Source organism: Haemaphysalis longicornis, unplaced genomic scaffold (genome assembly GCF_048455015.1).
Source record: "Haemaphysalis longicornis isolate Haplotype H1 unplaced genomic scaffold, Haemaphysalis longicornis Haplotype H1 scaffold_5, whole genome shotgun sequence".
Classification (NCBI taxonomy): domain Eukaryota; kingdom Metazoa; phylum Arthropoda; class Arachnida; order Ixodida; family Ixodidae; genus Haemaphysalis; species Haemaphysalis longicornis.
The window spans coordinates 94,213,220-94,285,308 of NW_027526385.1; positions in this window are offsets into that span (position 1 = coordinate 94,213,220).

The following is a 72,089-nucleotide window of genomic DNA, read 5'->3' on the forward strand; positions in this document are numbered from 1 at the left end:
AAAGTGTTAAAGATGAGTCAAGAATTTCGAACTAGATACTCCAGCCTTCACCGTGCCTAAACTTTATTCAGGCAGGGTAATCTCCCCGCACAAAATTTCGTTCGCGTACGCCGCTGAAAATTGAGGGTTCCAGTAACAGGCTTGCGAACGCGCGAAGTCCGCGTTTTTTTGTTTTTTTTTCAGCACTGTAACTTTAGACCTCAGGACACGTTTCTTCCCGCACCGAACCACCAAAGAGCAGGCTCTGTTGTGGTAAACTAATTGCCAAAATTTGATAACCACTCAGGACAGCGATTAGGCATAGAGAGAATGAGATTCTTCTGTTTTATGAATAGAAAGCACATTATTCGTGTTCAGCTGGCGAGCGTTAGTTGCTATATAATATCAATGCGTAAAAGATTTTGATAAGAGGATTGGGCGCTAGATGTAAGAATAAGCTTTAAAAACAGAGGCAGGCGTGTCGGTCAATTAGATTACTAAAAAAGAACGTGCTTTTCACCACTTCTGTTGCGTTACAGATCCGATGTTTAAAACATGGAAGTTGGCTTATTTTAATGCGAGTGCCATGAAATCGCTAGTAAATCTGTCGGCTCACCACAAAAAGTGAAATTACCAAGACATAGGACGTGCTTGGTTAGATTGTTTTTTCAATAATTTTATAAATAGCAAAATAATAATTTTATCCAGAACCGACTACCTCCTTCGATTGTTGCTTTTGCCTTCCGTTTACTGATCTTGGATGCAGTTTACAACGGGGTCAACTGAAGCGGCGTATGGCTTGCCGACGACGTTTTGGGGCTCAACATTTAAAGCAATAGACGTTGAAGGCAGTTTCCCGCAGTCTAGGCCTCATAGCTTTCAGACATGCAGACATACCGGGCGTTGGCCACACTCAGATAAGGAAGAAAAGCAATTGAGAACGTGATGTTTTCATTAAGGGCGTACTTCCCAAGCCACGCTGCAGTTTGATTTCTCTGCCCTCAAGGAGCGTTGCTAATATTATCCTAAGTTGGATCTCATGTCTTGAACATGCTTGATGCAATCATTCAGCACACATCAAAATATATGTAGTTTGGCGTTCGAGATGTAACACAGGAGCACCGCGACACTATGACGGCGGTATTGCAAGCCGTCACACCCTATTCTTAATTTACTCAACACAATATTTGATTCCCCCTCCTTCACCTCGGGCAGCAGCCTATGTTAAAAAACTCAATTTTATTCACCAGCAATAATTTTTGTCTCTTGAGCTATCTTGCTGAAATGGGCCACGATTGCCCCATTAACGGGGTTTGCTGTCTCTATTAGATATTACATTTCCTCCAATTTTACTGAATTAAAATCCTTTTTGCCTACCAGTCTTCTACGGTGTCTACAAATATCTGTGTTTTATAAACAGAGGACATAGTAAATCAATTGCTCCACACAGCAAACTTTCTTTTACAACAAATGGAAAAGAAAGACGTCCAAAGGTCCAGTTGCTCGGACTGTCTCAAACACAGTGCTGTTTAACTCACACCAAGAGCCCAACCTCTTTTCTGAAAAGCACGCGCTCCAGCACTCAGGGCGTACATGCCAACGGCGCAAAGTCAGTTGCAGCCAGCTCGTATTTTATGCTACAAACTTCGCTGCCGCCACTGAGCGCTTCCGTGCATTGCGGGGGTCTTTTGACGAAGGAAAAGATGACCCCCGAATATGCGCACAATGACACCTGGAGGCATCCCCATAGGGAAGGAATATATCGATTTTCCAAAAGAATCATCTCAAGCTCTTCTCCGTGCACGATTTCGACGGATGTAACCATCACATTTTCGCATTTTTGCGCGCTTCTGGTGGGATGAAGAGGTGGTCGGGAAACTAAATTCAAAGCCTCGGCACCGACTTTTAACGGGATCAGCTGGCATTTACGAACCCACATATTTGTTATGGCGATTCATTTCTTCGCTATCATTATCACCGTAAGTTTATTTCACCGTCATTTTTTTGCCATTTGCGTTTCTGCATATGCTTGAGGAAACGAGTAATTTACCCCGCCAGTTTTTTTCTCTTGTATTTTACTTGCAATCGTGACCTCTCCTTTAAAGGTAGCCGCCGGTCTTTAGCGCCCTTTTAGCCGCCCTTACTAAGCCGTATAATGTTACCGGCTTGAAGATTTCCTTACTCTAAGTGACGTGAGGCGGCGTAGACCCGGCAGGCTCGTGAAACCTATGAAAAGCCGTTCGGTCCAAATAGCCCTCAGGAGCACCCTTCAGCGTTGCAGCATACGAGAGTGGAAAGACGCGTAAGGTAAAAAAGAATAAAGCCTTCCCCCCTCCGGACCATTATTCAAGTGTATCTTTTCCTAGTCACTGGTGGACGTCAGTGAAGCGGAAAAAGCACAAAGGCTGGGAGAAGCAGGAAGCCACAAACGAAGATGCCCCTTCTAGATATCCTTCTTCCCGAGTCTGTGTACTGGTTCACTGTCACGGGACAATGATTGCAAGCATGAATGGCTGATTTACCGAACCTTCCGGGAGTACTTGGTGGAACTCGTGTTGTCATCGGAATTAGTTCTATATTCTTGTGGAGGTCCGAGCTTGTTTAAAGATCGAAGAATTTCGAGCCGTCTTCACGCTCTTGGCTGCAAAATATTCTGTTGTCTTTTATGAACGACTTGCTTATATGGTGGTGTTACTACTTGATTTGAAAGCAAGCTGAAAAAATCTGCCAGATGCAGTTAAGTACCAAATACCAAATCAAATGTTGATATAGAGATAGGGGCATCAGTAGAACTTCCAATAACAAGATAACAGGCGTCCGAAATGTTAGCAATTACGTTAAGGTTTTAGACGTAATGCGGGGGATAATTTATGGCAGAATTGTGATGTTGGACGTTGGGTTGTGATTCCTGTCTTTTACGACACCCCCTTGCACATGTTAGGCCAGCCAAGTTCTAATCTTCTAATCCCGAAGATTACCTTGGGGATTAGAAACTCTCGTTAAAATACCTATTTTGCGAGCCACCACTACGAGGCTGTACACGGACCACCTGCGAAATGCATTTGTAGCCTTAAAGGGACACTGAAATTTATTTGTCCAGCTCCCGTTTTTTCTTGCACTGCGTAGACTGGCTCAAATTAACACACTTTCCATCGGTTATCTGGTTGATAAGACGGTAGTTATTTTATAAAGCGCGAAAGAAGAAAAACTATCATGCGCGGTCTGCGGCGGCACCAAATTAAGGCTGTGACAACGGCAGGAGATGCACCGTGATTGGACGATGTTCAAAATTAGCATTCAAACGAGTATCGGTTCCGCTTCTGGAAAACATTTTGCTTGACATCCGACGGCATCCTTGGTTGGGCATTCTCGAGATCTTAGTAATCGTCGTACCGCACTTCTGGCATGTTGTCAGCTGTAAAATTCCTAAGGTAAGCCTCCCAGGACGGCTTGGAATCGTAGTAATCACTAGCTGAGGCGTACGCGAGGAATGAACGCCCTCCGCGTCCCCGCAGACGCTCAAATGCCTTGCGCTTTTCCTCTATATTTGGAGCTTGCCTCACTCATGCCTGTATTGTAAAAAGCGTGCTCGAACCAGGCTAAGGGTCTGTTTATTCTGGCCTGTCCCCAGTGCCCGGAAGCAGCCGCTGCTTATGGCAACAGCACGCCAACGAAAACTCGCCAGCGCGTTGGTGTTAGCCTGCGAGACTTCTGTGAGCACGACTTTTCTGAACTCGTTCGTGGAGCAGTGAACGTTACGGCCCAAAAATGGTGAACGCAGTATAAAAAACATCAGCCAAAAACGAAAAAGTCAGCTTACAAAAAAAAAAAGAGTGTACCCTCCGGGATTCGAACTTGTGACATACCTAGCGCACGACACCACTAGACCATGGGCCAGCGCTGCCCGCGTCGGAAATATAAGGTATGTAATGTACAACCAGTTTACACTTTTATTCAGTTTTAGCATTTCAAGCAGCTTAGCTGACTATTTGTTGTATAGCGCTCGTGCAGTAAGCGTCCCTCAAATTTCCACAATATCTCACGTCTAGCAATTGCATTTCTTAGATGGAAAAGCGTTCGCAGATGTGTAGTCGTGCTGCTGACCGCTGTGCTTGTTCACCCAGCTCAAAAAAGTGCGTGCTGCTACCAAGTTTTACGCTGTACGCTAAAAGTTTCCGTTGGTTTTATTTTCTTAGTACCTATACTGACTTCGCTGACTCTTCTGCTGCCTTCAAGTGGCCTTAGATTTTCAACTAGGGTACCAGTCAGCGAAGCGTCGCACGTGCGCTCGTGCAGCGCTGGTGGAGCGACCTGGACTCGGAGCTTGATACAGTGTACAAACTAACAAAGTAAATAAAGGCAGATTCTTCCATTCACAAACATGTTGTGGCTTAGTTTCAGGAGAGCGAACCAATTGCGACGACGCGTCGGCGCCCGCGGGCTAAACGCTAGGTCGACTGACTGTCGGAAGGCCGGCGAGCCATGCAGCAGCGTAGTCAAGCCAGGTCATCTCCTTCTGACGACACACGATAACGCCACAGGAAATGGGCGAGAATGCAGAGAGGAAGACAGCATTTATGAATTGATTTTTCTACAAAAACGAATTGTACACGCACTCAGAGTGGTCGAAACATGGCCTATGGAGTACGGAATTTGCGCTAGTAATCCGCCGATGTTTACATATCACTGCGGTCTCTCTTTCACGTCCTAAAGGTTACACTTTGCCCCGCGCTGCCCCCTCAAATATTTCTACAGTTGCTCGCAAAGCTAATTCGCCCGAAGTTTCCCATTTAACCAATATTAAGGGTCGCATGATGGACATTACAAGGTAGGGCTCATTGTAATGAAAGAAACGCGTCTGCTTCGTGGGATCTGCACTCTGCGTGCGACAAGAGGCGATTGCGTACTCTCTGCGAAGCATATTAAAGCGAAAACGTTCTTAGTGTTACTGATGGCGTCATGTCAGAAAACAAATACATTCCCCATATAACGCGTGGTCGACCGAAAAGATGTAATAAGATCTCTGGACACACACCGCGCGCCTGAAAGAAAATGGGCTTCCATTGCTTCAAAACGCTTACTTTAAAATCACGAAAAACGAACGGTTCGTCCTGTTAATGTGTAGGCACTACTCAAGCCTTTATCTCCCTGTCCCCACCCCCCCCCCCCCCCTATCACATTCTTCTTCTTCTAGATACGACAATACACGCATCGATCATGAAGAACGAGCACAACAGTGGTATTTTATCTTATAAACCACGTATCTGTATACACGTATATCGTTAGTGGGTAGGTTTACTACTGCGCGAAAAATAATCGCATGGGTTCATTCTTCGCTCGCGAACAAGGTCATTGAAGGTTTGAAAATCGACTGGGTGCACCGTCAGCGAAAGTTTGGCACTCTTTTTAGTAAAGTTCTGGTGCACGTTTTATGCAATTTTCAAGACGTAAAGCTTTCGCGCTTCTCTCAAACTACTTTAGGAACGAATGGTAATTGTTTTTACGGTATTTAAAGTTCCTAAGAAAAGAAGTAAGGCTTTGAAACTGCATTTAGTGGGCGCTTTTTCCGAACCTGGGGAACTCCCAATGCCTTCTTGCCTCAATTATTTGACATCGTGGCACATCGGCGTTATGAGCGTTGCGATATTCAGCCATCTTTGTAGTGGCTCAAAATTGCCTAAACGAGGTCGGTCATCTGAAGTAGGACCCTCCATTTTCTTTTAACGTTGCCTTTGTTTCATCACTAGATTTTAACAGCCAAGCAAATTGTTAGAGCTTGGTGTCCGAAGTTAAAAAAAGTACCAGAAATGCTGAACACTCGTGCGTGCATGCCTCGCGGTGACCACCCAGCATCCCCAGTGCACGTTTGTCAAGCCAAAACCACCCGATAACGAAGATTGGACACGATTGGCCAAGAAAAGAAACCTCCAGCGTTCGCCGTAAACGTGGCCACACTTACTCGGAACGAGAAAGACTCCAGCGTTCGCCATAATTGTGGAAACACTTGATCGTTACGAGTAAGACACGTCCTAGCGTGCGCCACTGCAAGGTGATGTCCAATAATTATCCCTTCCAAAATATAAAAAAAGCACACAATTTTGCAACAATTATGCGGTAAAGGGCGTTGTGGGAGCGAAGGTGAACGAAATCGGCTGCGATCGTCAATTTAAACCGCCGTGATGGTCGTGAAGTCGCGTACAGCTTCGCTGCCTTGAAATCTCACGCGTTAGTGTTTGCCTCCTATTTTTTTTGTTCGGGAGTCAAACGGTAATTTCTGCAACAAATAATTTCTGGAGGACAGGAGAGGCGTGACAACAACGAAAATAAACTCTGCAGAATCCTCTCGCAGTGCAGATGCCCCCCTTTCTATTGAAGGAAAAAAACATTTAGATCTCTATGAATCATGGGAGGAGTTGTGGGGTTCAGAGAGGCGCAAAGAACATTGGTGGTAGAGGAAATCGGAGCTTGGGCCCGGGAGCGTTCGCCGGCTAAAGGAAACAGCAGCGCCAGAGGAGGAGTTTTCGAGACAGGGGGGCCGACATTTAATGTTCTTGGCGCGCCATGTTTACGTCGCTGCGTGTGCACACAGTTTCAATCCACATCGCCATGGGTGACAACGCACCGGGCCCTGGACGTAGCCAGGAAATAATACTTAGAAAGTACGCCACAGCGGAAAAGGCTAGAACAGCTATACTTGCCCATTGTCCTAACCGCCGTCCAATAGAAGCGGCTGTAGATGAAGCTACTACAGCGGTCCGACGAGACCAACATGAAAGATCAACAGAAATATAAACATCAGATCAACAGAAGGCTTAACTGTGATTTCGCTGGCGCATCCTTAGAAAGTTATAAGCATCCCTAGTAATTTTTGAAAATGTGTGAGATGAAGTTCTTTACACGGTTTTAGAAAACGATACGCCAGCCACTGCACCTAGGTTGGATCCTTGCTTTTCCTACTATTTAGCTTCATATCTCGGAATAAACACAATATTTGAGCCTTCCGGAGAAATGGCACGCTATTCTCTTGGTCGTTCTAGTCAGGGCACGCATTTTTTTTTTCGCGTTGTGTAATTTCCGACGTAAAAGATTTACTACATTGCAATTCACTCACTGTACCGTTTAGGGTAAATAAAGATGACGAGACAAATGCAGTTTGTTCTAACCTTCGGCAAACAGGAATCTTGGGCTCAAGCTTCATTCAAGGCAGGCAAGTTTGGGGGCTTTTATTCGTAACAGATTCTTCGCGTTCTTTTAAACACGCCTTTCCTTGTGCAATCTGGAATCTATTAGCCGCTGGTCCATTTCCTCGCATACTTGGGGCAGTTTTATATTCTATGACAAAAACTCTGCTGTCTTGCACAAGCCTTTCTTCATCCTTAACACGCTCTTTTTCCGTTCATCTCTATTTATTCGCTTTATGTTAAACGCTTTTTCGCGGTGTTCTGCCAGAGATGTATCCCAAAACGCGCATGGAAAGCTGGCCGGGCTCAAATGAAAAAATAACAAAAATAAAGAGATGTCAAAATTCGCTGATGCAGCAACCGGAAAAAACCTGCCTGTAAGATTGATACCGCCGTCGGCCTAATCACGTCCTCTGCTCTTTCACCCCCAGACGATGCCGCGCAAAGAACTAAGCGAAAGCAGCACGCAATCTGGGTTCCAACGCCAACAACTCGAAGAGAGGTTACCGGCTTGTAGGGATTACCCAAGTGCAAGCCGGGTTCGAGGATAATCAAGGAGCGATGTGCGTGCCTCCGCATGTCGGATTACCGCTTTCCGATGAGTCAGACTAGCCTTCCCGCGGTCTGCACAACCCCTCGGCGGGTGCTCTTGTTTTGGGGAATCGTCGGGTGGTAGTTTAGTTGCTAGGTAATTCGGCCTGCCGGCCGGCCACCTGGATGGTTCCACCACGTAGTTAGAAAAAAAACTTGCTGATATGTCCAGCAATTATTTGTATAATAGGGACGCACTGGCATCATAACTGTATACAGCTGGACACAAAGAGACCGATGTGGTCTAGACGTGGCAGGTAACCTCACTTTGACCGTCCACTGGGGTTTACCCTGGTTTTGGAACAGTTAAATTGGGACACTATAACGTAGCCTGCACGGTACTACCTTTACCCCTTCGAATGTTCAGTCTTCATGTGGAGATTTAAGATCCCACGTCAAGCCGAGGCTAATAGGCCACAAAAGATTTAATGTAGAGTCTGAGTCACGAGTTGAACAAAGATGCTTTACTCCAGGACGCTGGATAAAGCGTTTTCTTTGAAGCGGTTGGCTTCGAAACATTTCAGTTGCATTCGAGCGTAGGGTGTCGGCTGTGCGTTCTCTGTGGTCGAGAAACATGGACAAGCCGTTAGTGTGCCGAGAAAAGTCTGTAAGGGTACTTTGCACCAAGCAGTTTGTTTTAGCGATCACTATTGGATTGAGTTTTAATGTTTTTCCACCATAAATAACATTTCGCGCTGCTGGGGCTGATTTTGGTGCACTCCATCTTCTTTCCAGGCGAGCCATTCATAGAGGAACTTAAAATATTTTGTCCACGCCGTTCGCACCGGTTCTAAATATTCTTTTCGCTTAATTGTTCGTCACCAATAGCTATAAGGGCCCGCTAAAAAAAGAAGCACACGCAATGCTGCTTTGATGCGGATTATTTTTTATCAGTGGGGGGAAGAATAAAGAGAAACGGATGAAAAGGGTTGGGGTCCAACCAGGTGGCAAGCATGGTTTGCTACCCTGCAAGTTCTGTCCGCGCGAAGAAATGCAGTTGATTCGTCTGAAATGGTGATAACATACAAAAGAATTGCGTGCTTAAAAACGCAAGGTTGAAATGAACGAAAACCGAGCGGAATGTGTATTATCTCTTTAACATAGGCCTTCAGACTTCGTGCAGAAGGTACATAAAAAACATACTTGTTCTTAGTACTGAAAAATTTAATTTATGAAATGATTCAACGGCCCGACGCAACGCAGACGATGAGGCCCGCCGTAGTGGAGGGCTGCGGATTAATTTTGGCCATCTGAGGATCTTTACGTGCACCGGAATCTCGCACACACGGGAGTTTTTGCTTTTTGCCTCGATCAGAAAAGCGGCACGCGCCCGGGAATTGATCCCGTAACTTAGTGCTCAGCAGCGCAACTCCTTAGCCACTGAGCCACCGCGGCTGGTAGTACTCCAAAATTTAGAGTGACGTCTCAACAACAAAGCAGGTATCTTCTGGCGTCGGGCGAATCAGCCCATGCTAACTGTCCCATGGCGTCCTTTAATTTACTTGTTTGGGTAAGACAGAGTAACTTAAGCCTAAAAGCAGCGCAGTGGTTCCAGTGATCACACAGGGTCATCTGCCTTTGCAGATGCAACTCCCTACAGCGCAAGGCAGAAACGCATATGCTTTAATTTTGTTTACTGTTACCAGCAGAGATGTCTCTAACTTCGCGTCCGCACGATTCTCGGAAGTAGATGCAACTTAGCGGGTGACGGAAGTTGTCTCCCCTTCTAAGACTGCCTCGAGGAAGTGCAGAAGGCTGTTTTAAATTAACGCTGGGAGTAAAGTTTTCACGATGCGAACTCTTATCGTCTGGCCTGCCCGAAAACTATTGTCGGCTGGCCCCCAACTATCGTCTGCATTGCGAAGCTCTCTGACCACCCTGTTCACCCAAATATTTTGTGCCCCAAGGGCGGGAATCACACGAGCGTGGAGGATTTCGAACAATACGGGCTGTCGTCATGAAACACTCTCTCGTAAAGCTTCCAGATCGTTTTGTATTACACTTGCTTGGGGGCTGAAAGACGAAGCACGACTGCGGACGAGAATAAGTCGGAGGAGAGGATTAATTTGAGTTGTCTCGGCATGCAAGACGTGACTCGTTACCCTTAGGCCAGAATTCTGTCTAGCTCAAGGTTTGGCGCAAAAGCCCAATTATTGAGTATGTTCAGACCTATAGGCTCAAAATGCAGCCACACCGCCCGATCACTTGTATTTTTGTCTGGTTTCCTAAAAGTTAGCAAAACGGACACAGATTGCGCTAGTGCTGCAAGGATGGAGAAACAGGGGGACTGGCGTCCCCTTCCCCTTCGTAGAAGACTCAGGTGGTGCATCTCATACGGATACCCTAAATTGCCGCTGAACCTTCTCCATGTCTGGCATGCCGCCATTGTTTTATCCGCAGTCTTTCACGCCTGATCAAAGTAAACCGTGTCAGCACGCGCTAGAACAAGAAGTAACCGGCTTCGCGCATTCGGCGTTTGCAGCGCGTGGTCTTCTGTATTTGCCACTTCAGGCGCAAACACACGTGAACTGGGGGCATCGGCTTCACTCAAAAAATCACTTTTTAAGTCGCGTATCCTCAAGCTGCTCGAGCTCTGGATTCGCCCAAGCAATTGGCAGAATACCCCTGTTAATTCCAAACCAGCCGAAACAAATGTTGCCTCGACATTTCCCTCCTTGGAACGTTACTCCCTTAAAGATTCAATGTCGCATCCCTGGAATTGGCCCCAAGAAGACAATGTCCCATACTTAAATACTACATATCGTGCTAGAGTACATGTATAAAATGCATTCGGCTAGAACACACATATTTACGGATGGATCGCCATCCCCGCAAAGCTCTTCATCTGGAATGTACGTGCCACTTACGGGTGAAATGTTTTCATTTCGTCTGCAGCGGCCAACATCATCTACAGCGGCTGAGCTATATGCCCCTAAAGAAGCGATTGTTTACGACCTACGGCACCAGCCGCGTCAGTGGAGCATCTTTACAGTCTCCAAGGCAGCACTGCAAATTCTGTCAAGGAGGAGCAGTTCTTCCCCTCACCATACCGCCGCCGCCGATATCTCCTACCTTCACCACTTCGCTTGCATTGCTGGACACACTATAAAATGGCAATGGATACCTGGCCAGTGGTATTATTGGAAATCAAAAAGCTGATGAAGCGGCCCGTATGGGCCTTAACCACCGGAAATACCGCAAAGTGTACTTTACAAAAACAGACGCTTTCATCATGGCCCATCGCTTTGCAGTAAGTGAAAGAAACCGGCTATGGCGCAGCAACGAACCCAATAATGAAGTATTTTTGCACGCGATTGACCCTGAATTGACATCAAAACTTCCAAGAGAGCTCCCTCGTAGGCTGGAGACATTATATCATCGCCTACGACTGAACTCGGCCTACACCAACCGTTACCTCTTTTGCCTCGGAATGACGACCAACCCGTACTGCGATAACTGTTCTTCCATAGAAACCGTCGAACATATTTTATTAGAATGTGTGGCCTACTTGGCACCAAGATCCCGTTTTTTTGAAAATATCGAACGCCTACATCAAGGACCGGTAACTTTGAAGACCATCTTAGGACCATGGACCTGCACCTCGAAGCAGCGTCAGGCCCTAAAAAGTTTGTTTTCATATTTGGAAGACATTGGCCATAAATCAAAATTGTAAATTCTGTGACACAATTTAAAAAATTGTCCGCCAAGCCCGCCAAACCACGCCAGTGTTTTTTGTTTGCTTTCGTTTTTTTTTTCTGCCCACCTTTCTATAGGACCCGTTCTCCTTACATCCCCGACCCCTAGAAGAGAAGCGTGTAGGCGATCGCAAACACCGGCAAAACTCTCGGCTTTTTTTAATAAAGAGCCTTCTCTCTCTCTCGAGTAGATGAGCACCCAAGAGATGAAGCCACGAGCGGTAGGCAGAATGTTCTCTAAGGTCGAGCACTAGCAGCGCTCGCGATGACGTCAGAGCTAGCAGAGTGAGGCTTGGCTCCACCAACGTGGCTAGGTGAAGGTCATGCCGGGCAACACGCACTGTAGGAGCCCTTTTTCTTGGTAGTTTCTGGGGGAACGCCAACGAGTCAAGGTCAAGATTAAACAGCTTTGCAGTTTGAAACTGCAGAAAATCTGAAGTGCGAATTGTCGGATAATTGAGTAAGCTGCCCTGATTGCAGAACTAAGAGAAGGCGTTTTAATGTGATAGAGAGTGAAAAAATTGAGCATATAGGTCTTATGAAAAAAAAAGATCTTTATTTCCCATATTTAAAACCTGTATTTTCACAGCATTTCACAGGCACACTATTTATGCAGCTGCTATTTGAGGACCCCCCGATTTGCGTCAAACTTGCTCAAGAATTTGGTTGCGGCAAACTCCACCTCAACGTCTTCCCTTCCCTGAAGCTCGAATACCTGTCGTCTACCCTTTTCGTTGATGTGCCGCGGATGTACTAAACGTTATTCCCTACCACCGTTATTTTCCACAACGAACAAAACACTCAGCCACTATTCTCGTTTCCTTGCCTCCGGGCCAGCAACGTGTAGGAATACAGCACCTTTATTTACACTCGATTTGCTGTCCTTAAGGACGTAGAATGGGGCTAGTTGGTGGTGCTTCACATTGAATTGCGCTACTTATACAGACGAAAAGGACGCTAACAGAACTGAGAGGAGGAGCACGAGGACTGGGACGAGGCGCCTAGTCCCAGTCCTGTTACCGTCCTCCTCGACTGTATACGTTGCGCATTTCAATGTGTTGCTGTCCTTGCCCGTCTCATTTAGCTAGCGTTTGGTGGGGTGCTTGAACTCTTTCCGATTCTCGGGTGCGTTATTCGAGAGGTGGAGTTGGTCGGGGGCGGAAGCGTTTAACACCTTGGCTTGCCTGGGTGAAAGACGACCCGTGCACTGCGCACGTGCCGCTTATCTACAGCGACCTACTTCTGACAGTATGTTTCGGTTGACGAAAGACAGCGAGAGGTTGACAAGGCAAGACTGGTGTTTACTAGTCGCGTGATCCTTTTTAAACTGATAGTTCTCGCCAGAGTTGCCAGGCCACATAACGATACAGCCGTTAGGGTAAATTGGGCTTTGACACACGTATTGCTGTAAAGAACAGGACAGAATGATGACACGTTTTCAGAGATCAGTCCTTGACGCTGAATAACAGGATTTATAAGAAGCTCTTTTCAGGACTGCTAATTTTAAAAGGATAATATTTCTTGTGATTGTATTGGTTTGAACTTGGATCAAAATTACGCTCCATTGGCAGCACAACTGAGGATTTGAGATAGGAAGACGAATTCTAGAAATTTTTATTTTACTGATGATATGGTCCAGTGTACGTCAAAAGGCTGTAGTTGGGCTTCTACAGTCGTAGATAAACTGGATAAATATGTAAAACGAAGTTTTATACGGGTAGGCGAAAGGAAAATTCGGTCATCCTGTCTAGGCCGAGAACCCGTACTGGCAGGAACTGGAACAAAAGCAAATACCACAAACTTGCAACGTACAATGCAAACGTCTCTAATGAACCACCACGACTAGCACACGAGTTAACATCTACAAGAAGTTATGTTTCGTTGGTTCACAATCTGTTCGGAGGGCATACGCGCATTTCTTTCTTGGTAGTATTGCCAAGCATTTTTTACGCCATTTATTATTCTCAACACCCGGTCCAACCACCATATTTTATTGTGTCCGTGTTTAAAATAAGGAAATGAAAATAAGGCGCATAGTGTGAGGCCGCAGAATTTCCATCGATGGATTTGACTACAATGATCAATGAATTAAGCCAACTGGCCAGTGTGAGCCAATAGGCCCTGTAGAAAAAAACAATATTTTTCTAAATTCGAAATCCCAAATCTCACGCGTGTTGAAAAGCTCGTGATGCTCTTGGCTCGTGAAATCTACAATGTGCGATTCTGGGCCATTACTTTCTGAATCATCCTACAAATGATTTTTTGCTTGTAGAAGAAATCAGCCCCTGTTACGTTGTCTGTGTAGGAACACAGCGTCCATCAGCAGCGTGTTGAGCGCGTTCCTTCTTTTCTGCCTAATTTTCTAGTGACGTCGCTACCCAAAAGTAAGGCTACAGCTCATAAACTTTACTAAGCAAAGAGCGCAGATTCCAGTCTACCCGCAAATAACTATTCCCCACGCATCAGCGTATATTTTATTCCTGCATCGTCGTGTTCCACAGCGATAAACTACCATAAAGCGAGACAAGAGGGGCATGACAACTCACAGAATACATAGGTACAGCTCATTTTCACCCGATTTGGTGTATTTGCATGATTTCGTGGGAGCCAAAGGAAAGGCCATACTGGTAAGCCGCCGTCAACGTATTGCTGCATCGCGGGCTCTCTGTCACCTACCACATACACAATTCTTTACTTCTCGCCCTTTGTCGCCGAGAAATAGAAGCCGCGAGAGGAGATGAGCACGCCCGCCTTCCGCCCCGTAATCACACCGGTGTCTGTATTTCCGCCGTCCGGGTACAGGCTGATAAGCCTAATCTGATTTGCTCTGACCCCTCTCACGGCATGTCCGAAGTGGTGCACACATTGATCAGAAAAACCCCAGCCTACAACCCTTCCGAAGGGCGCAGGTATGGCACACGGCCGCCTCTGTCGCGGTAGTGCGCTCCTTGGGGTCTGGCTTCATGACACTCCGGGCTGCTGTATCTGGCAGGTAAACGAATTGGGTTCTCTTGCTTCTCCGGCCTTTAATGCGTCTACCGAGTCGCCTCCACGTTGAGCGGAGGCATTTTTTCCTTCATTGGTCAAGTTTTTTTCTGTTTAGCAAGTGATTTGCTACACCTTCAGAGCTTGGGTCATTCTCAATCGACAGCCCAGGAAGGCGCGAGTGATAGATTACAGTTTTTTTATGATGAAAGCTTTGAAACGCATATTAGGTTAGAGGTGACAGTGGTACGACTCCTATAACTAGCAATACCTGTCTCATACAAATGTTGTTCTCTTCGCGATTGAGCGCAATGGATGACCGATGAGAAACGCTGTTTACTTGATACTGCACAGTGCAGTTTTAACGCGAAGCTTTCAGTATCTCACTTGTGGCGGGGCAAAAAGAACGCATTGCATAAAAGCCAACTGCAAAATGAGCATCCACAAAAAGAGTGCGATGATGATGATTGTGAGGTGATTGTGGTGGGGGTGGTGGCGGTTGTGATGATGGTGGCCATAAAGCGCGAAGGTTTTTCCAACACAAAGGCAAAGTGCACAATCAAATCCATCAACGTCCAAACCAATGACAACTCTGAGCTAGCCGAATCAGCACTTTCAGATGACTCAATCACAAACTAATGGGTAGGAAATAATAACATCACATTCGGTAGGCTCAGCATTGCAATAGATTTGGACTTTGGCTGATGGTATTGTGGACTTTGCGTTTGCACGGAAGAAAGTTTCGCGTTTCGGCCATCTTTATTCCACAAAGGCGTATTTTGTCTGTTGTTCACGCTTCCTATATCTTTGTAATACCGCTGAACAATGTGCGCGTATTAGGACATGTATACGCAATGAAATTAAACGGCGTACTTAAATATTCCCGGTGTCATGAATGTGTTGCTTTTGTGTAACAATATACTCGATGTCCCTAAAAAAACCACTTTTTTGCTTACCTGACTCAAGGTAAAAGAAGCAACTAGTTATAAAAAATACATCATTACCGGTAATATAAGCTATACTTCCTTTGCTACGCGTCAGTGTAGTACAGCTGTCGTTGCATCGGGACTAAAAGAGAAGCTGCAACCACTGTGTTAGTCCTGTAAAGTTTCGCATTGTTGACACGTTTTATGGGCATACTATGAAGAGGTGCTGCAGTTATTTATTTACCCATAACCGGTAACGTTCTGTCGAAATGTCTAAATAATTGCGGAGCCCAAAAATGGCTTCCTAACACTGACTCGCGGAGCGATAATTCTTTTGCGTGAACTCAGCAATGCAAATCTACAAGACCGTCAATGTGACTCCTCCGGCGCACCGCAAGTTACCCGTAGTGATGACGCTCCCCAAGTCAATATGTTCTGCTGCCTGAATGCATGCGAAGAAAAAGAGCGTGTTAGTATCACAGCATAGCAGGCAAAATATTCTTGAATATCCTATATTTCGTGAATGAGACAGATAAACTGGTAGCTTGTTTTTGTTGTCAAGCAACTACCGTGTAAACCGGAATATAGGTCGAGTTTTTTTCCAGAAAAATCCGCACAAAAGTCCCCCCTCGTCTTATATAGCGGTCATTGGCAGAATGTAAATCGTTGTCTGGCAACAATGTGCAAGCGTAGTCCGTCGCCAATCGCCATCGCCATTCGTGTCGAACTGCTCTCTCGCTCTATCAGGCCTTTATTTGATTTCACTTTTCTCTAGTATTTCGTCTTTTACTCGTCTATTACGCGTGCGTGCGTACATTTCTGAACGTCTCTGTTCCGAGATGAGTGGCGGCAGTCGACGCCAGTTCACCGCGGCTTAAGCTGACGGCGATTGAGTCGCCGAGCAGAATGTGAATATGGCGGCGTAACGCCAGTTAGGCGTTTCAGAGAAAAGTGTGCGGTACTGGCGGAGCCAGAAAGCTAAGCTGTGCGCGTGCAACCCCCGAAACCGATTGTTCTGTGGGCGTCAAGCGGTGCACCCCGAGTTGGAGAACAAAGTGGCGGACTTCGTCCGGGAACATCGCTCACGATCGCTCCGGAGGCCATGCGCGGACCGGCTCCGCGAACTGTACAATGAGTGGAAAGCCGGCGACAACAAAAAGACCTATACGGGCCGGTTGTGACCGTGTCAAGCTGGGTGTCCTTCTCTGGGCAGTCGCTGCCCGACGACATGGTTACACGAGCGTTCAGGAAGTGCTCCATCAGCAACGCGCCTGATGGCATGGAAGATGACAGTGCGAAGCAGTCATCCTCGGACGACTCTGAGAGCTCGGACGAGTGACTTCGGCAGGCATAGTCAGTGGGAGTGACGGACGGGCGTCGAAAATAAATATAGACATTGTGAGTGCGCTTCTGTGCCGAATTATTATTTTTTGTCAACTTTTCCCACCTCAAGATAGGGGGTCGACCTATATACCGGGTCGACCTATAATCCGGTTCACACGGTAGGTAAAATCAGAAGATAGCGGCAGCATGCATGTACAGAGCTCACGGATTGAAACGCGACACTGCGAGCGTGTGGCCGCCGCTACATGCAGCGCCGTCCGTCGAAGCCCGTGGAAGATAGGTGTTGCATTGTGGTATAGCGCGAGGGTGAGAGCGTGTTGACCATAGGCTTGTTGCTTCCGGTTGCCAATGAGCGGGACTGTAGTTCGCCGTAGCGACCGCGGGGCGCTGCGATCCTGGAGTGCTGGAGCGTTGATTGATTGATTGTGGGGTTTAACGCGCCGATGCAACGCAGGCGATGAGGCGCGCCGTAGTGGAGGGCTTCGGAATAATTTTGACCACCTGGGGATCTTTAACATGCGCCGAAATCTCGTACACACGGGCGTTTTTGTTTTTTGCCTCCATCAGAAAAGCGGCAACCACTGCCGGGAATCGAATCCGCGACCTCGTGCTCAGAAGCGCAACGCCTTAGCCACTGAGCCACCGCGGCGGGTGGAGTGCTGGAACGCGTTTGTGTGCCGACGGTAGTAGCCCGGGCTCTGCGCGCAGCCCATTTCGCGACATCGTGTGCGCGCGCTGTGGTGACGCCTGGCCTTCCAATGGGTTTCACAGTAATGTCCCTGTAATCAAACAGTCACGCTCATCGGAATACAAAAAGCTTCTGTACGAAGGAACAGCCAACTTTATTCCAGGATGCAAACTAAAAAAAAGGAAAGACGCCTTTGCAGGCACGTTGGCGTGTGGTCTCGTGCGGTAGTACTTCGTCAACTCTCCCCTGTTTTTAGCTTATGTGATGGAATAAAGTTGGCTGTTCCTCCGTGCAGACGCTTGTTGTATTCAGATAAGCGCGAACGTACCTTACATGCACATTATCTGTGTCGCATCGCAAGGGCACGCGTAAGAAAAGCGCGCGAGCATACTATGTCACGAAATTGGCTGCGCGGACCGCGGGCGGCTACACCGGTGCACAAACACGCTCCTTCGCTCCAGGCTCGCAGCGCACCGCTGTCGCTGCGGGGAACCACAGCCCCACTTATTGGCAACCGGAAGCAGCAAGCCTACGGTTAAAACGCTCTCATCCTCTTGTTATACCACAATGCAACACCTAGTTTCCACGGGCGTCCACGGGCGGCGCTTCATGTACCGCAGGCCACGCGCTCGCAGTGTCGCGTTTCAATCCGTGAGCACTGTACATATTATCTCAGTATAAATTGTTAAAAATGGCGTTATATAAATCTTTCTTGCACAAGAAATGTCCTAATTAGTAGCACTACAACAATCGAGCAGCAAGATAATTTGGCTTCATAAACTACACATAGAGCAACAAGATAAACGCCAAGCTGCTTTACTTTAATGAAAACATTGTCAGTTCAATAAGTCATACAAAGAGAATTGGGGTAGCTCAAATTGTGAATTCCAAATAAATGAGCGGTAAGAAGAATTCGAGTATATCGCGAATCCCTCATGAAGGGAAGACTGGAGATGCTTACAATATTGAAAGCAAAGCAGCCTAGAAATACGAAATTGTTCTCTATTACCAATAAAGAAAGTACCAAAAAGAAAACAGACAGACGTAGTTTGAAATTTAGAGTGGTAGGTAAGAAATACGAGAATGCGGAGCGAGACAAGAATGGCTTAACAAGGGTCATAGGAGATGTCGAAGAAAGAGTGGAGCGTCCTCTCGCACCTCCCCTCTCGGGCCTCCACTCAATCGAGCACGCACACTCAGTTCGGAAGGAGCGGCATAAAGGCCCCTGAACAGGAGCACTTCCCATAGTCCCAGAGGAGACAAGGAAGTGGCCGATGCGCTGCCTTGTCCGCGTCCATTAGAAGATCCCAGCCGCGATTCCGCTGTGCGGAACCGTCGTCTGCGACGCAGCAGCTGGTTCCACATCGTTTTTATGGCAGAAAGGCAAACTCACAGATCCCTCTCCCACTACCCCTATCGCACTCGCTTTCTGTCGCTCCCTCTCCTTCTATCTATCACTCTCCTCTTTACAGCCTCGTTCTTGTATTAACGTAAAAAAACTGCGCGTATTGGTACATAATCTGCGGAAAACACCACAAAAAATACAGACAGAGAGACACACGACAAGGACAGCGCAGTCATTTTCGTGTGTCTCTCTGTCAGTTTTGGCGCGTTTTTATACCGTCGTTTTTTTTGCTGTTTTGCTTAGATCGTTCTTGCAACCTCGTTTTCACAAACCCCTGGGACCGTTTTCTTGTGATTATTGTTGTTCTGCTGGTCACGCTATTTTTTTCTTCCTTCGCTTAATTCTCTTTTCTTTTTTCATTCTCCCTGGTTTCTTCCTTCCTTCAATCATGCGTCCAGTCATTTGTCTTGTATGTGCTATCAGCCCATTTGCTCGTGCCGTTTGACTCTTCTCAACAGAGCTGTACTTTGTTTCGGCTTGCGTTCTCTCCGCAAGGTTTTCTCTTGTTTACAAGGGCCAGCGCTACTTCGAGGCTCCTGCGTCCTTGGCAGTTTTATTTAAAGTTCAGCCATTATAGAAGAAACCGTTACTTTAAAGAGGAGGTGCCACCCCCATTCATTGCGATTACTTATCATTGTGTCTTCTCCATCTGTTCTCATTACTGTCTGTTTCCAGAAGGATCGCGTATTCACACAACCGTCTCTAAGAACCCGCACTGCATGTCACGGTGTCCGTCTACGTGCATCTCTCGCACAGGAGTGAAAGGGTCCTTCGACTCGTTCGCGTTTCATTCTGCCAAAGCACCAACACTGCGAACGAGAACTGAGCTTAATCTTCGGGAAAAAATATAAATAAGACAGCTGCTTCTGTAGATAGTCGGAGCAATTGCCGTGTAAGTCGACTGCGTTATGAGATACTTTTTACGGACCTGTTTATGCGAAAGCCTTAGATATGTATGTTTTATCAAATGCATGAGCTATCAAAAATTATCGTGTGGTACACAAATTAGCCAAAACGGCGTTGAAGTGACGCAGCCCGTAATCGCGCGACAGGAGGAAGTCCCGTGCGGTATTAGCTCCCCGAATTGAACTGAGAAAGTGCGACGGAGAGCGGGCCAACAGCTGCGCCAAAGGAGAGTAGGCCGCTGCCGAACGTTCTACACGATCCGCCTCGGATGGTGGAGGCAGCGACGAGCCGACCAGCCTGTTCCTAGCGATGGCTAGTGAGCGGAACTTACTTTGCAAGGGGCTGTCCAGTGGCTGGTGAAGTGGGGACAGGCGGGGTCGCAAAGTTCAGCAGAACGTTCAACAGCAGATAGACAGAAGGCTCCTGGTGATCGCGAGTGATCGAAGCGAGATTCGCAGTGTGCCGCCATGGGGCTGGTGAAGTGGTGATGGGCGTGGCCTTCAAAGTTGAAAAGAAAGTTCAATAGCAGCTCCACCATGAATCCAACTATCGCTTCGCCTTCACCTTTCAGAACGTTCTAACCATACCCTGTAATCACTTCCCTGACAGGCCATATAAACAAAGCAGAAACGTTAAGAGGTGCGGAATTCCGCAAGCAGCCAATAGATTATAGCGACATGTTATGATGGCGGAACCCTTAAAATATTAAAATAAGGCGCAGATTTACGTTTGACGTACAATTATTGGCCGTATCACGTCTACTGAGGGGCTAACGCCCCTGGTATCAACATTCAACCACGCACTCTTTTATTCTGAGTCCTCAAATATTATTGTTACCACTGAGTTTACTTATGTAATCTTTGCGAGAATTTTTCTGTCGGTTCTTACTTGCCATTCGGTCACTAATTACCAGTTGTGTTATTATGACGGTCTACCTGTTGTCTAGTTTTGTCCTACTGTACTTTCATTTTTCGTTAAATCTAGAATATCCTAAATACAAGTCTTATTGACGTGAACATCATTCCGCTTTCCTATTCGGTACTCTTATCGTCCTTGTTTGCATGGCTCTTTGGATTGATGTTACCTTTGTTCCCACATGCTCAGGGCTAAGCCAGGATTGTTCGCCTGAAATTAGCAAGAGGGGTAGGCGTTCGTTGCATACAATTTATTTTTGTCAGGCAACCGTTTACAGCGCAGGACAACTACGATCAAAAGAAAGAACGAAACAATACGTACTTTTGGTTCAGCACTGTAAAGAGTTGTCTTGTATAACCAACCAGGGCACCTGCTTCTTTTTCATTTCCCGCAAGATGTAATCCGCGCTGTTACTCACCTGGGAGAGATTCTTGTATGCTCCCTACCCCGTACAATTTCTACGCCCGATCTGCTTCCTGTGCTCAGGATCAGCGTTGCCAACATGTCCAATAATTAGACCCAATGTCTGCGTGCCGAACTTAGATTACGAGAAAAAAATATTCATTTCTCAATAAAGCGGTTGTCGACTGAAAAGCTCTGATAACGTTGTGAAACCGGGCTTCTATTGTGTCAAAACTTTTACTTGAAAATCGCGAAAAAGAAAAGGTTCTCATTGACACAATAACACATCGATCATAAAGAAGGACTACAATGGTATGCCTTTGCTTCATAATTCACATACTGATATACATTTGGATCTTTCGTAGGTGCGTTTACTTAGTGCGCGAAAAATCATCGTATGGGCCTGTTTTAGTATGAAATTTTAGTCGCTCAAGGTGTGACGATCGAGTGTCCACACTTTCAGCGGAGTATGAACGCACTTTTAGCGAAGGTGTTCACACACTTCTGACGCAGGTTTATTGTCAGGAAGCTTTCGGTGTCTCTCTCTCCACTTGCTTTATGAGGGTACGGCGAAGTTTAACTTGTCTGGACTGGCCTTGACTGCTGGCGTAGCCAAGTGAAGGATAGAGCAATATACTGCAGCGATTTGCCAACCATCTACGTAACAAATTTTGCAAATTTTTCATGTTCTCAAGATGTGACCAATTTAGCGTCAACTCGCACATGATGCCTTCGCACAGCATCGTAAAAAAACGAGGATAGTTACTGTACTCTCCTCCCCGCCACCGCAATTACGGCCAGAACATTGCTCTAGCACGGGCCGGAAAATTACGTTTATTACACGGTGACGGTGTTTTGAATAAACAGTGACCCACGAATTAAGCACAACAGAAGGAGGCAATGCTTACATAGTCAGAAATGAAGCATGCGGGGAAATTATCACTGCTCTCCGACAGGTCAACAGAAGTCGCAGGTTTTCACTTTTTTTAACCGTCATGGAGTGGTAAATTGCTGGTTGGACGAAGTTGCACCCCACAGCCCCTGAAGCTATTTACTTGGTGTTCTTTCTATTCCAGCTTTCTTGAGCTTATCTCATGCTTGTGTTATTGTCGATGTTGTAAGAAAATTTAAAACGGCTTTATAAAACTTCTTTCAATTAATTCCTAGCAGAACGATAGTCATTGTGGGAATTTAAGTCAACTTTTTCTATCTTTCCTTGCTGCAATTAGGGAACTTTCGTTGCGCATCCAATGACCAAGGGAAAAAATAAGCCCGAGGGAAAGGTGTTCTTGCGCTAATTGTAGGTTAGCGGCGTTTTTTTTAACATTGGGATGCGCACATTGTTTTCTACGGTTCGAGGAAATTGCCAGCCAGCCAGCCACCTTTACGAAAGAGGCAAGAAAACCTAAACCTCTGTTTACCAAACTAAAAAAAAGAAACCACCCAAATTCATCAGCAGAGAGAACGTTACATATCAACAAAAATTCTAGCCAAGAGAAACACGAAAAAATAAAAACTGGTAGTGCAACTGGTTATGCAAAAAACGGTCACGGGACGGGAGTAGGGGTCGGGATTAGGATATGCACGGACCTACTCACGATGAACTAATTTGCGATGCCCAGCAGTTGTGAGGAAGTTTTACTGTACTCTTCCTCGGCCAGACGACTACAGCTACGCCACTCTTAGATGTTCGCCGTCGGATGGTCAGCATCGGATGTTAACGACATTTTGTTGAAGTGATAACCTGCTCCACAGAAATATTGTGAAAAAGGTATTTGTAAGCCAGGACAATTTTTACGCCCCGGCCCCGGCATCCAATTCCTTGTATAGCAGAACTGCCTTGGGCTGCCCATTTAGACTCACGGCTGTTTCTTCGTGTCCTGTTTAGAGAGGTTTGTCCGGAGTGCGATCTAATTTATTACATTCTTGGCCCGAATCTTCGGACCCCATTTCTCTCGACAATAACAAATTCTCCTTCGTAGTGAGGACGCTTGAATGCTGTGACAACGCACGAGTGCCCGACCGCAGCATCAATCTAAAAAAACAAAAACCACAAAATAAAACGTCCCTTTCTGGAAGACAGGTGGTTGACACACGAACATATTTCTTCAATACAAATTCAGTGTCCGCAATTTAATTACCCATATTCAAAATTTGCGATAAGGCTGAGCTAACAGAATGTAATGTTACCATTTTCTATCTGCTATGGTGGTTGGGTAATTCGGAATCTGCGGATTCGGTCAGCTCAGAGTTGTCGTTGAAGCATATCCGATTCCAACCGCGGGAACTGTTTTTTTTTTTTTTTGAGGCGCTTGATGTGGCATCGCTTATCATCCTGTTCGTTTTGTAAAACCCAATGCGTAAAGTTGTCTTTCCTGCAGTTCGTTAAAGTGGCTGGATGGTCGCCATCACTGGTGCATAGAAATCTTCGCTTTAAAATGCATTTCACAGAGAAACAAATTGACAATGGTAATGCAACTTTCGCGTGCCTACGCAGAGTCAAGTCGATCTGTCAACAGATCTAATGGTATAAAAGCACAGTAGTAATAGTGGAGAGATTGAGTGCCTTCACAACGGGGCTGACGTTGTCTGGTTGGTTCTTCTGAAGTTAAGACATCTGTGAGAATAGAGGGCAGGGAGAGGCAGTTTCGAAGGGGCAGTTATGTCATTTATGAATGTTTAATTGCGCCCCTACGAAGTGAATCAGGACATTTATGCGAATTAAATAATCGTACAAATACCCCAGAATGGGAAATGGTTATAATGACTGCTAAAAGGAGACTCTATGACTTCCATAGTATGAATCGTACGAGTTTATTTTCACATACGCCAAATCACGCCAAGACATACCTACACCAAGCGAATTAAACACGCCGGCAAGTAGAAAAAAATATCAGAGATGCACGAAAGAATACTTACGGGGGTGACAAATGAAAGCCGGACATATTTTTCACGCTTACAATGGCTGGTTCCCGCCTCGCGTTGTCATAGCTTGCCATCTTGTTCGTTGTATTCGGCGAGCGGTTTTAGAACGAAGTAGCTACAGTCTACACACCCTGCACTCGAGGTTGAATTCAGTGCCTGTTGACGTGGTCGGCTACGTCGTTCAAGTTGCTTTGATAATACAATAGGATCTTCGAGACCAAACTGCGGAGAAGATTCTACATCACAAAAAAGTATTAAAATGTTTTTTAGAACATCCATGGTTGAGGCTGCGTTCGCGCTTGCGTTGTAGGGGATAATCTAGAACTAGTACACGCACTCTCCTCCGTAACCTAAAAGTAAAAAAAAATGGTAACAGCAAAACCTAGATTAATTTTACTGTTATCCCGTAACTTTTACTACAACAGTCTACAGCTAAGCTGTTTTCCCCGAGGTTCAGACCAGAGTTGTGTGTCTCTATCGGGTCGCTTTGAGAAACATCGCACGTGCTCAGTTTAGAGATAGAGCAAAATGGTATGTAGCTGTTAAAATACCATAGGTATCTTTAAAAGAATTATATTCAAATTGGCCGTTACGATGCGTTTATCAAAATGCCGACTTTTATTTACCTGTCACAAACAGTTCATAGTAAAGTTGTAAACGTTAAATAATTTTTGTCTGGCGTAAGGAGGAAATTTAGTTACAAAAAACGGCTGTACTCCTGTTTTTATCGAACATCTCCCGTAACAAACTTCCTTATTATTAATTTACAAATAATTCAAAGGAATTTATGTGCTTGTCATTATTCCATCACTAAGGTTATAAAATGATTGAAGATCTACAATAAGAAAGCTTCGAAGTGAGGTTCAAAATAAATGAGTAAATCTGAGTCTGAATATCAGTAAAGCAGGCGCAACGAGCCATGCAGAAAATAATGTTAGGAGTAACACAAACGAGCATCCTGGATCTGGGAGCGAATTCGAGTTAAATATATCATAGTTGAAATCAAGAAGTGCACTTGTGCTGGCCATGTAGAGAGACACAAAATGATATCCGGTTTAAAATTAGGATAACATAATGGGTACCAATAGTTGGGTCTAGGAGAAGGAGAGGGCCAGTAACTCGATATAGACATGAAATAAGAAAATTTCGAGGCCAAGAATAAAATCGGGCACCGCAAGACGGGAGCGCATGGAGGTCAGTCGGAGATGCCTTCTTCCTGCAGTGGGCCTGATTTTGGTGATGAAGGTATGCCGCCATAGAGAACTTATGAGAGTTACCCACCAATTCAGCTTCACTGGCCTTCAATCTTCGCAGTACCGGAAGTGCTCTAAATTGTTTTCGGCCCTTCCAACAAAGTATACCAGTTGAAAGCCTTGATACACAAAGTTTGTCCGCTCGCGAACAAACTATTCTGAGATAAACTCGTTCGCAGTCTTCGTTGCAAAAAAAAAAAACCCCAAGCACCCTCTTTACGAACGCCGACGTTCTGCGTCATTTTAAAATATTTCCTATAACGAAAACGACGTATGAATAGTTCTTAGAGAAGCGGAACCAAGGACGACCTCGCAACAAGAAAACCGATATTCGAGCACGCTTACTGGGCTTCGCCTGTAGCATGAAAGGTAATATCAAGAAGACTCTTCTGGCCCTTCAGTTGGGGTGAGTCCCCCTTTCTTGGGAATCTCCTCAAGAAAATCTGCAGGGTATCCCGACTGGACACGTGTGGTAAAGAAGGACATTAGTTCCGGTATGAGGCACGCTTTGCCTTACATTGATTGAACAGGGTTTCTTCTCTGATTTTTCTTCCTTTGGGCTCACTCACGCATCGTTGATGTGTTTTTTTAACTTGTCCTTTTGTTGTAGGTTGTAACATAAAAATGTCGCTGCTTCGCCATTCTCTTCCCGATATACCGAGTGTCTGAAGAAGAACGCGAGATCGCAATATTTTCAGGCGCCCATATGAGAACGCCTAAAACTCGCCTAACATTCGAGTATCACGCGAAGATTTTAATTATTCTCTCTTTTTACAATTGCATGTTGTACGTGTGACGCTCTGGCAGGTCGCGGATTAGACTAATAAATATCTATTTCGCAGCAGGCATATATGTGGTGTGAAAAAATCATAAGGCAACCAGAAAAAACTAATAAGAACAGAACTTAGAGGTCCTTGAGACCTTGTCCACACTACATAAAAGAAATTGCTTTACGAAAAAAGCAAACACGATAAGGGCCACACAGTGCGTTATTTTCCTTGTGACGTTTTGGTTTTTTTCCCGATCGAGTGAGAGGGAAAGCCTCTCAGGGTGAAAGGCGCAAAGAGAACTAGATAAATCACGCTCAGCCTGCTTTTTGAGAGAGAGAGAGAGAGAGAGAGAGAGAGAGAGAGAGAGAGAGAGAGGGAGAGAGAGAGAGAGAGAGAGAGAGAGAGAGAGAGAAAGAGAGAGAGAAACAACTTTATTGATGCCTGCAGCAAGGACGCGGCCTAAACGTCGTGACGGCCTGCCCCCTGTCACGACCTATTTGCACCGCCTCCGGTGGAAGGAGCACTTTCGGACCGCTGACGGTCGAGGGCAGCCATCACCTGCTGGACGGCTGCTTTTTGAGAGATACGATTGAAAATTTATATCCGAGCATCGGCGCATTCACAAGCTCTTCGAAGGTGGCTCCCCGCGTTCCTATTGCTGTGTTCTCCAAGTTGGCACCCCGAACCCTTAAATAGGGCTGCAGGCCAGAGCTGGGCAATCCTGAATTTTAGTAATAAAAAAACTAGAAATTTAAGGTGTGTTGATTTGGTTTCATATATTTCATATTAGTTATTGTTCGGGACACGGGAAGTGCGAAAATGCAGGGCTTGTGCAGCGGAATGGAGAGCTGGGCTAGTGGGTGAAATTGCATTTCGAAACCTTCCAAAAGCGCACCACTGCATAACGGTACACAACCGAAAGTAGCATAGGACGAGCACTTCCCTGTGCTCCTTTCGCTTACGTCCCGTTTTTCAGTGTTGCTGTTTTTGAAGGTTTGGACACGTAGAAGTGGCCCTGGATAAATCGCACTCTACAAGCATCAAGAAATGGTCATCCTTGATATCTTGGCCCGGCGAAAGTTCAGTCAAGGACAACGAAACCGTGAACACGAAAATATGAACCAATATACACTAAATAGCGTGATTTCTTTCCATATAAGTCAGAATTACGCTTGGCTTAGTTACAATACAAAGTGGGGAAGTGTGACTTTCCAAAAATACCAATGGCACGCCATATTAGACTTCAAAGAGAGGCATTTTTTTAGTTTTGCGTGTTCTGGTTCATATTTTCGTCTTCGCATTTCATTGGTCCACGTGTGTACCTTTGGCGTTATAAATAACTGCGAAAATTCTGGCGCAGTATTGCGTACCTTGCCGAGTTACTAGCTAACTTTGCTGACCTTTTTATTGCGTCGCATTGAACAGGCAATGAAAATACGAAAGCATGGTTCAGTCACCACTTTCCAGCCGACTGCCTGTATTCATCGCGACCTCAGTTAGTAAACAGAGCGACTGAAAACGAGTAACGAACCCCTTTGTTCCGGAAACAGGGGTGCACGCAAAACTTGACCTTAGTAAAAACGGGAATGACCAAAATTGGAACGCAGTGACCACAAAAGGAAAACGAAAACAATTTTGCCAAAGTAGAAACGCAACGAACGAAATTAAAACGCACAACCGTCAATCGACCGAAATGAAACCCTTTTTTTCCAGTTTTTTTTTCCAGATATTTCGTCTTCTAATATCGGGACCATTTACTCTCTTCAATGGCTGCCCACTCTTCGAAGGAGGGAACCAGGCACGGACTACCCATGGCGGGCTAGAAGGTGAACTGCCCAACAAGACCGGGCGACGGCACCAGTGATGTGGCGTGATGCGAGCGACGCGTTGATTGGCTCGCAGTGTGGCGTAGGCTCTAAGTGGGGCACAGTCAACACTTTATCTCTGGCGAATCCCCCCACGAATGGGTACGTGGCAAACATTGGAAGGGCATCATCATCGTCATCGTCGTCGTCGACGTCGTCATTAGAACACGCGGGTAAAGCGTCCGCCGCCACTAACATCGCAAGTGAGGCTGGACAAGCTTCGCTAGAAGAATGCAAATCTCTCGGGACACCTAAGTATGCTTACATTCGTTGAAGGCGAAAGCCTGGCGATACCGTTCAACGACTTCCTTACTGACACGTCATGTCGGCACCCCTTCGCTTTGGGTTCATATTCTATTGCGCAGATGAATTCGACAGGCTTCTTGATACACCGTTTGCGGCTCTTCACTTTTGTTTCTTCGTTTTTGGCGTAAAGTACTTTAACAAACAGACTGCGAACACACGTCATAGCTTCTTAAGAATCGGAGCTGCATTTGCCTGGGGGCGTTGATCGACGCACGTGCCGTCATGTTGACTTGTCACGAGGCAATCAGTAATCTAGTTTTTCTTCAACCACTTGCGATGACGGGAGGTAGCGCGGGGATTATTTACTGATATTTAAATCCCATAAGAATGAAATTACCTCATTTTATTCACTCTGAACCGCGGTTGGTTTTTCCGTTTGGTACAAGGACTGTGAAGGGAATTTACGGCGCAATGATGCCCTTAAGACATTTCTCCTATTACGGTGTGTACCTTCCTTATTCCAGTCGATTCCTCCGGTAAAAACTCTGGGTAAATCAACGGTGGTAGTTCTCCCTTTCATCAAATTTATTCTTTCTCAAGGAACTGTTTACGCGAACCCCACAAATGAGTTATTACACTGAGTAGGTATCACTACAGCAAAGAGTCGGGGCACGATGCACAAGGACATGAAAATAAAAGAAAAATGGCAATAAAGATTGCCGCATTTGCAGGAGGAGTTGATCATGCGGAAGCGAGAAAAAACTCCTAATCACAGTGTAAGAAACGAATGAGGCGGCGTTGATTTATAACTGTAAACGGCCTCTCACGTCATTTACTGGCTCTTTCTTTCGACTCGGGTCGAACAACTCTGATGATTTATCAGAGAAAGGAACATTTATATGAGAGAGGGTGTGCTTCTGTTTGTTTTAACGCAAAAGTGGCAAATGGTGAAGAAAGCTTCAACTCAGCAGTACATAAGAGGCCGTGGAAGTGTACAGGCAGAGTAACGCAGGCAAGTAGTCGGTGCGACGCGTAGTACCGGGAAACGTAGCTACTGCAAAATTATCGTTGACACAGATTCCTTTGGTAGCAATGTTTTGACGATTGTCGCCGGCCTTCTTTCCAATTCAGCGCTTACTGTGACAGTAAGTGGCGAAAACAAAACAACGTCTACACTAGCACACGCTTTATTGCCAGGTGGTTTTGGAAGCGCGTGAAATAGAGGGAATGAATGTAGTTTGTATTGTGCCTCCAACGTCCAGGCTGTGTTACGGTGTCTAAAACATTTTCCCTTTCCCCGTCATCTGAAATACTAAGGACTCAGGCAATTGCCGCTGTGGTGTACTCTTTCAGACAAACACACAAAAAATAACGGATGCAAGCCAGAATCCGTAGAATAGAACGATTACACTAGCCGACCACCCTGAGCCTAACGAACACCGGTGCATAAAGTTGCATTCCGCAACGTGCGGTTACCCGTAGCAGGTTCACAGGACGATGACACGGCGATTGCACGGCGCCTCACTAACGGTATCAGCAACAGCGCTCCCGAAGGTCAAAGCCTCCTCTGTAACAGCGGTGGCCATAAACGCCGCCAAAGACAGGCTGGTCAGGTCAGGGTGGCCGCGCACGCGCAGATGCACGCTATCGCGAACCCGGTGTCGCACCGGTTTCGCCGGCAGGTGGTCACCCGTGCTGTCCGCTGCACGCTGCTCGAGTGTTATAGATAAGTGTGTTGCGGTCTGTAAGGCCCCGCTTGTAAATCGTGTCCTTGGATTTCTCAGTTTGCTCATTTACGGTTGCGCACTGCAAACATCGTGCTCTTTTCTTGTGGTTTTTGCTGGTATCCTCTACCGTAAAAGCTCGTGGAGAGTTGCAGCTCGTTAAAGATTAGGGAGGTAGAGTAAAATAAACCCCAGCCACTTACCAAGGGTAGGTAGCTTATCTGTATCTTTGACGTAACTCTAGTACATCACGTAGTTGGTTAGCGCAAAGAAAAAGGGGAAGTGTGATGAACTGCATTAATTTTTATATTAGCTCTCATCTTAATGCAGTTTTAAAATTTGTGAATACCAAAAAAGCAAATTTAGCGCCATATGATAACTGCAGCAACTAATTCAAAATATTATTATGATTTTATTACTTCTTAAAATTTTGGTGAAATTGCAGTATTTCGTCAATAAAATCCGATAGTACCACTCAAGGCTGTGCATAAAGGAGACATAAGCGCAATTCGTTTAAAAAGTGACAAGAGATGTCCGCAGGGTAGTTCAGGGGAGGCGAAGCATATAATTATCAATTGCACAAATACACCTGCAGCGGGGATAAACTAGTATTTATAGCACGAATTGGTTTTCCTGAGATTCAAGAAATCCCGAGTCACCTTTACACCAAGAAAATGAGAAAACCACGACAAGGTAAACATTCAAGTGACCTTGTTATCTCAGAAAGTGGATGGTCTTTGAAGCGGCCCTCCACCTTCCTAATTTAGGATGACCTCATAAAAATAGAATTCAGAGTTGGGAGCGCCAACTTCAAGGCGACTACAGCTAGACACGACGACACACGAAACTGTACACAACATCTAGGCAAGGCTGAAAATATATAAGGACCGCATCGACCCAGAAGTCATGTATATTGGTAAATATTGCTTCCATGTTTGCTGTATTCAGTGGTTTCATATTTTGCTTACCACCAACAGGTAAGATGGGAAGTTCCCTGCTTGTGGCCATTTTCCCCAGAGCTCGAAGTTGGAAGCATTTTAGCGTGCGCGACACACCCACTAATTCGTCTATATTGTTGGAGACTCAAGCTTCGAGGAAAGGACTGATCAACTGGTGTCCATCTTCCAGTGGGGACCAAATTTTGGCACTTGTACACATATATTTCTTTTCTATTATTGAAACCTTGCTGGGACGTGCAGAACATGCTGGGGCAGAACACGCGGCAGCCGGTTGCATGTCTATTGGAGTAAGGTGCTCAGAGCAAATTGTCTGGACTGGTTCGAAAGCTGTATCATCGTTAGTTTGTGTTTAGCTTCTATTTTTTTTTTGCACAAATGCCCTATTGGATGTGTCAACTGCTTGCGTAATCGTTATTGCAAAACTTGTTGAAAGCCTCAAAGAGGTAGTATTCATATAACGTGGTATCCGACGCACTGAGTCGGTGATCCATATGTGGGGTTCGCTGAGTAGGGTGAGCTATTTTAAAAGTACCATTTGCTAACATATGTGCGTCAAAAGACCAATTCGTTAGGCAGTGCAAATTTTTGCCAGTCATGTGTGAAGGTGACGTTGTGAAGGAAAATGTGTGTATTACTCCACGAACTCATAGTTTTGTATATCAAATTGATGATACATCCTGAAATTGCTTGAGCGCTTATTCGACGGTGAAGTGATAACACTTTCAGCTACCTATCTCAATTATGTTGCATGCCAATTCCGCTTTATAGCCGAGATGAACGGCCGTTCTTCTCGCGCAAACTAATACAATCTTTATTTAAATGCATTAGGTGCAAGCCATTTTGTAGAGATTGCTTCAGTCAGTGGCAGTTACTGAGGGACCGTTCAATCAGTTGGATACGAAATCTTTGAGAATTAGCGTTACGATGACTTTAAAGTGAAAAGGGCGAGATATTTCAATGTTTCTCACATATATAAAAAAACATGTACGTTGAATTTTTATAGAACGAAAATGTAAAAATTTGGAAGCAATGCCTAAATATCGGGAAATTGAAAACGGAAAAGAAAAAAATGGGGTATATCCGGCCTTCTGTTATGCTGACACAAATGACAGTTTTCTTTTGTCAGAAGCAAAGTCTAAACCGGGTCACCGGAACCGGAAACCGGAACTTAAACCTAAACCGCTAAACCGCTAAACCGCTAAAACTAAACGGCTAAACCGGAACTTAAATGTAAGAGAAAGTCATTTACCATGTGTTAGGAGAAACGTTGACAGCAACAAGCTCTTTCAACGGTCTGCCGACTGCTCTGGTTCTTGGCGTCAAATAAAAATAATTGAACTGCGGAGTTACCCAAGTTAGGCTCGAAATGAAGCAAATGCAGCATGGAAACAAAGTAAAATCTTTGCGAATCATAACTGACATTTGTGTGTTTTGAAATTCTCGTCTGCACATGAGACATCGTAGCCAGCGCGTGAGTTGTACGAATGAAATGCAGAAACGACGGGAGTTAAGTGGTAGGCTGAAACGATGCTATCTGTTTTTGTTTTGTAAAAAGCAGTTACACAGTTGCAGGAAAAAAAAAAGATAGTGGCATGTGTCGCAGATCCTATTAGAAAAATTCCGAGGTTCAACTGCTGTTTTCACTGTGATGTAACAGGTATGTCACGGTAGTTGGTGTGAAGACAAGGTACTCTGGCTGTGTTTCGATCAGTACAGTGTTTGCAATGTTCTAATTTCTATGATACGGAAGTGCCTCGTCTGCCATAAGACGATCGGTACTCCTGGTTGCCTAATTTCCCTCTGATTACATTGAAACACCGGAAAGAAAACACGAGACCAGGACTACGCTTTGACCGTGCTATTTATGCCATTTTAAATTTCCATTCTACAGTTCTGGAACCCCTCCTGATGGCCCCTTTTCTGATCTATGCGAAAAGCGGAAACTCCTTTGTGTTCGAGATCTTGGCGCACGTAAAGATCCCCAGGTGGTCAAAATTACTTCGGAGCCCACCACTACGGTGCGTTTCATCGCATGTTTAACGTCGGCAAGTTAACCTTTATTATCAATCAATCAGATTTATGAGAAAACGAAGCTCAAATAACCCGTTTCGAAGATATAAAAAAGGTTTGTATTGCGTACTGCTCTCTTTTTGAAAAATTGCTATATGCATTTCAGGCCAGAATCTACGAAAACTTTTCAACGTTTTTTTTTTATTTTACACATAGTCATGCGCGCTTCTTTTAAGTTTATGGCAGTCCTTCGCTTGCAGCTTCGGTAAATCCTCCATGAAAAGAACGAACCTCTGAAGGGATAGTGCACGGAACTTGTCTATTCTAGGGTTGAAATAAAAATGACCTAACTTTTTTCGCAGGCTGATTCTCATTACGGTGAGAGCAGAATCATTTAAGATGACTTGAGAATGTCCGATGACCCTAAGCCAAAATTTCATCTTGATTTAATGGCAGTTTTTGTAGTACAGGAGGATTGAATAAATCCAAGCTAAGCAAAACGTTGGATTCCTGTTTTTTTGCCTTATGAAAGGTATGATAAAGTGAAACAAAAACAAATCTTTCAAACAGAGTGTGGTTTAGTTTTAATACAATGTTTCTACAAAATACACAGTAGGTTAAAATGCCTTAGGACGAATTGCACTTTCCTTAATAAAAATAATAGTGCCTCAGGTTTTAAAATCATACTTTTTAGCTGATTATTCTCTAATGTAGACCAAAAATGAAGTACATGTTGCGAGAAATTAGTTATTTCTGAGTGGATGGAGCTTATATTGCTTTCTCGTAAATAGATGTTTGCTTTTAATGAAATGTTGCTTCTGGTATAACCTTCCTCTATGAGTACAAATTATGCAGAAATTCCGAGAATGGTCTTGTAATACGTACTATTCTTATGCCACTTGCCTTAAGTGTAAGTTCTTTACAGCCAACGTTTTTGGTTTTTTTAAATCCTTTCCAAGCAGTTACCTCCGTTTACGCGGTTATAACGATTACAGGGGGAACTTTCCCTAAATCTGCATAATTATGGAAATGCACGCAGTTCCGCGATCGCTATTTCCTTATATTTTTTCGTTTTTCTTACTTCCGAGATTTACAAAATTTTGTTCGACATATATTTCCATTTACGGTACCATAAAGATTACAGGTAGAACTTTTGCAAAATCTGTAATATTATGGAAATGCAGTGCGTTACACTAGTCGCCATTTTTCGTAGTTGTTAAACTTTTCCTATTTCTGTACTTTCTCACAATTTTGTTCGGCCAATTATCTCCATTTACTCTATTATACCAATACAGGTAGACCTTCCACTATATCTGCATTTTTGTGGAAATGGAGGGCGGAACACGATCCTGGCTGTGGGGGACACGCCGTAGAATGTTACGCGATCAAAGAACTGAAGAAAGGTCCGCAGCTGTTTTAAACGCCCTTCTCTTTCGCAGGAAAGCACAAAATCTCTGAAGGCGGAATTCTGCCGTTGGGTCATCGGAGTTTCTCAAATCGTTTTTAAATGATTACGGTCTGTCGTTAATTAGCCTCATGCACATGAAACGCAATAAAGTACTGCTCTTTCAGCCTGAGAGTAACTAAAGTCGAGGCACAATTCTTTTGTCGGGTCGCTTTTTTCTCAAAGTTATCATGTAGTCTAGGAAGAAATGACTGCATTGAACCCGAACAAGATATACTCCGCCGCTATTTCGAAAGAACTGGGACAAATTTGGGCAGCTGCCTGAATTTCCCTTCGTGCAGAGCTGGAGTCCATCCTTTGTCTTTCAATAAAGGAAACACTGCCTACTACGATACCCTTTTTTTTCTTTGGTAGCACGATTTCTATTCAGCTCACCCTGTGATACTTAAAAAAGAGTGGTAACGTGAACTGAGGTTAGCCGAATATATTTGTAGACCCTTCTTTACCTACCCCTTTTCGCCTAAACTTTATGCCGCTTGTTCTGCCAAGAATGAACAAAAAAATCGAATCAAAGAGTCGTTCGTATTTTTCCATACATACTTCTAGCCACCTCAGAAGTATCCTATAGGGCAAATTGAAAATCATGGAAAGGCTCATTTAAAATAGGTAAAGTAAAGAAACAATTTCGAACCATGGTAAAGCAACAACGAAGACATTCAGAAGTCTAACTTAATTGCTCTAGAAAAGCCTTTCCTGTGAACCCACAAAGACGCAAAATCTGTGTCTTCCTATAGAATAAAGCGCAGAAAAGAAATAAGTTAAAGGGGCCATGCAGACACAATGCAAGGTTGGTTCATTCGAAAGATTGTCTCGTTAAAATAGCATGAAAGCACTTTCAAGGGAAACTTAATGCAGATAAGCTGTACAATAAGAAAACACAGAATACGCATGTGACGCCTCGATATTTTTCCGCCCCTAATTGTGTCGTATTACGGACAGCTTGTTGCGATTGGCTGAGGCCGACAGAATCAAACACGAACTTAACAGGGATTGTAAACTTACTGAACAAGATAGCCGCGCTTGCATTTAGAGCACATTATATCAGTAACAATGGTGGACCAAGCAATAAAAATTACGAACAAAGACGTAAACATAGAAGCACCAGTGCGCACTACGCGCACTATGCTGGTCATAGCTGCGCGGCTGCCTCGCGCTTTGGGCTTGTCTAACACGACACTGGCCAACTTGGATATGCAACATTGTCTTACTTTGCCCAGTTTGCATACACAATAATTTGAAAAACTATTACTTTAAAGGCTGACAAAAATTTTTAAGGCGGGAATTTGGCCGAAAAAAGTGACTGCCAACGATGTTGCTGACCGGTATTGCAGCGACATCTGGGACAACTAACGGTAAACAAGGCAGAAAAGAAACGTTTCGCCGTTAGCTGCAGCCTTACTAAACGTACTTACAGTTCTTTTAAGAACCTGCACTGGATACGTCATTACTGACGTCACAAAAGACATGATTTAGCGAAAAATTTAACCATTTGGCACGAATTGCATATTCCTTCGCAGTAGAAACCGTCGTTTGCTGCCGGACAAGCACGTGCAGCAACAAAAAAACACCAAATCCTTTGAATAAAATAAACCTATATGTTGTCTTCATAGCCCTATTAAGGTTCCTCAAGATGCCGGAAACACGATTGATGGAACATGATTGCGGTTCCGTAGAAGACCGTGTGCGGGAGCCTTGTAATGATTCTGTTGTAACTTGCTTCGAGATAGTTGGAGGCAGCTCCCTACCACGTATATTTTGTGTATTTTACTAAAAATCTCATCTTGCGCATACCCATTCATATTTTGTGCTGGAAAGTACTATATGTACAGAGTTTGGCTTGATAAGAGAGCACAAGCATACAAGCTCTACAGACCCCAGCATAACATCAAAGATTGACGCCGCACAAAGATCCTGCAGTATAAAAACTACGGACCAATAAAGGAAAAAAATTGGCGGTGCTTGCTGTTGTGGCGCAAGACTGAAAAAATATCAGAGGTGGCGGCCCGTCTCTTTTCGTTGAAAATAGCTGTTGCACCTCGCATAGATTTCCGAACATCCGCAGAACGTTCTTTATGAGTGGCACACCCGGATCATTTTAAAAAAGACCGCACGTTATCACATCAATCCCAACGAGGACAGCGTTAGCAGGCCCTAGAATCCGCGGCAACTGCTTTCGCTAAGTCGGCGTCTGTAGCGCGCACTCGGCGTCTCTGTGCTCCTCCCTTCTGGCGGGAACACACGAGAACTTCCAAGGAGAACAGAACGCCAGAGATCATGCCACGAACACTGGGCAGCGTGTTCTCGAACGTATATCTGGTCGAGTTTTTCCGCTCCTCCCGAAGTTCCCACTCACGTGCGCTCGATATATATCATTTGTATTATTTATACGAGCTTCCCACGTAGCGCAAGCCCACTCGCAAGCCTGGACGACGACCCTGTACAAGAGCCTTAACAAAATGTGCTGCATAGTGACGTCACCGCTTGACGGCCGGCGGTGAGGTTCGGCGGAACCTAGCCTAGGCTAGCTTCTAGGCAACACGGGTTTCTAGACAACATGTTGTGACGTAATCGCTGGGCGAGGCTATTTTGTCGACTGCTTAAGCAAAATCGTGCAACCCTGCTGTTTATATTGTGCAACCCTCAGTCAAACGACGAGTGTGATTGAATGCAAAGCGTTCGTGTTTGTGATTCCTTGGTGGTTGTCTGAGTTTGGACTTTGGACTTTGACTCGCACGCAGCTTGCACTTCATATCGCAGCGTTTTTGCCCCTCCGCCATTTGAATTTGCACGAGGAATGATTTCTGTTCAACTATCGATCAGCCTCATTAGAAGGAGGGGTGCATGATTTTAAGAGCAGAGCTGTCTAGGCTGAAGCAAATCCCTTCGCCCCAAACAGAAAACCCCAAACATATCTGAGCGCTGGGCCCGACTTCCCGCGGTACATTTAGCAAAAAAAAAATTATAACGAGCAAACGTGAGGGCGTGCCTCGCGGTGTCTTCCCGGCGTCGCTAAGGCCATCGCGTTGGCTTACGCCACACGAGGAGCGCCCGCCTTCGTCGTCGTCATCGTGCAGCGACGACGGTTATCGCCGCGACACGAACATAATTATCATATCGTCCTTATGCTTTTCAGTTCGGTTTGCTGTTCGTTCTCTTTGTTAGTCAAGTTAAGATTGTTTTAATGCGACGTCTGTTTCAGCAGTTTGGGGACGAGAAAAGGGTGAAATCGAACAATGTTGCAGGCTGCAAAGCTTTGAGCCAAGACGTTACTACAGTGGTCACCGCACGGTCATCTACAAAATTCTGCTTACACCAGGTCAGAAACAGAAAGCAATGTTTTTGAATTCAGGTCGTTCTTTGGAGTTTGACCAATTCAATTGCTGCTCGCTAGTTCTGGAACACCTGCTATTTTTTAGGTCATTCCGCACTTTTGTTGGGGGACTTTTTCTTATTTCCATTTTCCGAGGACTGCACCGGACACGACTTACTCGGAGCACCAGTGGCGGACAGGGCCGTGCCATTTTTGGCCCTGGCCATGCCACTTTTTGCCGATAAATCCAGGTCTAGGAAGAACGCCCTTTGCACCGAGAGACCGCCGTACTGCGTGAACCATTGGAATTGGTGTGAACCAGACCTCTCTTCAGGCCTGTCGCCTGACGACAGAACCGACGACCGCTGCAATGGGCGGCCAACGCCGGCCGTAAAGGAACCACCGCCGATACACCTTGAAGGACCATGCGCTCTTAGAAAATCGTCCCTTTCGCCAGTCTACAACCGTCAGGCGAAACCGCTGGGAGCAAAAAACAAACCGATGTGTTGTTGAGCCAGTCTTCATTGTACTCTTCTTGCCTGTAGCGACAAGGCTGAACTGCCTCAAGTGATAAATTGCTGAGTAGTGAACGAGTGCCCTTATTTCCAACAGAGCTGCATTCACGTTCACCGCGCCTCCCAGTATTTGTTATACTTTTGCGAAGCGAAAGTTAAAAAAATGGACGTCATCCAGCCCTATGAAAGGCATTGTCCAGTGTAAACTAAAGCTGTAAAGTAATAGACATGATGATGGGCGAAAATATGAAAGGTTCCTGGTTGTCTCGAGGGACTTGTCCCTTACGCTCAGCTTCTCTATCGGGAAATGCTGGGTCCTGACGCGTGTGCTCGGAGTTATGGGCGACGACAGCTCGTTCCTGCTTAGCCTGATGCATTCGTCAGACCTCGAGTAACGTTTTCCCCCTTCCCCTTTCCAGAGCACCAGAGAACGCAATCATTTAGAACAAGAGGGGGGAGGGGGCGTTCTCATTGTTCACCGTCGCCATATTATCTGTCATGCGGTTTCGATGCTTTGTTTTGCATTTTTTTCTTTACACAAATACTGAGCTCTATGCTGCACGCCTGGCTAGCCTGAGGAATGCGCTCAGCGTCTTGGGCGAGAACTGCTGGGTCCTGACTGGGGTTTTGTTTACAACACAAACTTTTATGACCGACAAGAGGTAGCTAACAGCTTCGGGGTTAAAGGCGTTGAATCACTGACGCCAGACACAACACAGTCAAACGGATGGGAGTGCATCGGTGGAATGCGCTTGGTGGCTGTTCTGCGTCTGTCATGAGGCATCTAGCGACACCAACAATTAAACATTTTGTTGTTTTGTACCAAAGCTACTCCTGGACGTTTAATAATGCCGTTGCGGGAGGACTAAGGAAGAATTTAGGCCACCCGGAAACATTTACGCCTGTGTCGACGTCTCGACACACAGGCGATTTTTAGGCGTACAATATAAAAACTGCCCCCATGGCTGGTACCTGTGTCGTCTTCTTTGGAGGCGAATCGTGTTAGCCACAGAGCCACAGCCCCGAGTTCTCAAGCACTAGAAATTCTTCCTATGTTTTAAAATTCTCGGCCGCTTTTAGGAACTGCCTAATCTGTACGTTTTAGAATTGACCCGTAATTCGGGCGTGTGAAGAGAGAAAGTGCCCGTTGCGGATGTGTTCACTAAAAAGTAATATCATTGTTCAGTATTCCATATTCAGTTCAAAGCTGAATAGACATACTCTAGTAAAGTAGGCGTGTGCCTGGGCTGCCTATAACCCCCTCGGTTATAAACGGGTGTCGGTTAATACCGGTTATAACTCGGCTATCAGGAAAATCTGTACCTTAAAAAGAAAAATAACTTGTGTTGCGGGAATGCTTACTGCCAAAAAGGTTTTCCTAATCCGTGTGCATTCTAATTAAAACCGACAAGAGCCCACTTCAGTAGCATTAGTCTTCCGCCCATTCTTTAGCACATCGGCTGCGATCAACTTAGCCATGTAACAGTTGTTTCTGTCTGTCTGTCTGTCTGTCTGTCTGTCTGTCTGTCTGTCTGTCTGTCTGTCTGTCTGCCTGTCTGTTCGTCTGTCTGTCCGTCCGTCCGTCCGTCCGTCTGTGTGTCTGTCTGTCTGTCTGTCTGTCTGTCTGTCTGTCTGTCTGTCTATCTGTCTGTCTGTCTGTCGGTCTGTTTGTCTGTCTGTCGGTTTGTCTGTCTGTCTGTAAGCCAGGAAGTAAATTATAAGCCAGATTACTTACCATTGAGCCTCTCACTCAATTACTCAATGACAAGTAATCAGTGTGCCCTGAGGAACCACCCCTTTCGAGCTATCCAGGAATACCCCGATTGAGAGCTGCTCGTGGGACTTCCGTGGAACCATCACGAGTGTTACCACGTGTTACCAGAAAAACCTCCGGTTAAAGCCATATGAAACAAGCAAGAGCACCAAGCTTACTTTGTACAGATGTTCCCGTGCTCGCTATTCGCGCTCTAGTCGCTCTAGTGCTGTCGCAGCAGCTTCTACGGTGAAAAAATTCGAAATTGATCTGATTTTGTAAAACGTCTGCAAACTACCGTACCGCCAACAGAATCAAGGAATATGAATCTTCTGCCTTAGCGACATGGTAATTATTATCATTAGAGTTTTTTACAGCGAAGCCTACTTTACCGACAGATATATTGTTTTGATTGGTGTTCAGACTTTGCCTAATTTATAGCTATAGATGTCCAAGAGGTGTATGCAGAAAGTGAACAAGAGTTGTGGGCCTTTTTTCACAAACTGCACGAAAGAGCGCCTAATAAAGACTGTGCATATAGAGGTTTTCGGAACCAGTCGGCGTGGCTACCGGCCACTGCTATTGTCGAGACACCAGGTCGTGACCCGGTGTCTGTACGGTCACATGTGATCAATTATAACAGCTTTTTTACACAAATCTGAATGTTTTTCTGTCTTACAGGGCTGCTTAAAATCCCCGGAAAATAGGTTTGCAATGAGATTGTCCGTATCCAATTTGTGACACCTCCTGTATATAAAAGAGTATTAGTTGCGCATGTGGGCCCGAGTTTAAAGAAATACAGCGGAGAACGTGTACCCTTCCTCCATGACGCAACGCCCACCAGTGCGTCAATTTCAAAGCACGCAATACTGCAATAGTGAAAACGATTGCATTTTAGTGTAATCAATTGGCCTAGTCAAAGCTTTCACGTTGCGTGATATATTTCTCTCGCTTGGGGCGAGTGATGTTGCGCTTTCGCTATGAATTTCGCTCACGGAGTGCTACAAAAGGGCAGAGAACTTCCTCTATACTTTTAATGAACTTCGTAGCGATGCCCTCTACCCCCCCACCAAAGATGTTCAATTCTCTGCCATCGTTCCGGCCTCAGGTTAGTATTATTGCGCGTTATCTTCGGTTTTGTTGCACCTCTTTATTGTTATCGATTTTTAAGATAGCCGTACGTTTTACGCCCTTGGTCGCGATTATTATGAGCTTAAGGTCTGGCCCGGAGTGCGGGTTTTGTTGAAGCGGCATTATCCGGAACAGGAAGTGAAGCCCGGAATCAGCGCACTAGCGAAAGGCCACTGTAAGCTGAGAGCAACGTCATCATCCCCTATTAACAACTCGCCGGCTGCAACAACTCAGACCAGAAAGCGGCGAGCTTGAGTTCAATGGAGATTTTTTCTGGGGCCTTTTCATTTCCGTCGGAATCTCTTGCCTGGAAGTTGGGAGTTCTTATAATAGCCTTCAAAGCGTCAGCATTATTCCACTTCCGCTGGAGTTCACCTCAGGTGAACTGAGAGGGTTATATCTGTAGCCCAGTATTGGTCCTCTTATAAAATGTAAATCCAATGTTATTGAACGCAAGCTGAGGGAGAGATGCAGTATAAAGAGTTGTGTATGCCCAACTAAAATACGCTCTTCCTTTGCGTGTTGAACGCATATTTATTGTTTCGCAGTTATGTGGCTAAGACTGATGTAATAAAGTCTCACGTGTTTATCTCTGATTCTATACCTCGCTGAAATATTCCATAGCTGCTGTTTATTCTGGTTTAAAAATCAATTCCGCTCTCGTGTCAATCGACGTCATAAAAAAATTACTAAGAAGGTAGATTTGCCACCCCACAAATCGCCCAAATTCCGGCATGGTCCTTGAATTCTTCTGGTTATTGGTGCTAGTTAGAGGGCAATGACTGTACTAATTGCGCATGACAGCCAATATATATGACATTCCAAGCCCATGTTAAAGCTTTGGCTGTTGCAGGCTTGGCATACAAGAATTGCGTCCTGCATAAAGTAAATTTTTTCTAGGGTAATAAGCCCACCAATTGAACCAGTTTTGCACAGCCAGGCCTTTTTCTCATAATTCTGGCCATATTTCTGGCCAAATGCCATATTGCTGTCACTGCAGTGCCATTTTAAACACCGGTATGGTAGTAGATCGGCAGTAACTTTACTCGCAAGAAGAAACGCTGATTGCAAGAGCAGTTTGTTCTTCTGAGGTTCACATCGATGTTACGTTTTACCGCACCACTTTATTTTTTATAAACGGTAGTCCTTCTTGGGCTAACTCTGCCACCAAAACTTTCTTCTGTCTGCCTGTCTGTCTGTCTTTCAGCCCGTCCGCCCGTCCATCCGCCCATCCGTTAGTCTGTCTGTCTCTCTGGCTGTATGCCTGCCTGGCCGCCGGCCAAAAGTTTAAAGAGTGCTAGCAGAGGAAATATTTCTAGGTGCAACCATTTAAAAATAGCATAGTGCAGCCGATGCCTGGCATTACACATATCAACAGTTTTCCGCAAAAACCTATTATCAGGGATATCAGCGGCAAAACAATACCAAATAACTGACAGTACGATATTATGATCATTTTTCTAATTATAATGTACAGAAAATTGGTTTTAATGATGACTGAGGAAAACCAGAGTCGACGACGCGCCAAAAAACCACCGAAAGGAAGAGTGTCCCGTCAACCTGTTATGAGAAAAACAGAAAGCGCCCCAACAGATCACGCTTGTGCGCTGCTTTATTGGAAAAATTGAATCAAATTAACCGAACTTCAGTTGAATTTTTTATGGCAGTACCGAGAATGTGACTCAACTACTCGAGGGGGGAGATGTTACGGGCATTGCCAGCGAAAGACAATCGTATTTCAATGAGTCCTGCAGCAAAGTAAGCCGGCTGACACCTATTTTTTTTTTTTTCTTGACACCAGTGAGGCAGTACATTCTATAAGATATAGCTCACTAGCGGAACGCCAAAAATACCAAGGGTAATTTTAGAAAGTCACATCTTAAGAATACGAAGGGGTAAATACAGTAGAAGCTGATTAATTCGAGCTGGAAGGAAACCATAAAATTGTTCAAGTTAGCGGAGTTCGTATTATCGGGTGCGCGCTAGAATGAATAGAAATCGCGCCACACTGCGCCGGCGGGATGCCAAGAAACCACCTCTGGACTCGCTAGTGCGAACTAGGCGCTACTACACATTTGTGGCTGGTGATTTTGTAAATAATGACGCTGTTTCTGCGCAAAAATGCGCTTGTTTACGTGGCAGGATTAAGGAAAAAAACTAAAAGTAATAGCCCCTTCGTAAGAAAAATATGCTGTTTCAGCAGTGTAGCGCGCGCGCTACGCTCTTGATTATTTGTTTCGTTGTTCTGCATGTCTAGTAAGTTTGGCGCTGTTTTAATTTTCAACACTTCTTAATCACTCTGGGACGAGTTCTTCTGCGAGGAGCTATAGAAACTAGGAGATCCCAGTTCGAATTAACCACTCTGGATACCGACGTGTTCGAATTATCGGAGTTTTCGAACGCTCAAATGTACAGCGTGGTGCCGGGACCAGGGCAGCGCGTTAGTTCGAAATAACTGTAATTTTGAATTACCCGAGTTCTAAATAACGAGCTTTTACTGCATTTGTATGCCCATCTTTCTTCAGAGTCTGTGCCAAGGGTGTTTTACGATTAACAGTGAAAAAATAATAGTAGGCAAACTATGAAATTATGGGTGCTTTCCTAAAGCCTGGAGGAAATTTACATACCTTACAGTGCAAAGAGAGTTTGTGGATGCCTTTTTGTTTGGTTGAGTACTGCATTTTTTTAGTTTAACAAGATTTTTAAAAATCAATAAACAAATAAAACAAAGCAGTAACTAAGATAAAGAAGTAAGATTGTAAAGCACCCTGAAAACAAAAAAGGATTTCAATATATTTTTTAAGACTGACTGGAATCTAGCTAGTGGCGAAATGGTTTACAACGTAAACAGTTATTTCTTAAAAATCTGCACTACGCTCGAGGGGGTGCCAATCCTGAGACGGCAAGATGTATGTTTACTGGTTCTGGGGTCTTCGTGGATGAATTTTAGAGTTATTCTAGCAGGCTTGGTGCGACTGCCAACCATTCAGAATGCGTCCTTTTTAACGTCGACCAAATAACGAATTGTGCGCTCACAACTTCAAAAATGATGTCCACGTGGAAAATTTCGCGAAACGGCAAACATTTCTGCTACCGTTTTGGTTCCTTTTTTTATGGGGACAGGTTTTGCAAGGATTTCTGTTACCTTTTAAAGTTGCTGTCGGGTTTTGTGGCTGTTCGGCTCCCGCTATCTGCGAGCTTCATCTGCACCGCTTACGCCAGTTCGAGGCAAAAATAGTGAACTAGTTTTGCATTTCCTGTTACGAAACAAGCTGTCAAGCAGGGCACTCCGGCTTAAAGTGAACTAGCACTGTTGTTTAACTTCCCTGGGCTTTTTACAGTAGTTAGGCGTACCTTTGAACTGATCATGTAATATGGGCTCCTCTTGCGCCGTTGACTAACAAAAAACAGTCTAGGATGCTGTCAGTTGAATTTCTTATGTTGTAAAATTTTGCTATTTATTGGTAGGAGTTTATAGTGTTGCGTCTCCCTGACTTTACCTTTGCTTGCCTGATAATGGGATGCTTCTGGTGAGGTCACTCCAAGCCACGATTGTGGAACTGAAAATATTCACGTCATGACAACTTCGATGAAGAAGCTTCTTCGCACACGATACCTACATCGTAATGTCCGACTTATGACATGTGCAATTATTTGACAAAGGCTATTAAAGCTGTCAAAAGGAGCCCACCATATGTTACCCTATGGGGAAATACGGCATTATTTTAACGCAGAAAACATGAAAACTCGCCCAGTCCTGTCGTTGGGGCTTCCCTACACCAACAATGTTGAAAACATTGGTCAAGATGAAGTGATTACTTCGAATTGAAGTTTTTTGTAACATTACAAATCTTGCACGGACCGCGTGAACTAGATCCCTGATATTTCTTTGATCGTGCCTTTCCGCCTTGCCCCTCTCGTTCCCCAACAAGGCATTCATGAAACCGTTGACAACGAATGTACTTTTTCTATCGGATGCAGAGCCATTACACTGCCTGCTAGGCTGGTGACCTGCTAGGGGGAAGCAGCTGAAGGTATTTATTGACGTCTCAACATTTTTGGGCATGCCATGAAGTATCCCAGAGCAAGGAGTTCTCGCATATCATATTCATGAAAACAACAACACTAAGGAAATGGGACTTTCGAACAATTAGCCACCAGCCAAATACGCCGTTAAAACTAGCTCAATAGTCAGCTTTGCATTATCTTTACCGTGTTTACGTGGCCTTTGCTGTGTTACCGGAAGCCAGACCTTCATCTTACCGCTGCAAATAACATTACATATTTTAACACTGCGTTAGCAGCTTCGGTATTCCGACTCACCGGCTCCCGCAATGCAAGTACCGGCATCTGACGAATTAATCTCAAAGCAAATGACCCAAAAATTTGTTGCCCAGAGCTGTGTGCTTGAGCTTAAAATAACTTGAATCTTGCAATTTTTAGATTAGATGCTCAACCGAAAGCAATCATTTCGGAAATAGTTCTAACCTACATGAACGTTTCGTATGTACGGAATTATGGAAATACAGAGTTCATACCAGGTATAGCGTTCCGAGGTGTAACTAAAGGATACATTACTTCCAAAAGCAATGAATTCCTATAACTAAAACAAGCATAACGGATGGAATTGTTTCCAACTTCTATGTTCAGGTAAAGCTAATAAAGGTGCGCATGCTTTCCGTATACTTTGAATTTACGGAAAGCATACGGATAATGATTTGGCGTTTAGTCAAGTTATTAAAAGGGTATGCACAGTGAAATCGTAATATGTTTCTCAGCGATATTTCTTCTTTTCTGCCGGCCGTGTGTAAGGATAGGTATTACCTCTGTATTCCTATATTTCAGTATGTACGGAACCTTTCAGCAGGATAGACCTCTCCCATCAAGCTTTAAAACTGAAAACATCATGCCGATGCCATAAATACAATAGAATTGACACCAAACAATTCCCCAGAATTCACGGCTGCGCTGAATATTTTGGCATTAAGTGCGTAATTATGTGGTACTAATTACACAATATCCTACATTATCTTGCCCAGCACGATTTAAACGACGTAAGACGGGTTTGCGAGATCATAAATACACCCGATTCATTTGGGACTCGCGCGGCTTAGCGCAAATAGGGGCGGACATTTCGCTCACCCATCTGAGAAAAATTGTCAATTGTGGTACTGCAGAGTATATATAAGCAAGAATGATCGAATAAACAGTATCAACTAAGATTATTATTATCGGCTGTATCAAGCATGAACCGCCGAGAATAGTGCATTTTTCTGTAATGAAGACGCAACAGTAAGTTTTGCCTGCAGTGGGAGCTCGGTAGCGACGGTTGCCGTTCACGGGGAATCTCGCGCATTTGTGGTCGACTCCCTCAAAGTATACAGAAACGTAAGCACGGTAAAGGTAGGCTGAATCGCCACAGTGTAACTACCATCTGAAGGCCCCTTTTTGCATTAAAGGGACCCTGCAACAGATACCATCGACTGCTAGGAATGTATTTTGGGGTACATTCTGTTGTCCAAGCAATCTCCTACCGCCAGAATTATAAAACTATGTTCACTATCACCGAAACTACGCCGATATAAAATCGTACGTAATCGTTCCCTCTCAACACGACCGCGGACAACGCGACGAAAGCTGCGCGCTCTCTCCCAGACAGGGGGGCGGCTCGCGGCGTTCTCTTCGGCGACCTTTGAGGCCGGGGAGTTTCCTCCTTTTCACCGCAACGTTAAGGAGCCTGTTTCCGGTCTGGTGCCACGAAAAAGCAGGCCTGGGTGCCTGCTTGCAAGCGGGCGCTCGGGCTGGTAGGGTGTTGTTTAAGCACTAAACGTTTGTAGTCGAGTGATCCCGTTGAAAGGGAAGTATTTAGCCCATCACTCAAACTCCGCGCGCACTCAAACACAAAGGAAACGGCGAAACTGTGCCTACAGGTTCAGGCATAGAAGAGGTTCGTACACGGCGATGACGTCGGAAAAAATGGGAGGAATCAGTCTCAAAGTTGACCAGTGACAGCCGATCGGGCAGCCATGGCCTCAATGACGTCGTTTACGCCATTCCAGAGGTCCATAATGAGGAGAATTGAAGAGAGCGCGGTTGGGTTTTGCGCGTCTTTCACGGCAATTTGCGCGCTCTCCGCTCCACGTGGGAGTGCAATATTTGGCTCAGGCATTCATCGCAGTGTAGTCTAATCGTCGCGCAGGTTTACTTGCACTGCTCAAAGAGGGTTACAGGGTCCCTTTAGGGTACATGACTGCAATGATCCAGAATGCTGTTTCTTGCAGCCTACGCCCAACAGCAAGGTACCTTAAGACCGGGAAAATCCCCTGCTTGAGAATGAAACTAAATATATTTCTCATACATATGTGCTCTCACACCTGTGTGAAGCCATTGTTCCGGTAAATATTTTGTATCTGGCAACGTACGATCCGTATGGCGGGAAAACGCCAACAATGAATGTATAAAGATTTCCTCCTGATCCTTGTACACTACGGCAGCAAAAATACTGACAAACTAGGGTAACCCTTCCTGTATTTTGTATCTTAAAACAGCTGTTTTACTACCATGAACGAATGTTTTTCAAAAAGGTGCATCTCAGGAGAAAAATCCATGCTCTTTCGGATTGAAGTCGTGCATTGTGGATAAGTTACACTGCTGTTGGTCATATCTTACTTCTGTACCAGTAAGCACATTAGTTACCCAAAAATAAAAAATCATTGTCAGTTTTTCAGTTTGAGGGCGTTAAATGTTTTTCTGAATAATTAATTACGCCGTTCGCGTCTGTCACACCGAATATGGCCGTTTTCGCGAATGAACCGAAATATGAAGAGGAAGAATAAGGTGCACTGCCGTGGCAGAAGCTTTTACTTCCAATCTTCGGAGTCATTAACATTCCTCAGCAAATATTAACACACATCAAACGTTGGCTTTCTTGGCGCACTGGTATCTCTTTAGTGTGAGAGAAGAAAGGATACTGATGGCGCGACGAACCTTTCTTTGCTTCATATCTTTCGTCCGTCATTCATGTGTTACCCTGCTCATTTATAATATAAGAGATTCCGTAAAAGTAACAGCTCCTTGGTTTCTGGGGTGAACAGAACTTAGACGTGTCAATTTATATTTTAGCGCAAATTTAAACCGAGGTTATAATAACGAACGAAGGTTATAATTTATAACGAAGGTTATAAATTATAATATAAATTATAACGAAGGTTATAATTTAAACGAGGTTATAATAAACGTTATAATAACGAAAATTTATTGCATCGCCAAAAGCTTTTCGCGCTTTCACGTAATATATCCTCTGTGTCCAAGAAAAAGTAATAACGAAGGCTGGAACACTTTCCACCGGCTGAAGCGATCCTTTAGGGCGGCTCATTCTCTGCGGGCTTCTTCCTACGCAGCGCTACGTTCAAACTATGTATTTGCAGCTAGAGGTACCAAAATACGAAGAATGCGGCTGTGAAACGGTGTGGGCACCTGCTGACAGGCATTCCACGGGGACGATGCCACGGTTTTGTGCTGCCTTCCCCCGAGAATGTCTGTCGCCAGCCCATCGGCAAAGTTTTCGACGCGCTAGGCTTATTCCAAAGTCACCAGAGAACACCCTAAACCCTGTAAAACTTTAAATTGAAGTAGAAAGTTGTGTCAGGCTGCTCAATGAACCAAGCAACATGAGAGAATGCAAAATACAACTGAAAGCGCCCAAAAGAGCAACGCTTACTGATCGAAACGCTTTAGTTTGTCATGTTATATTACCCCAACAATTCTTTCTACTTTATCTGAAGTGCATGACAGGACTCGCCGCTCACATTACCCAAGAAGAATAGGTTTGGGCCTTCGTAAAAGCCAGATATGTATCAATATAGAGCGTTAGGAAAAGGATAGTAGCGTTGTATAATAACGCTGCCACGTGTACGTTCCGAAGTTCGTGCTATACAGATCATCAGAGAGACTGATATGTCATGAAGACCTTTGCAGATATATATTTCCAAAAAGATGCTACATTTAAGAGACTCTCCAATGCACTTGGTGACTGTTGCACTGTATGCTGAGGTTGCAAATACGTTTTAGCGCTATTATTTATTTATTTATTTACTGACATTTATTTTTACACACTGCATTGGTGAGTGCCTCAAATGTAGCATGCATACTTTTGCGCGTTTTGTATTTATTTATTTATTTATTTATTTATTTATTTATTTATTTATTTATTTATTTATTTTTTAAATTATTTATTTATTTTCACGCACTGTAGTTTAATTGAGCTTCCGCAACAACAATTCAAAACACATTTTTCTGCACAGAAAAACAGACAGAAATTCACAACACATCTCAAGTCACGTATGCTTCGTGTTGTTTAGACATAGTAGTTAGTAATGAATACAGTAGAGGTAATAAAACATTGCAACAACTCGCACACCTGCATCAATTTAAAGTATGCAAAAATTTATCCCAAGGCAATGACGTAATTTTACCTGGAGTATATTCCGTTTTTCATTGGTTCTGGGGAAGAATCTGTAGTTAAGTAGTACTTGGATGAAGAGGTGGAAGGCGAGCATTGCGGCTATTTGTAGTAGACTTTAGTTTATCAGATGACAAATAGTTGTTCTCTAATGACGAGCGCAGAGTATTCGTAAGAATATAGAAAAGTATGAGACATTCGCGATGATGGCGCTAGGACAACGGTAGTAATTCCAGTGTAGATAGGTGGGGTGACGGTGAAAAGCTCCACTTGCAACTGCGGAAAATGAAACCGATTGATTTTTTTCTGAACTGATTCAAGCATGTTAATTTCAGATACGTCATGAGGGTTCCACATGGTACATGCGTATTCTAGGATGGGTCGAATCCGCGATTCATGTGTTAGCAACTTTGTTTTGAGTTGCGCTTCTCGCAATGTACGGTATAGGTAGCCTGAGTTTTCAGTGTTTTGTTATGTGTATATTCAATGTACATTGATCCCAAAGGGGTATTTGTGAAGAGAACTCCCAGGTGCTTTTATTCCTACAACCGCTGTACGGAAGAATCATTGAACGGATAAATAAACTAAGAAACTGAACTGCACGTACTGAAAGATGAAGTGATTGTGTTTGTAAAGTTAATATTCATTGGCCATTGGTGATGCCACCTAAAAAAGTGTGCAAGAAATCATTTATTGAAATACCGTCAAAATTTGTGTTAAATGCGTTGTATAATACACACTCGTCAGCATAGAGGCGAATATTTTGGGGATACGTAATTCCGCAGATCATTATTGTACAAAAAAAAGAAAACTGGCCCCAGGACCGAACCCTAGGGAACTCTGGATGACATCTAAACTACAGACGAATTTGAGGAAAATAAACAAAACATGCTGGGACAGATCATGTAAAGAAATAGCAATTTAGCCAAATTAGGCCGAGTTATCAAGTATAACGCGAAGGTTATGAAGAAGTTTTGAGTGGATAACGGTATCCAACGCCTTGTAGAAGTGCATTAGAATTGCGGCAGTTTGATTCCTTTATCTAGACCGTGAGGAATGGCAAAACAAATTTCAACAATCTGAGTTACTGTACTAAATACACGAGGGAAACCATGCCGGACATTACACAAAATGTTATAACACTCAATAAACCCTATATGACGCAAGAATATATGTTCAGGAAGTTTACATGATTGTGAAGTAATAAAATCGGACGATAGTCCAATGGTGACCACTTGTTGCCGAATTTAAACAAGAGAAGCAGCACACGATGCGGCCAGGGAGAGCGCTTCATTACGGCCCTCCCTTTTTTTCGTCATGCCTTGCACAAACCCACACCTGAATCTGAATGGTCGGCGTGTCCAACGCAAGGCTACCCTATTACGTCCAACTCCAAAAGGATATCTTCCGCAGAAACTTCAAATACCCAGGGTTGCCGAGGTATTCATTACCAAACGCATCGCCAACAGCGCCTACACGCTCTTGGTTGCAAGTAAATGGCACCATCCCAATGGGCACCCGCACACGTATTGCCCTTATGGTCAACAAAACGTGTCGTCTGACCTTCACCACCTCACGTGGTGGTGTAGTTATTTCGTGCTCCAAAGACAGGACTTGTTCCGCCACGTCCTTCCAGACAAGGAAACTCTACACCCTCCAAATCACGACATCGATTTCCTGCAAGCATTAGGCAATTATGTTATCCAGAGGGGCTTTTCGAGATTTGTGTAACCCGGGGGTGACTACCCTTCCTGAGAAGAGCCCTATTAACATCATCGACGCAAAATGACTGCTAAAACAGACATTAAAATGTGTGCCGAAGAGCTTTGCTAGTCCTCCTTCCCCTCACTTCCCATTCCTCATGCACGGCCTCTCGGCCTTCCCTTTCCTCCAATAAAGGTTTGAATCAATCAACTAATCAGTTTGCTTACTAAGGGGACTATCGAGGTAGATAAACATTTCTCAAAACTCAAAGTTACGTACTGGCTGGTCCAAACAATATCTCACAAAAACAACGTTTTTATTTCCATCAGGACACTAGGATTTCTTACTGCTCTAGTCAAAATTGAATTAAAAACCCCCGCGTGAGATAAGGCGATGTTGCCAAGTTAGTAGAGCAAACCGTGTGGGAACCGGACATTGTCTGGTGTGAATATTGACTCAAAGTGCTCACTGAAGGCAGTGGCAATAGCTATTGCGTCCCTAGGCGGGTCATTGTTTACTAAGATAGAATTAGTAGAGGCCTTGGAGGGTAAAATATAATTCCAAAATTTTCCACGGTTTCTTTTTTGTTAACCTTAAAATGTAACCCTAAAGTATAACTCTTTTAAAGTATAACCATAAAGTATAACTGTTGATATTAATTCATTTTGAGGTGGAGTTTTTCTTTAGCATCATAAAATTCAGCGATTTTAAGGGGACCACCGTATCGTTTTGCCCGCATCAACCTCGCTACTTGAGTGTTGGGTTTGAAAAGACCTGCAACCCCTTGAAGGATGCGCAGTCTCATCATTGCCTCTACCAGTACCCTGTTTGACCAAGCGGCGGTGGCCTGGAGACGGAGAAACCACTCACCGCGTAACCACGCTCACTGTAGTATCACATGAACTACTTCTGGTCTGCGAGGGACTCGTGCGAGTGCGCCGTGGACAGCGATATCCCAAAGAATCCCGCAGCGCTGCGTAACCGACCATACCAGTGCATGGGCGTGTGTGCTATGACGCATTGGTGGGTGGCGCGATGTTTGCACAACAACGGCAAAGCACTACCACGTTGCGGAGGTTCCATACAACTCGAGGTGCCCTCCGAATTACGAAGAATGAGGAAAGGGCCGTGGAAGACCACAAGCAAAGAAGGATCACTTTGAGAGAGGTGGTTTTGTACCGGATAGTTGGCCGGAAGGAACACGGGGCGGACATTTCATGGGAAGCGAATCGGAAGTTCATAGAAGGGAAAGGTGCCGCTCTTTGATTGGGCTGCACGGAATCCTTCGCATTTGAAGGTCATTATAACCTCTTGTAAATACACTGTAAATAAAGCAGGAGGTGCATTAAACACTCTCTTATCTCAGGTGTCGTAGTTGTTTCATCCTTAAAGTGCCAGCAGATAACGAGTTCGTCTTCATTCCCCATGTCAGCAGCATCCATCTGGTGCTCAACCACCAATACGAACGTGAAAGAAAAGAAGGCGAGAACGTCCCTAAGAGCTACAGGTGAAGCATATCCCACGAGATCCGAGGGAGGGGAGGATTTCTCTTTTTCGTTTTAAGAGAAACAAAGCGCTGGAGACAGGTTGCAACAATATCTGCGAAAAAAGCCGCCAAGGAATTTACATCATTTGATACACTAAGCTGTTCAAAATCGACAAGAAATATCTTAAATAATCGATACTAGAGAAATTGTCGGCGCGCGAAAAATCAGGAAAGGTAGAGTAAACAAAACAATTGTTGCGATCCGGAACGGGTATAGAAGAAAGAACAGCCTTCTGATCCGAAATGCCATCAGTAACCTCGCCTTCATTGCTGTTATATAAAAGATGAGGTCTAGCAAATACGAAATAAAAGATCAGCACACATCTTCTGTTGGCTTCCACAATTTGTTTGAAACCAAAAGAAACTTTGCTCATTTTCACGTCAACACCGGTGAGCGGTAGGGAAGGCAACAGAATTCTCGGAGCATTGAAATCGTCGAGGCAGATCAAGCTTGAAGTAGGCAGGATAGGCTTGTGGTTGAACGTAGTTAAAGCGAGCAGGTGAGCTATGTTCGATGATGGTGGCCAATATATGGTACCAAATGCATGCATTGGAAAAGTTCGTGGCAATGACTCTGCCAAACGGATCCGGTATCAGGCGCGCAAGAGAGAACTGATAATTGAAGGCGCGACTGCAAAATAACGAACACCTTCTCCTTTCCCATGTCGCCGATCAATTTTAAGAACAGCGAAACTTGGAGGTGTTATGTAGCTGTCGTAAACGTTGCCATTCAATCACGACTCAGTTACGCCATCAATATAAGGTGAACGGGTGGTAATCGGTGAGAAAAATTAGGTAACAGTAATTAGCTTCTGGCATTAACACTGAGTACGCAAATGGCTTTTGTAATTTATTTGGGCGTCAAACGGTTACAGTAACAGTGTTGGATGCGTCTTTAAATTTCCGAGAAGTGACCCTGATCAGGGTTTCAGTATTATAATCCAAGTTGTAACGACTTTACTAACAAACGCACCATCGAAGAATTAAGCGAGAAATCGAGCGATTGTCGCAGAAGTATCTACCTCTCTCTCCTATTTTTTTCCCGGATGAACGTCTGCCTATAAAAAATTCTTCCTAAATACGAAAGGGAGAAGCCTGTGGTCATTTTTAGGGACGTTAGCTTTTCCGCGGAAGTCAAGAAGTTTCATTAAAAGAATGCGCAGGAGATTAGCATGCTTCCGACCAATCCAGTGGCACCTTTGAATACCGGGTATTCGATTTAAAGATCTTCCGTGAACCAGGCGGAACTTTTGGACAGCAGAAGATCGAGGGTTTCATCAGGCGCCTCAGAAAAGCCATGCGGCAGCAATTTGTGACGGCGAGAACAATTTTCTAACTTATCATTGCTCAAAGAAAGCTGCTTGATTCTGAGTTATAGATGGCGATGCTCGCTTTCCCCTTTGCCATTGAACGCGTCAGAGGGAGCGGAGGATGAAACCGATTCCAGTACATAGACGCGTGGCTCAAGGAGGTCAAACCATTCGTTGATAATTTAGTGAAAGTTCCTGATTTCGGTTTATTACTGCGATATGCGTTGCTGCCCCGTAATTATTTCGGCAAGCATTTGAGGCACGGTAGACAACTTAACATTGGCATCTGCGATCATTGTTTCGGCTGCCGCTTGCAAGCGAGTATCAAGCGCCGGAACGTCTTTTCCCTTGTTTCCATACGAGGCCTTGGGTTATGTTGCGCATCGCCAAACAAATGAGGGCTCCTGACGCAAAAAATTAAATTACAGCACAAATTCACACAATCATGAGTACAATATGCAATAATGTGGGAAAGAAAACAGCAGCAGAATACAATTATCGTAACGAATGCATTTGGAGTTGTTTAGGTAGCCTACTTGCGCAAAAACGAAAACTTGACTGATTGATTGATTGATTCGTTTAGTGATTGATTGATTTAGTGATTAAGTCCTTGATTGATCGATGGATTGATTGATTGGTTTATTGATTGAATGACTGATTGATTGATTGATCGATTGATTGATTGATTGATTTATTGATTGATTGATTGATTGATTGGTTGGTTGGTTGATTGATTGATTGATTGATTGATTGATTGATTGATTGATTGATTTATTGATTGATTGATTGATTGATTGATTGATTAATTGTAGGGTTTAATGCTCCGACGCAACGGAGGCGATAAGGCGCACCGTAGTGGAGGGTTCCGGTTTAATGTTGACCACCTGGGGGTCTTGATTCTGCACCGAAATCTCGTACACAGGCGGGTGTTTGCGTTTCGCCTCCATCAGAAAATCGGCCGCCGCGGCCGGGTGTCGAACCCACGTCCTCGTGCTCAGCAGCACAATGGCTCAGCCACTGGATTACAAAGACAGAAATACTGGTAAGAGTGGACACTCCCATAGAGTTACTGTAGTGTAGCGCACCGAGCGGCCGGGTAGCCAAACTACTAACCATACTTTCGTTCACTTTCGTACGTTCACTTTCGGTTTCGGTTTCGCGGACACCGATTTTGGCGGGTAGTTTGATGGACTGGAAAGCGCTGCTCAAGGCGACGGGCATCAGTACGGTATTCGGACGCTTTCATGCAATAATTAGTGTTTATTTGAATATATCATTCTCAGGATTAGTGCCCGCATGCTTTTACAAAAAAAACCTTTTTCTGAAAATGTGAAATTACAATTTACAGTACCACACACACTTGGTTAAGAACTCTGTCGTGTGTTCACATGTTGCCGAGTCACATAAAAGAGACACATCATAAATGAAGAAGTATTTATTGCATGGGACTGAACGGAACAACAAGTTCAAATTGTCATCATTCTTTGCAACACACATATAATAATAAGCAGTGAGTAATACACAACCGAGACAATACACAGTAGTGAGAGGAAAATAGGTTTCCAGGAACGAAAAAAATGCACAAGTAAAGGTATCACAACCACACAAAGGATTTTTTCTCCATGGCAATTGAAAATGCAGAAAACCCAGAAACACAGCCATCCACATGTTTACTTGTATCTACGACACCCTCACCCTTTGTGCGCTGTTGCAGTCATGCAAAAATATCAACCATAACATATTCTAGACACTGGGATACTACATGCAACTGTTTACAACCACTATCTCAGCAGATAATTTTTTTAGTCTGGCAATTTCTCCAGTTAGGATGTGAAAGAAGGGAAAAGCTTAGGCTTTGATGGCCTCGCTTATTTGATGAACTCTAATGAGATCTATTGCCTCGAGGCAACTTCAAATCAGTAGCAGTAATTAAACAGAAATCACATTTGTGTAGAGATGCACACGCAAAAGGTTAAGAGGAAAAAAATCAACTTCCTATTGGCTCCTTGCAAGGGTGCATTTTCCCAAGAAGCCGGGTTACCTTCCGAAAGCGTCGCCTTCCCAGTAAAGGCAAAGGACCAGGCGGGGATATTTTAGGTACGTGCACGTAGTCAACCGACAGATTCCAGGCTCGATTAAAGCACACAAATTTATGCCTTCCGCTGTCAATACAAACAGTCTAATATAAGAAACAGGGAAGCAGTATATGCTTCTCGTGTATGAGACAATGGTGGCACATTACAGAATCCCATAAGCATTTGACAACGTAGGTCCCAACATGGTTCGCTTCATCTAGGCCAGTCCGACAACACGCCGCACGTGCAGTGACAAACGACATATAGCATGACCTCTTACCCTGGCAGTCTTCATAATGTGAAAGAGTTTTTGTGGATGTGCTCTTTCACAATATCACAACTAGCAGCAACAATAATTTGCGAGTGGAGTTTAGAGACTGTATACGCTGTTGTTAGTGGTTTTAGATAAGGCATGTCAGTGATAAAAAACAGTTTGTTCCTTGAGTCAACGATAGTCTTTTCAGTGGTCACGCCTTATTGAGTGCCAAGACTTGCGTTAGATTTTAGGTGCTAATGGCAAGGTTCAATAGATGGAATACAGTTGCGGTATTCATCAGAAGCATCAATAAGGCAGCAAGAATCATTGCATGCAGTCATCAATACAATTGAATAACTCTGGGAGAACAGTTGGCACGGCCACTTTTGTGAGTCCTGTGAGGGCAGGATCCATGAAGTGCTTGAACCATGTTTGGTATGACGAATGCAGCTGGCTGGTTGTCTCTGTCTTCAGGGCACCTGTAGACCTGCACAGGTGATAGGTGAAATAGTACACAAACTGCTTGCAATGACAGATGATCTGCGAATAGTCTAAATTTCCCTGCAACTAGTATTCAAGTATTGCCTCTAGTGCATGCCCCATATTCTTATTCTATTCAGCAATCATGCGGTCAAGCTATTAGCAACACTACAAATATGGGTCTTTGTAATTTCGCAACACTGGTTAGGCACTTTCCTAATGCAATTCAGCTATTGTTTGGGTTAACAAAAATGATAACGCTGCTGACATAGCCTGAATCCCTTTGTCTGTTTTTGTAAAATTGGGACGAAGAGCTACAGCGAGCTGAACGTTAAACAAACCTGTTGCCACACGGGCTCGCGAAAGAAACGCATCCTGAGAACGGGCACCTGGCGAAAGTATATTTGGGCGCAGTGTGGGCACCATGGCAAGCAGCAGTGAGCGTCGTACTGAGTACTACTGACTGCCAAAGGCCATGCCTTCAAAAGATATGACAAGAAAACACACAGTTCCGACTGGATAGGTGCAATCTGCGCAATACGCGTTTAATGAAACTAGCCCAAATATGACCAGAGAAAAGAGAGCAAACGCTTGAAAAAACGGCAAGTGTGGAACAGTTCTATGCAATGCCTGCGATACCGGAATTGATATACGATGTAGAACGAAGACCAAATTTGAAAGTTTCAATGCATTGCGCACTCACCCCGCCTCGAGCAAAGCTGTTATCTGACGACGAAAGACGCGTTTTTACCGTACCTGACGCGCCAAAGCGAAGCAACGAGCGCGCGTTATCGGCGTCGGCGAGCGGTTTCGTTTTGTACGCAGGCAGCTTGGTATGCACCCATGTGTAACACTTACGATGAGTGTACGGCTGCTGGTTATCCCCAGATAAGCCAAATTAATGCAGATACGGCTATTTCGCCGTGTACGTTAGCCCGGAGGCTTTGCAGTGCATCACGGCCATAATACATAATAGCAGTAACAGTTGGCCAAGCGAGCAATGGCTAGCTAGTATAATACAACGCAGCCTGCGGCTCGCGAAATTCAGTGCAGCGACAGCGCACAACGCCTGCTTCGCCTACGGACCGCCGGCCGTCCAGCCACTTTTGCAACTCACCGCCGTCGTTTGCGGCACGTAAACGCTACGTGCGACGACGGGCGCGTACCGCTCGCATCCCTCAGCGCTAGATAAAACGACAGAACCAGCCTAAAATACCATTACGTCCGGCTTAAAAATGGTGTCTTACGCCTTTCCAAGACGTTTGGAAAGCGCTTATCCTAAATACGCAGCACTAGCTATGCCTGATTCCCTGAGGTTATGAGTGCTCGCAGCGTTTGCAGTACAAGTTTCTGAGAAAGCTTTATAGCTTTCCTTTGTAGCCGTATGGCTGCATTTAGGTGGATGTCAAACTTTCCTTCACAGAAACTTACTCCACCTTGGGGATTTCCACTAAATCTGGTCGATTAACACCTGTCCTTCACTTCGACTTGTTGATCAATTCGCTTTCGCGCTACTAACGACTAGCCTCCTGGTTAGCTCAGTTGGTAGAGCGACTGCTCCGGTTAAGCAGTGGTCCCGGGTTCGAATCCTGGACCAGGACGAATTTTTCTTCAACTGGAAGTTTCTGAGAAAGCTGTATAGCTTTCCTTTGTAGCCGTATGGCTGCATTTAGGTGGATGTCAAATTTCCTTCACAGAAACTTACTCCACCTTGGGGATTTCCCCTAAATCTGGTCGATCAAGGAAACGTAAATATGATACGCCATACCAGCACTTTAAAAAAGAAAGTCTCACCTTTCGTTCAGGATGCAAAACCGGTGTCGCAAAGAAAGCGCTAGGCGTTTCCTTCTCAACAACCGAGGTTAGCACGAGGCTGCAGAAACGTACGTGCAAACGCTGCCGAAAGAGCCAAATGGCGGCTTGCGCTTGGGGCTTGGCCTGGCTTGGCGCAAAGAAGCCACAAAAATGTACATTCACAGCCACTCAACTTATTACACAAATAAAAATGTGTAGTCTAATGTGTAACAAAATTTTAAAAGGATAATATTGTGTGTTAGCTTAGTTTTAAATATATAGTTTTTTACCACTTGCGCCGACTGCCAGAAGGTGCGCGAGTCAGGCCACTCGGCCGCGATAAGCCCGTGTGTCGACTCTTCTAATTTTTGATTGCTCTATGACTGGACCACCGCGGCACCCGCCGCGGTGGCTCAGTGGCTAAGGCGTTGCGCTGCTGAGCACGAGGTCGCTGGTTCGATTCCCGGCCGCGGTGGCCGCTTTTCCGATGGAGGCGAAAAGCAAAAACGCCCGTGTATACGAGATTTCGGCGCACGATAAAGATTCCCAAGTGGTCAAAATTAATCGGGAGCCCTCCACTACGGCGCGCCTCATCGCCTGCGTTGCGTCGGAGCGTTAAACCCCACTATCAATTAATCAATGAACCACCGCGGCGGGGAAAAAAGAACAAGGAAGCGTCTCAACATCACGCTCGCGCTGCTGTGTTCTTGCATTCTGAAGAAGGTACCGTCAGAGTCCTTCAATGCTTTACATTGAAGGACTCTGGTACCGTCGAGGACGCTTTTATATGCTTTTCTGGTGAGGTCACCATGCAGGAGTCGCCGTTGATTGGAGGGGCCAGGGTAACGTCACCGAAGATAGCACGCTCACCATCAGCTGACGGGAGGGTGAACAGGCCAGGACTATCTGCAGGGAAATAGATAAGGTTATCAAGGCTTGTGTCGAGCCGAATCGTCCCCGTGCAGAAGCGCTATGAAAAAAAATTGGGTGGCCGGACTGGCATCACAGCGAAGGTTGCGTACCTGGGCGTGCACGGAAACGGCAAAGCAGGTAAAAAACTGCGGGAAAAGTAGAAATCGACTGAGCATAATGATAACGCTACTGTGTTTTTATAAAGCCCCCGCATCCTTGCGCAAAATATCCCTGCAGCAGTAGTGTACTTAATTCTTTCTTTGCTTTCGGCCAACTCGTGCTTTGTGTATATGAACAACAAACTCTCCAACTTTTCCTGCACCGTTACCGAAAGTATAACGTCATCGCGGGTGCATCGTTTTCCGGAACTTAAGCCTTTTGTTTTACTACCAGGCCGGCGAGTAATAAAGATCATTTCGAGAATGCAAATTTCAGGACCGTTCAGGATCACTTTTATGAGAGGTGCTGTTAAGTGTCTGCCGTCAACCACAAAAGTAGTGAAAGACTTGAGGCTATGTTTTCCGATTTGTTCCCTTCTTTCCAATGATCGCGCGTGCCTATTAGCAAGTATTTTCGACAGCGGTGAACGACGCAAAAGTTTTGGTGTAGTAACGACATGTAAAAACTTGAGTGCGAAAAATGCAAGTTCGGAAGCAAATCCTCGTCTTAAAAATACGAACAGATGCGCAACCTAACATAAGGTTGGCCGGGAATTTCGGAAAAAAGACTTCGTTGCCTTACTTTTATGCCGAAGTTGGAATTCAATATTATGTTTATGTGGAATGATTGATTGATTGATTGGTTGATTGATTGATTGATTTGTTGGTTGATTGATTGATTGGTTGGTTGATTGATTGATTGATTGATTGATTGATTGATTGATTGATTGATTGATTGATTGATTGATTGATTGATTGATTGATTGATTGATTGATTGATTGATTGATTGATTGATTGATTGATTGATTGATTGATTGCGCGGTTTAACGCACCGACTCAATGCAGGCGATGAGGCGCGCCGTGGTGGAGGGCTCCATATTTATTTTCAACACCTGGTGATCTTTAAAGGAACACTGAAGTGATATGTAAACATTGCGGGATTACTAGCGCAAATTGTAGTCCGGAGTCCCCAGGCCATGTTTCGACCACTCTGGGCGCGTTTACGCGATTTTATTTTGTAGAAAAATTAATTCCAAAATGCGGTCCTCGTCTCTTTACGCTCGCCCATTTTCTGTGGCGTTTTCGTGTGACGTCGGCAGGAGCTGAGCTTGCAATTGGCTGCGCTACTGCACGGCTCCCCGTGCTGTAGTCAGTCAGTCAGTCAGACTGAGCCAGTCGGCCCAGCGTTTCGTCCGCCGGCCGCCGACGGGTCGTCGAAATTCGTTCGCTCAGTTGAAACGAAGCCAGGACACGTTTGTGAATGGAAGAATGTGCCTTTCTTTACTTGGTTAGTTTGTACACTGTATCTAGCTCCAAGTCAAGGTCGCTTCACACAAGCGCTGCACAAGCGCACATTTGAAGCTTCGCTGACTGGTACGCCAGTAGGAAAATATAAGGCCTCTTGAAGGCGGGAGAAGAGTCAGCGAAGTCAATATAGGTACTAAGGAAATAAAATCAACTGATATTTTTACCGTACAGCGTAAAACTAGGGTTCGGGAAGCACTTTTTTGCGCTGGGCAAACAAGCACAGCCGTCAGCAGCACGACTACGCATCTGCGAACGCTTTTCCGTCTAAGAAATGCAATTGCTAGACGTGATATATTGCGGAAACTTGGGGGATGCTTACTGCACGAGCGCAAAACAACAAATAGTCACCTAAGCTGCTTGAAATGCCGAAACTAAATAAAAGTGTAAACTGGTTATACAATATATACCTTATATTACAAAGGGCAGCAGAGCCTGTCCCGTGGCCGAGTGGGCTGGAGCGCTAGGTATGACATCGGAAGTATTTTGCAAGTCGCGAATTCCAATCCCCGCGGGTACATTCTTTCTTCTTCTATAAGTTAACTTTTTCATTTTCCGCTGATGTTTTCTATACTGAGTTCACCTTTTTTTGGGCCGCAACGTTCATTGCTCCACGAACTAGTTCACAGAACACGCGCAGGCTGGCACTGGCGCGCTTGCGAGTTCTCGTTGGCGTGCTGTTGCCATAAGCACCGACTGATTGCGGGCAGTGGGCACAGGCCTTGGCCTGGTGCGAACACGCTTTTTACGATACAGGCATGAGTGAGGCAAGCTACAAATATGGGGGAAAAGCGCATGGAATTTGAGCGTCTGCGGGGACGCGGAGGGCGTTCATTAACTGCGTAGTCCTCGGCTAGTGAATGCTACGATTCCAAGCCGTCCTGGGAGGCTTATCTTACGCATTTTACAGCCGACAACATGGCAGAAGCGCGGTACGATGATTACTGAGATATTGAGAATGCCCATCCAACAACGCCATCGGTTGTGTTTTACAGAACAGAAACCGAAACCGAAACTTGTTTGATTGCTAACCTTGCGCATCGTCCAATTACGGTGTTCCCTCCTCCCAACGTCACAGCGTTAGTTGGTGTGGCCGCCGCAAACCGCGCATAGTAGATTTTCTTTTTTCGCGCTGTGTAAAATATTTACCGATTTGTCAACCTGATAAACGATGAATGTGTGCTAATTTGAGCCAGTCTACGCAGTGCAAGCAAAAACGGAACTGAACAAATTCACTTCAGTGTCCCTTTAACGTACGCCTAAAGGCATTTTTGCCTTTCGCCTATTATATTTATTTTGTTAACCAGCCTATATATTGCGGCGTTCAGTGATGACGTGTAAGTTTATTGTTGCAGGCTGCATAACCGTTTGGAACTATGACCGTATTTTATTCTTAATTTAGAACAATGACGTTATTGCCTGCATCCATGGACACAAACACGTGCGAAAAACCGAAGTGTAGATTGAGGCCATCACTTACGTAAAAAATATTAGTTGAGACTTGTGCATCCTAAAGCGAAATGTTTACTCTACATGAACCGTTCCTGCGTAGCCCTACATCTCTAAAAATGTGTTATTACTAGGTCCAGTTCATTGTTATTTCTTCTTGTGTGAACAGGCGGTCGGCTAGAATTCCCATAGTTTAGCGGAATCATCATTCCTTTTAAACTACTAGTTACTTTACATGCCACATAGTTCTTGCACACTTCACACTTTTCCTTTTGTCTGGCAGAATATGAGATCGTGTTGCCTCTTACACGAAGCCATCACCTACTTGCCTGCAAAAAGTGCCCCATAACACTCGCGCCGTTAAGACAGTGAATCAAGCCTCAGTGTTATTGCGAGAGTACACTTGCACTTGAACCGTTACTCGTTCTACTCTGCATCGCCGCACTCGCACAATATCATTTTCCTGCAACGACCCTGGGTCTTGCTCGGTGAAGGCTTGTGGGATAACAGCAAGTAGCCTTCCAACGAAAAAAAAATGCTTCGCAAGTGAAGACAGTCACGGTAGATGAATTCTGTGCGAAAATTTTGTACTGGCCGAAGATGCTGCTAGAGCCCAAGGGCTCTTGGCCGACACCTAGGATCAACAGTCTCTGCCAATAAAGTTATTTCTCCCTCTCTTGCCTTAAGTTTCTTTTGTTTTTTTATATTACGTTGTTCTCTGCTTTCATTGCAATGTTATGCTGGTGCTATCATCCGGAAAAACGAAAGCAATAGTATACTACGAATAAGTTTGCCATTTTTTTCTTGCCATCTTCCCTTTATCATCTGCTTATTCTACGTCGCCATTGCCTGCCTCTCCGTTTATGGTCTACTTTAGAACCGTCTGCTACGTTTCAATGGGCGGGACGATTCCGTCTACGCGCGAACGGAAATCAATGGAGCGCCATCAGTGATTCCTTCTCATTTTCTCTGCCCAAGCTCTACCTCCTCATCCTGCTGCTTTCATTTGCACTGCCGCCAGTGCCAGCCCGCCAAATGAAACTGGCACTGCGTAGCGCGCCCTGCCTTGTTAGAAACGGTAGCCTTTTTGCGTTGCCTAAACTCAAAAAGTTTCAATCTGTCTGTCTGTCTGTCTGTCTGTCTGTCTGTCTGTCTGTCTGTCTGTCTGTCTGTCTGTCTGTCTGTCTGTCTGTCTGTCTGTCTGTCTGTCTGTCTGTCTGTCTGTCTGTCTGTCTGTCTGTCTGTCTGTCTGTCTGTCTGTCTGTCTGTCTGTCTGTCTGTCTGTCTGTCCCTTGATCCAGCCTTCCGCCCAAAAGGCAAATGAAATCTTTAAAAAGAAGTTTATATAACCTAAAACCTTTACTAACCACTTACTGTCAAAACATACTTCAAACTCGCAAACCTTGTTGAGCAAAAAAAGAACATTAGCCATATTTGAGGCAAAACATCAATGCACAATTAGCGTTCGCGGTGTTGGTTTAATTAAAAATAAATGCGTTCTTAGCATTGACGAGAGCAAAAAAAAATATGCTTCAAAAAATATTTTGGTGCGAAAATACTCTTAAAGCTCGCAAACCAGGACCTGGTGCAGTGTTTCCCGTTCAAAGTAACAGAAGGTTCCAATACATGATGTGAGTGGTGGAACGCGGGAAATATGAACTGAATTCAGCAAACCTCCTCCGCGTTTATCGTTCGAGGAGCTTAAATGGAAGAGAGGAGAGGGAGACGTGGGCGGGGCAGAGAAGAGAGGCACTTACGTGTCAGAGGCGGCAGAACACTATCGCATTTTGACAAAATTGCCGGCGAAATGATATACGCGGCTAATTTATGGAAAATACATTTGTTGCTGCTACCTAAACCCGAAACTTTCAGTCTGTCTGTCCAAAAGTGTCAAGAATGTTAAAAGAATTAAAAGAATAATTCTCAGCCGCTGCGGCAGCTTTTATGATAGAGGCAAAAACAAAAACTCCCGTGTGTGCGAGATTTCGCGCATGTAAAGATCCCCAAGTTATGAAAATTAATCTAGAGCACTCGACTGCGGCGCGCCTCATCGCCTGCCTTTCGTCGGCGCGTCACACCTTGCATTCAATGAATCAAACTTAAAAGAATAGTTGAACGAGAGGTTTATTTAAGCAAAACTTATCCAACGAACTAGTCAACGTTCAGGAAGAAAAACATCAGGCATATTTGTGGCATAACATCAACAAATAAGTTCTGTTTGCAGTGTCTTTTTGATTAAATATGCATGGTTGCTTGATTTTGCGATAAAAATATGAAAAAAATACAATTTAAAAAGAATGCTTTGACTCAAAACTACAAAGAGTGCCAGTGACGAACTTGGACCACGTGGCGGTGTTCGACGTTGTTTAGTAACCAGAGGCTCCAGCAGCTGAAGCGTTGGCAATGGAAGGTGCAAAAGTTGACTTGAGCACTCGTCCACCGTGTTTAATGTGGGATGAGCGAAAATGGAGGCTAAAAGTGTTCACATGCGTGGGGGAGAGTACAGGAGCCTTTACGTAGCATTGGCGGCAGTAGACTATCGTCTTTCGATGACATCTGCAGCACAGTAGAGACATACTCAGCCAATTAATATCATGGATAAATGGAAGATATTCCGTTTGCTTGCTCACTTTCTCCAGTAGAGCGCAATTTGTTGGATTTGAGTCGCACGCACAGAAACACTCGGTATACAGTCTCGCCATTCAATCTAATGGAGCGTTCCGCTACGGAGAAGTACAGGTAATATTTTTTCTTTGATTATACCGGAGGCCTGAATTAGCGGATTTCTCTTCCGCTACACTGCGCAGGCGTATGTCAGCGCGGGGGGTGATCTATACGGAACTATTTGATGTACAGGGGAACGAAGCCGGGTAAAGTGAATCAATCCTTATTTGAATATTCACTTTACGGTAATTGCGCCGCGCCAGAACAATTACCTCAAGATTGGGAGTTTGTATGTCCTCATTATGACAAGCCCCTCCAATATTGTTTATTTTGAAGTATTCATATTCTTCTGTAAGCGCTACATTCATATCAGTAGAACTGAACTACTATTTGTCCTGCGAAAGCCCCAATAAATTTCCCTGTGCTAGGCGTGTATATTATTTAGGGAAAAATGGCCGAAAAAAGTGTGATATAGAGTCTGGTTATTTATATCAACATACCTCCGTATTTTGAAAATAAATAGACTCAAATATATCAACAACAACAACAATAGAAATGCGCTGTTTTCAAGCGGCTACAATTCAACGAATCAACACACAAATCGGTGACGCAAATTTTGTGGTCCGGCTATATTTAAAGTTATACTGTGTGACGGAACGCTATAAATAAAATGAGTGTTGGAAGGTCAGCTCTGCTATATCAGAAAGACGACGAAACGCCAATCTCACGGTTGCAAATTTCATCGAATGAGATTTGCGGCAAGTCTCTAATAAATGCCATTCGTTTAATACTAACTTAGCAACTGCACCTTAGAGGTATATGGACAAATGGTTGTTGGCTCGATGGTGGCAGATATTATCGGCCACCTTGAAAATGCTTCAAAAGAGAAAAATAAAAAATTCCCCCGCATTTCCCCGAGGGGGAGAATGTGAAAGTGCGAATGCACGGTTGTCGGCCCGCTTGCGGCGCTTGCGCTCGGCCCCCGCAGCCCACCGCCTCGCCGCCTTCTCTTCCATCTCTTCCATCGGGTTTGTAGTATCACGTGTACACCACGCAGTTATCAAGCCGCTATAACGCCGCTGAGTCGCCAACGCACGCCACTGACGACGTAGTTTGAATGCGTTAAAGATATAAGGCCGTCACTAACACTGATATCAGCGTCGCGTCCGTGGCTTGGTCGGTAGAGCGTCGCGCTGCGGCCGCAAAGTCCTCGGATCGAAACCTGGCGCCGGATGCTGTTTCTTTTTTAAATATAGAGGAGCACTGCGGACGCCGACGCCGCCGCCGCCGCCGACGCCGGCGGTGCATGGTTTGGGGTCGCTCATAAAGTGCATTCGCACTTAAAAGTCAGCTGTATAATGGTCTCAGGCTACCTGATCAAAATATGGTGAACCTAGACGAAGTAAAAAAAACCTTATTCAGCGAGCTGAAGTTGGCGATGAATAACTTCATTCTGCAGCAGAATGGCGACTTGGGGTGGGTGGTGATATTGCATTTTGAAGCGTTCAGAAAGCGCAACACTAAAAAAAACACTAAAAGCGCAACACTAAAAAAATCATCATACCACGCATGCGTCTCCTATATACAGGTGGGAATGAACCAAAAACCACATACAACAATGAAAAATCACAAAAACAAAAACCATACACCTACATCATCAACTGCCTCAAGGTGCACAACTCAATGACAACCAAGATACGCAATCTCTTTCCCGTGTAAAGCAACAGATGCCTGACTAACACAATCATCCGCTCTCTGGGTTATCTTGACTGATATAGCTACTTCCCTCGTCAACTGCCGCACATGCCCAAACACAACCTTTGTATTACCGAGAAGCGGCCTGCAACCCCCACAATGCCAGCATTTGCTGCATTGTTCTGCAAGATGTGACGAAATATACCTTTTCAAGGACAGTTTATGCTCTCTGAGGCGCACTTTTACGCATCTGCCCGTTTGACCGACGTGTTCCTTGCCGCAAGACAGTGGAAGTACTTACACACATCCTCCATTGCAATTGACATACCGCGTTTTATGTTTCACACTCCATTTATTCCTGCCTGTGCGATGGTCACCAGACAATCTTTTTTCAACCAAAGAACAAACCCTGCCAACTTTCTTTGGTGCTGTAAACAGAACCTTCACATTGTACCTGGAACCACTTTTTTTATTGAATTCGACATCTTGTGCAGATAGGGAATACTGCTGGCCTCCTATTTCTATTGTCCAAAACTGCAACCGTACCAACGCCATCATTCCTTCGTTTTAGTTCTCGAATCATTTTTATGGGAGACGCATGCGTGGTTTGATGACTGGGAGGGTATATGTTCTTCGTGTTTTCTGATTACACTTTAGTTGTGAGTAAGTGCTTGTTTTGGTTTCCCTTTCTTCGCCTCGCGTTTTTTCAGTGTTGCGCTTTCTGAATGTTTCAAATTCCAATTTCACCGAATGCCCAACTCGCCATTCTGCAGCAGCATATTTCCAGTACAGTGGGTTCATATTTCCTTTCTAATCCCAGTCCTAATGATCCCGCCACCCTGGCGTCGTTGATTGCTACGTGTGCAGAGCTAGAGTGGCATCTTGGTACGCGCGACAGGTTCTGTGTCCTCCTGACCTTGAAGCATTATGCGATTGGCTTCTGCTAAGGGTTGAACGGTCAAGGCATTTCTGCAAGGTGTAGCGCTCCGAGTAGTACCATGATGGAGGACCTGCAGGGACTGGCTTAGAGTGGCATGTGGAAGACAAGCAGATTCACGCTAATAAACTCCTCCTTCTGGCGAACTATAAAAGAAGACTTCTTTCTTCTTCCTGTGTTAAAGTTCGCTAAAAGTATGATTTCATTAGTCAGTAACCAACTCGCCCAAGTCTCCGCTTTTATTGTCCAGATTATTTTGCTTAAGCGTGTGAAAAGTTTTTTATGATGCAAGAGGACTTCTGACATTACAAATAATAAGTAAAAAAAATGGTTCGTTTCGACGGACACTAGGACACACTGGGAACTGGCTGCCCATATATCACTCGAACAAGAGAGCTACCCTTATTACCATAATTTATGGTTCAAGTGAAGAGAACAACGTAAAGTTTGCATTGCTATCATTTTTAATAACAAATAAATTGCACAATTTCGGTTACCTGTCACTAGCGCATTGAGCCACCCGGGCTCGAAGGGGTTGACACCCTTAAAAAAATTTTCTTAGCCCATGGGAGTACGTGCTGCCCTCTCTGCTTTAATTTTTGAAAGTCCGGGATGATTTGGCTGTCGATAGCTTTAAGTGCTGAAAGTGCAAGAACAAAAATTGTTTGAGATGTTGCTCTTGACCAACACTGAACGTCAAAGAATTGAACACTGCCACTCAGTCTGAATAAGCATCTAACGATGCGCAATGGAGCTGAATGAGCTGTTCACGCTGATTACTCTGTACAGTGCTTTCCTCCTTTCCGAACAAATACGAGCAGACTGAAAAAATGAAAAGTCATGCGTTCACTTTGAGCCTTTCAACATGTGTGTCAGGTGAAAAAAATCTCACGCTTAATTGGACGACTTTCGTGGCACTGTGGCCGCGAAAGAAGCTAAGCTTTTTGGAATCGACGAACGTTCCTGGGTCTCATTGTTTGACAGTTGTGCGTGTGGTCCTAGGCAGCGTAACTCATTGATAAGGCACCTTTCTTTGTTTCCTTGCAGTGGGTGTTTTTGTAGTTGGTAACCATTCTTCTTCTTCCTATTTTTTAGGCCTCCGGTAATGCGCAGTTTGCTCGACAGCGAATACACTTTTCAGGCTCGGCGCTGCGCCTTGATTGAGATAGAATATTGATAAGTAGGGGCTTCGCTCAGTGACTGCGGAGGTGTGTCTACTGCGTTGCAGAACAATCTCCATGTGGGAACATTTAACCAGAGGTGAGATTCCGTTATTCTGCGTCAGATGAACAAACGCGACGGAAATTATTGCTTAGGACTCTAGAAAGAAAACAACTGTCTTTTGCAAGGCGTCCACTGATTTCAGTCGTGTGTAGTACTTTTAAACAGCAAGTTCGGTTACGATACGACCAGATTGGAGATCCGTTCCTTTACTGGTCTTTTTTGCATAGTTGGGCTGCCCTGAACAGGATTCTTGTTCAGTGTGTAACAGCTGCGGACAGTTTTTGACAGGGGTGGTACCATTGGTCCAGGGCTCCAATGGCCTGGAGTGCCTTGCGTGCAAGCTAAATAAGCCCAGTCTAGTCTCCCAAGCGGTGACTGCCCAGCAGTGCCTCCCATTCCTCTGAATCAGGATTTTTCATTTTTGGGGACAGTTGTGTTTCTGCATTGCCCTGGGGTGTGGTAGAAGTTGGGTTTCTTATTGCATAGTTGGCAGCAGTATCAATGTTTAGTCGGGCAAACTTTTTCAGTATATAAATTTTTCGAACGTGTTTGTCTGGTGGCTTCTGCTTTGGTGGCTTCTGCTTTCGTCAAGAATTCCTGTGGCGGAGGATATCTTTCTCCGACACCACGGTAATATGCCAGCGTGGCCAATATTCCGTGGCGACTGGCGTGGACCTACCACGACAAGCACTCTGAGATTTCAAAGTGAGCCCGTGGTAACACTGAACAAACTTCTTATTTTGTTCACCTTCTGGCGTTGTTTAGTTTTTCGATAGTGCATTTCCCGCGTCAGACATAAGGATTTATTCTAGTGTTTTATCTCGAAGGATTTTACTTTTCCAAACAACGAACAAAATGAAAGATAGAAATACGCGTAGGTGGCTAAATAGGATGAGATTTCACAGGCCCAAACTTTTGCTAGCCTAAAAATAAAACACTCTTTGCCTGCGCCTACGACTTTCCAGGGTTACCTGCTGTCATGCCATCCAAAAGTTTTAATTTTTAATCATGCAAGCGTCCACAACGCGTCGATTGCCTCCGTTGTCCAAAAACTACAAAAAGGTTTAAGTGCAACATAAAACTCTGTATAAATCTCAAACAACCCCGAGTAAATAAGTATAAAAAATCTGGTTCTACGACGGCTGCTGGGGCCATAAAGTAGAAGAGTTGCTGGTTGCAGCTGATTTCTTTAGTACAGGGCAGTCAAAACAGAAAGCAAGTCTCCGAATGAAATTTAAAACCACCGTTTGGGGGATTGGAACCTACAGAGGAAGAACAATTAAAAGTATCAGTTTAAAAAGTATACAGCAAGAAAATTTATTTGCGCAATACACTTCTGCAGAAGCAATCCCTCGCACATAAACCCCGTATAATTGTGCGGCGACCTTCTGTGCCTTGGTGTGCTTCGGTGCCCTCTGCAAACATCTAGTGTTTGCACGCGTGCGTGCTCCTTTAGACACCAGGCTGTTATGTTTTAGGCTTTTAAGTATTTCCCCTTTCAGTAATTGGTGTGACGTCATTAGAAGTATGCACGCACCACCTTTATTGGCTGGCCGCTGCACCGAACAGGAAAACACGAACAAATCGACCAGCAACAGCAACAATTACACATTCAGTGGTTTGATTCCAGGAAAGTTTGAGAAAACTCAAAAAGGAGCAGAAGTCAAAACCGGAAAGGAGTACGTTGTAGTTTTTATGTATTTATTTATTTATTATTTATTAATTAATTATTATTATTTTATTTATTTATTTATTTGTTTTTTTATTTATTTATTTATTTATTTATTTATTTATTTATTTATTTATTTATTTATTTATTTATTTATTTGCACGAAACTGCGGACCTTGAGAGGTACTAGACGAAGGGGGGCGTACACAATAGAAAAACGTGGGCAGTGATACAAGATCAATACTTGAATGCACGGATACATGAGCAACAGGTAAGAAGGCAATCATTTTTATTTGACGTTAACTTAACTCCTCAACCCGCCGTGGTGGCTCACTGGCTGAGGCGTTGTGTTCGTGAGCCTAAGGGCGCTGGTTTGAATTCCGCCCTTAGCGCTTGCTTTTATGATGGAGGAGCAAAGCGACAACGCCGGTGTGTTAAAGATTTCGGCATAAGTTAACAATCCCTAGGTGGTCAAAATTATTCCGGAGCCTTCTACGACGGTGCCCCTCATCGCCTGTGTATCGTCGGCGCGTTAAACCTCATAATCAGTCAATTAACTTTACTCCTTTTCTCGGAAGACAGACTTCAGTTTTGTTTATTGTCATAGGAGCTTGCGGTTAGGTTTTTTGTAAGTCCTCGTTTTTTAATACATTTTTGTGCTTCTGAATCAGCTACCTGCCTCAAATTGGTCCTCGGCGATGGTTCGTGTGACCTAAAATCAAGAAAAGGAGGGCTAAAAGGGAATTTAAGTAAACTACCACGATGCACAAGAATGTTCGGGGAGATTAGAAAGTGATTGCTGTCTTCTTATATATTTATTTTGTAAATTATATTTATTTGTAAAATATAATTTGTAAAAGGTTTTTTCCTGTTTTAATCTTCACATGAGCGTGATATTTCACGAAGGACAACACTGCCACGTTTACAGATAGCCAGGCTCGATCTTGACCACAGCAGATGGCTGCTTTTCATATAGAGCTGGAAAGCCAAAACGCTCGTAAGTGCAGATTTCGGCGCATGATAAAGGTCTCCAGACGGTCGAATATATTCCAGATGCTTCCATTTTAACGGCGCTCTTTATAGCCCAGGTGTCACTTCTGAGCCTTAAGCCTGACAATTCCTTTGAGATTTAGGAGAACTAGATGAAAACTGGAATTATAGCCCCAGAAATGTGGCTACCTGGCCGTTCGAGGCCTTCAGCAGTGTCCTTTCTGTGGTGAAAGCCGCGGCCGCACAGCACTCCGGTCGACTGCAGCACCCTCCTAGTACGTTGACTTTTTTTGCTACTGAGACATGTTCTAAAAACTAAATAATGGTTTTGATGTCTTCTATCACATTATAAGATTATCTCATCAGATAAGATTTCATGCCTGATAGAGTTTACTTAACAATTTTAAAAATAAACGGTGCGGTGCACGTCTCTGGTGGTCTGCTCACCACACAGTGCAGACAACCACTAATAAAAACGGCGTTCAAACAAACAACGCTAGTTTTGTACCGTAAGAT